This window comes from Gnatocerus cornutus, unplaced genomic scaffold (genome assembly GCF_029298725.1).
Source record: "Gnatocerus cornutus isolate USDA-ARS CGAHR unplaced genomic scaffold, icGnaCorn1.1 Chromosome12, whole genome shotgun sequence".
Taxonomy (NCBI): domain Eukaryota; kingdom Metazoa; phylum Arthropoda; class Insecta; order Coleoptera; family Tenebrionidae; genus Gnatocerus; species Gnatocerus cornutus.
The window spans coordinates 1,586,128-1,658,216 of NW_028275360.1; the positions used below are offsets into that span (position 1 = coordinate 1,586,128).

General features: G+C 34.9%; 4 protein-coding genes across 4 annotated transcripts; 2 read left to right on the top strand and 2 right to left on the bottom strand.

Annotated features, from left to right (window-relative positions):
* Nucleotides 1–17,467: 17,467 nt before the first annotated feature.
* LOC148166861 (farnesol dehydrogenase-like) lies at nucleotides 17,468–18,405 on the bottom strand. The gene is made up of 3 exons (XM_088048404.1): nucleotides 17,850–18,405; nucleotides 17,652–17,801; nucleotides 17,468–17,604 (listed from the first exon to the last, which is right to left on the bottom strand). Exons 1-3 carry the CDS (start codon nucleotides 18,369–18,371, stop codon nucleotides 17,563–17,565), a joined length of 714 nt encoding a protein of 237 aa, XP_087904530.1. The 5' UTR covers nucleotides 18,372–18,405; the 3' UTR covers nucleotides 17,468–17,562.
* Nucleotides 18,406–37,007: 18,602 nt separating this feature from the next.
* LOC148166862 (uncharacterized) lies at nucleotides 37,008–37,727 on the top strand. The gene has a single exon (XM_088048395.1). The coding sequence runs from the start codon at nucleotides 37,008–37,010 to the stop codon at nucleotides 37,725–37,727; it is 720 nt and encodes a 239-aa protein (XP_087904521.1).
* A 4,371-nt stretch (nucleotides 37,728–42,098) lies between these two features.
* On the top strand, nucleotides 42,099–45,237 carry LOC148166863 (uncharacterized). Its single transcript, XM_088048397.1, has 7 exons — nucleotides 42,099–42,122; nucleotides 42,164–42,327; nucleotides 42,372–42,567; nucleotides 42,626–43,636; nucleotides 43,671–43,757; nucleotides 43,805–45,131; nucleotides 45,182–45,237. Exons 1-7 carry the CDS (start codon nucleotides 42,099–42,101, stop codon nucleotides 45,235–45,237), a joined length of 2,865 nt encoding a protein of 954 aa, XP_087904523.1.
* A 60-nt stretch (nucleotides 45,238–45,297) lies between these two features.
* Nucleotides 45,298–46,086, bottom strand: LOC148166864 (inversin-like). Its single transcript, XM_088048398.1, has 3 exons — nucleotides 45,561–46,086; nucleotides 45,439–45,525; nucleotides 45,298–45,392 (listed from the first exon to the last, which is right to left on the bottom strand). The coding sequence occupies exons 1-3, from the start codon at nucleotides 46,084–46,086 to the stop codon at nucleotides 45,298–45,300; spliced, it is 708 nt and encodes a 235-aa protein (XP_087904524.1).
* Nucleotides 46,087–72,089: the final 26,003 nt, after the last annotated feature.

Here is a 72,089-nt window from a genome sequence, read left to right on the forward strand (position 1 = left end):
AGACGATACTTTACATGGGATTCTCCATAAGAAAAATGTCTTGGCACTCGCCTTAAGTTACGCGATCCCAGATATTCGTTGTTTTCTCACAATGAATTTTCAGAGGCAGAATAAACGGGCAATCCAATGACACCGAATCCGTAATATAAACTTCTGCTGAAAAACGCAATTTGAAATTTTAGTGTCAATTAGTAGCTATTTAGTAAAACCAAATTTAAACAGTCACCAAAGATTGAATGGCTTCAACTTATCAAAAAATTTTTACAATAAAATGGTGTATCCCCAGATAATAATTTAAAACGTTTTTTTTTTATTTACAGATGTAATCAAATTTTATGTAGTTGAGAGGATAGAAAAAAGTTTGAACCAATTTATCGAGGGCTTAAATACGCTGGGTGTGTATGATGGCGGAAAGAAGTACCCAGAATATTTTGTGGAACTTTTTTGCTACACCACTGAAAGGAGTTGCAACTGTATATTCAGAGCACGAGTTTTTGAAAATTCGCGATTAAAACAATTGAATCAATGAAATTTTTCGATAAAAAAGAGCGAAATTTGTGCGGCTGCCTTCATGTGTTAATTTAGTCAAAACGTTAAAAAGATTTATTTATTAAAAATCAATTCTTTTTCCAAAAATAGAATACTTTTTAACACGGGTGTTTAACCAAGATTGCTTGGAAATTTTTTTAGCAATTTAAGAGATCACGGTGGTCAAAATACTTCACCTACAATCCCTCATTTTGTTAATTCTTTTAAATCATATTTAGTTAATAATTTCACCAGTTCCCAATCACCATCCATATTACGGATTAGATAAATAAATAATATTAGATAATAATAAAATTAGAAGCTAGACAAATATTTTTGTCCCAACAAAAACGAAGGACGAAATAAAACAAACAGTGACTTTATTTTTCAATTTTTCTTAGTGGCATACAGCCAATTAAATTCTTATTTATTCTTAGTTAGCGATTTTTTGCCACATCAGTTAATGCAACAGTTAGTTCTAAAAGGATTGCAGAATGCTGCTGCATCACTTTAATTTTCATTTTGATCTATAATGCTCTGTCAAATTAAAGTCTTGTTAAGTTGGTGTGAATCGTCAACATTTTTTAAAAGCAATTTTTAAAATGAGTAAATGGTGTATTAAAGTAGAAGTAGGATTAATAATAAAATTAAAACCTGTACCTAAATATTTATAACACAAAGCATTTTTGCTTGAATATTATAAACAGCTATACAAGTATCAATTGTTTTGAAAACATAGTAATGTTTTCATTATTTGGTGCTAATATGAAATAAATGAAAGAAATCAGAGCAATGAAAATAATAATAGTAATACTAATACTATTGCAATTTTAGTTCTCTCCACAAACACTTTGGCGCGCTAGTGTTTCTATTCCGCCTACTTCGCTGTCCTTCCTCATCTAAAGTGTTTGATTAATGATTACTACACACTTCGCACCCCGCCGGCATTCTTGATTTGAAACGGTTAGTTTTGACAGATGACAATGACCGGAATTCAAAGCTTCCAAGATTGCCAGATTTTTGTGTACTAAGCGCCGCCAATCGGCAAATGTACACAACAAAACTTGTATTTATGAGAACTAAATTATTAATTTTATCAAAAAATACAATTCAGTATTTTATTAGTTTCTATTTCTGTTATCAAAATTTGTCTTAATTTTTTTTAAATGTAATATTTAGTGAAAAAAAAAATTAACCTTCTAACATTTATTTGTCACTGACACACTGGCAGCTTTGTCAACTGTCAACAATCAATACCCATATCAAAAAATAAAAATTCCCTTTGATGGTATAGTATAACCACATACATAAATCATAACAAATGTTGAGTACAGTCCCAAATTTTGGTTCGATTGTGACCTTGAGAGCACAGATAAAAAATAAATACAGTTTATTATCACCTACTATGGGCGACACCGAAATGTGAACTATTTTTTCGTTGTCATGGATTTTTCTCTTAATTTCCATAATGTTTTGATTTTTCTCTAAACATTTTGTATAAATTATACAACTCTTACTGCCACTTACAGCCAGTTCTTAGCGACCGGTTTTCTTCAAATTTTGAAATGGTTTTTGGTTTTTCGACTACAGTTCAATGTCTAGCCGATTTTAACTAACTACTGTCATTTATTGTCATAAATGACAATTAGAAGTGCGCACTTCACAAGTTATTATCGATAATAATTAAATTAATGTAAATAAGGAATCAACGTTTTCTATCAACCAAAAAAACTTAAGAAGTAGAAAATGGAACAACAAAAACACATTTGCGCCAACCTTCGTAAGAATTAGGTTTGCCAGTGCCACTGACAGAAATGATTTCAAAACAGTTCTTGGAAGTTGAGACTCACCTGTTCGTCGGAGTCAAGTGAAATTTTTTTATCCACAAAGTCCCTCTCTTCCCATGGGTTCGAAACGTCAATTTCATCAACAGACCAGGCGATCCTGGCGTCACACAGCGAATCAAATAAAATTATACAAATTATTATTCTAGTTTTACTTATGTCGGCATAAAAAAAAGCAATTGATTCTTAGTACTATAATTTTCCAACAAGAACACAAATCCTTTTTGATAATTGCAGTGCTAGTCAATTATTATTATTATTGCTATTGAATAAAAATTTTTGCAGAGGCAAGCCTTTTATGCAAATAGGGCAAAAGAATAGTTATGGTCAGCAAAACAAGTCAACTTTTTAATTTACAATGGCGTAACTTTTGAATTTATATTTGTAAAATCACCATTGTTCGCGTTCTAATGGCAAATATACATTTAGTTCTACAACTAGCACAACATAAATTTTTATACAAGTAATTTTGGTCGTGTTACAATTTGCGCCATGTTACAATCATATAAAAGTAACAAGTGACAATTTAGACCGTTTTATAACGCAAGTACATGTTGAAAAGTAAAAGTGGTTCAAAACGTGTTATCTTTTTAAAAAACATAACTTTTTAACTAAATTCAATGATGAGTAGATTCAAGATCTGTTGGTGTGACTAATCGCAATTTGACCCAAGTGCACTAAGGGCCCGATTTCAAGTCAGTGACGCAAAATTGCGTTGACGCAGATGCTAAAGTAGCATCAGTTTGATTGGGGTTGCTAACGCACAACTCTGATTTAGAATGCTGCAAGTCAACATGAAATCTGAAGATGAAAAAGGTAGGAAATAAACGATCCAAAGCGGTGCTTTTAGAAAAAGGTAATCGTGGTCAATTCTAACAACACTGAAATGGAAACATGATTTTACATTTTCAATGATTTCTGTATACATATCTCAAATTGTGCTACTTTAGCAACTTTTTAAACTTTTCCAAAATGATGAAAACATTCATTGAGGTGGACATTTGTTTTCAGTTTTTGAAATATTTAGTTATGTCAAGATATATTATTTTTTAATTTTTTGTGATGCTTATAAAATGTATAGTTTTTTGACGTCCACGTATAAAAAGTAAAAACAAATTATTGTTATAGACACGTTAATACAAGTAGCTGATGGCGAAAGAGACAAAAAGACTAAAGTTGCGTGGCAACCTCTCGAAAACGGCAATTTGAATTTGCGCTCGAAATACACACAATATTTTTTCTACAATCTTGGATCTTTTTTTATTAAAAACAACTTCTACATCTAATTTTTAGATTATAAACACCCAACCGCACACCACCTTCTATGTTGCCATGGATAAAAATACCTATGGCAAAAGCGATTTATCGAAAAAAAAATTGTGATCGAGTGTTTTTTCAATTTTATAAAAAAAATTGTAGCTCTAGAACATATGTATTCTTTACCTACCTGTAATATTTTGTGTTATTCGGAAGTATCCAAATATCCGTTGTAAAATTTGATAGAATTGATTTTATTAAATATCCGCGGATGCGTTGAAACACAAGAAATGACAAGATGAACTAATATCTAAATCTAATTTATTTAAATTTATTATCAATTAAAACACTGCGTGACAAAATTTTAGTAGCAAAAAAACTGTTATGTTCTATAGGTAACCCACCTTTTGAAAAAACATATGCCGTTAACAGCAAGTCACCACCAAATTTTATATTTAATTTTAAAAGTAAAATTTTATGACTTTGTAAGTTTTAAACATTTTTGTTTCCAAAATATTTAAATGTGTTTACATTATCAAATAGAATCAATTTCAAATTACTGTAATAAAATCGAATTTTGTAATGAAAAGTAAAAAAATCGTATTAAAGTTGGCGGCTAAATAAGTTATGATTTGCATATAATTTTTTGAAATTTTAGTATTTTATATGTGTTTTAAATATTGATAACCATTCCATAACATTAAAATCATAAGTAAAATAGAAAAACAATCTCTTTTCTATGTTTTTTTTAACTACTTATGTTAAAAATTGACGTAACAAAAAGAACGTGAAGGTTATTAGGTAAGGATGTCCTTTTGGTATGTACTTTGTTTACATTACATAACACATTCAAAATTAATTTGAATTTGTTGCACAGTGTAATTTTGAAAATAATTGTGATGGTACACATTTTTTACTTGAAATATAAAGTTTATTAGATGATGCCCCATCATTTATTATTTCTCTTTATTATTCATTTATTATTTTCGAGGGACATAATATTTCGAAATCGGGAAAACGTTCGAAACAAACTCCAAAGCAAGGCAAATTCATCTGCCTGGTTTATAGCTGAACTGTTGTAGAAAATATGCTAATTTTACCGACGATTTTCACCCTTATGGATGATTGGCATGTGTCAAATGGTTAGTATGTTGGGTTGCATATTTTTCAAAACACGAATTTTAGTTGAGGGGTAGAACAGCCTTAAGTAAATTTAGGCGATGGTTGTGGTCAAAGCAGAAGAATTCTTACTCATGTTTGTATAAAAAGAAGACTAATTACTAATTAGCATTAAGACAATTGAGGCACCTCTATCAAATTGCGATTAGTCACTCCACTAGATTTTAATCAACTCAACATAAAACATTTAAAAAAAATTGTCTGGTTAATTTAGCCTATGATTCAAGCTCTCGGACTAGAAGAATTGTTGCTTGTGTTTGAACCAAAACCAGAAGATTTTACATAAAAGAGCAGATCTTGGCAAACCTATTGTATTTTCGTGGGCAGCAGAAACCCCTTGTAAATCATGCTCGGTCCCAACTTTGCAGGTAATGTAGTGATTATCACTTTATGACGTTTTATGATGTCAAAGAAAATTTATTGGATCAATTCTTGGTGTTGACAAATTATTAAAATTACAATTTATCACCAAACACCAAATTAATTAATCAATTAATTAATATTAATAATTAATAATTAATTAAATCAGAGCGATGATTAAATCTTAATTAAAACTTTTTTATTCGTAGCCGTTCCGTTCCGTTCGTCTCGTGGGTGTCATTCTTTTGGTGTTTATTGTATCAAAAAAAAAAATGTCCGAAGTTGAAAGTTGCTACATAAATAAAGTGGCGCCCAACGTGGGGCTCGATTCTTCTAAATTCCCATAAACTTTGACATTTTCTTTCTTAATTATATTGTTATTATCACTTTCAAAATTTCAAGAGGCAAAATTTTCTCAAATTTTATTCACTTTACACATAAAGGAATATTGTTTCCAATGTTTTATATCTGACTAGAGGTTGTTTTTATATGCTTAGTTGGTGACAATGGTCACAGGTCGCTGCTGCTATAGCTTATCGTGTTTTTTCTATACCTATTTAACTCTCCATTTTGTTCAGTTGTTTGAAACAAAGTAAGCTGAATAGTAGCATTTATCTTTCATATACGCGTATTTTGCAACATATCACTTATCTTAGCGTTGGCTTAGTGGTTTTCTAAATTTACGGAATCGTTTCAAGTTTATTTCAAAATGGCGGACATTTTCCATCCAAAACACTTGTTAGTGGAAGAAATTAATTATCAGTTAGCAATTAGAGAGGTCGTTTCGGACAGACGGGCTTATGATAAACGCAAAACGCCGGGAAGTAAAATTAACATGGCCAGCTATAATTTCGACTACGATCGCGAAAAACGCGAGATAGATGTTAGCATCGATAGTATAGTTACGGCAGTAGCCGAGTTCGACGGCACAACTACGGACTCAATGTTTAAGCGACTAACCTCACGTTTAAATCATTTGTCGGGACGAGTTCGCAGAATTCCTCTGAAACCCGAAGATGGAATAGACGAGATCAGACGAAAAAAGAGCGAATACTATGCGACTTGTTTAGCGTTAGAAGCCGACGATGTTTTAACCGGTGGTCATAACCCAATCATTAATATTCCTGCGCCTATTATCAGAATGCCTACAAAGTCAGTTCCAATAGCTAAATAGGGTTTACAGTTTAGCGGACAGTCTCGAGAACTTTTTCCATTTTTAGAGAAAGTAAAAGAGTTAGCCTTATCCAGAAACGTTTCTGAAGAAGATCTTTTTTCATCGGCTGTCGAATTTCTTACTGGTGACGCGTTCGCGTGGTTCACTCATAACAAAAATTTAGCTACAAATTGGAATTCCTTGGTTGCCCTACTTAAACGCGATTTCCTACCGCCAAACCTTGAAGATGAAGTTTGGGAATCAATCAAAGCCTGTAAACAAAAGTCTAACGAGTCAGTCGCAACATTTATGTCCAAAATGGAAACGTTATTTCGGAGAGTACCACGCGTAGTCAGTGATTCCACAAAAATTTGTTATATTATGCGTAATCTTCTTCCATCATATGCACCACACAAAGGGCAGAAACGCTGATTAAACAACGGACTATAAAATCCTGGATTAAATTTAGTCCTGAACTATATTTTGATCCTATTGCAGAAACGTGGTTTATAGATGGGATTACGTAATCCAGGATGAAACGTTTTTGATTGTGAACGAACCACATTTTTGACATGTAACTTCACGGATTAATTCAAATAATGGGTACTGCAAGATAATAGAAAATAAAAAATTACCCACAGTTAAAATTATTTCTTATGTAAATATTGTAATGCTGCTTATAAAATGTCGTTTTCACTGGATATGTACCAACTGTGACACTACTGTAAGTAGAAGATTTATCTTGCTTGGAGATCTCTGCAAGACTAAGGGGTTATGGGGGTTACTAAGAAACTATTGAATTATTGTAAAAATAGCGATATTCCTAACATTTTTCCTAATATGACTTTCAAATCATAGAAATTAATTTTTATTTGTAAAATTATTCATAATATACTGTCTCAAAGTTACAACCTGTACATTATTTTAGAATATGGTTATTCTCGAGTTTATCTTTTTAAAAGGCTCTGAATTGAGATGTTCAAAATACTAAATTGCACTTTCTTACTCTATTATGAAAATCGCAATTTTAGAGAGTTTTTCTATATATCAAACGCTATAAAAACTAATTAAAACGGTGAGGAAATAACCAAGTTACGATAAAAGAAAAAAAGAAAAATATTTCTTCGATTGCAATTAGTTATGAATTGTAGCATCTCGTATTAAAATTGTATCCAGACTATTACAGAGAATTTATGCCTAGAATTTTATGTAATTAGTTAGTTTTTCGATTTTTTACCTTGTAAAGGTTTTACAGTGTAGGGTCTTGTATAATACTTTCATCAAAACTTTAGTCAAAATGTCGCCTTGAAATCTTTTCTCTTTCAAAACCTATTAAAACGAACGAAATCGGTTAAAAAATAACGAAGTTACTGAATTAAGTTAATGAAGGGGGCGGGTATGTACGTATAAATTTTTGATTTTTAAACAAAATGCTTAAATTCATTTGAATTCGAAATGAACATTCTTTTGGTCAGTCGTTTTCACCCTACATTTTTGCTTAGATTCAAAAAATTGTAAAATATGAGCCCACATCTACTTGATTTGGGTGAGCTAGCTTATAAGCTGTTGTGGTCCACCTTTGTCTGATTCCGGAAAACGCATAATACGCGCACATCCAAAAATCATGTTGAACATCCAGAGCTATAATAAAAAAATGCCTGTCACCTTTTCCATTAATTAAGACTGTTTTGCCATTATTTCAACATCCTCAAGTCCCAAAACCACATAACCTTAAAGATTTTACTTAGAAGTGTCAATTTAGTTCGTCCTATAATCCATCAAACTTGTGGGATTATGTTTAGTCACAGACTATATCGTTTAATCCAAGATTAAGTCGTTTGTGCAATCCATATTTCGTTTAGTCCTTGCTATAGTTCAGAACTAAATTTTAGTCACGGACTACATTTAATCCCAAATAAAAAATATTATTCTGCAATCGAATTTGACTTATAATCGTAGATTAAAGCTTTAGTCTTGAACTAAAAATTTAATCCGCGTTTCTGCAATCGGGCCTTAGAAACTCACAACGCCATTCTTCCGACAAAAATAAGAAACCCCCCCCCGAACAATTAGCTCCTACTAGTTCTCAAGGCCAAAGGCCAATTTTAACCATTACTTGCTGGAACTGTGGTCTCGCTAATCATACCTACCAAAACTGTGCCGCCAAAAGAAAAACATTTTGTTTTAAATGTGGAAAGCCCAGTGTTACAGTTACGAACTGTCCTAAGTGTTCAAAAAACGCTTAAGGGAAGAGCGTTCCCTTGGTCGACACTCTTCGTCTAAAAGGACCAAATCCCCTCATTCTGGTTTCCCTAAATTTAGCAATTTTCTTCGGTTTCTCATTTTCGTCGAAATTTCTTTAATAAAACTGATTGGACCCAGTGGTTGTCAACTGTCAAAAACTTTTATAAATCCTATGTTTCCAAACCTACGCCTGCTTCTGAGGTCTCTCCTTTGTTCACTAAAAAAAGTGGTGACATACATCCTCACATTACAGTAAAATTGTTTGATCTCGACGATAGATAGTATTATGGATCACGATTACACAAAATAAATGTTTCAAGTTCATTTGCTGACGATGTAATAAAGTACGTAAGTTACAATTATTTTGAATGTTTCAATTACACACAAAGAACGAAACATAGCGGAAGCTAAAATCTTATGGAAAACTGTTGAAGGCTTCAAGAGATACGTACTCTCTTGAAAAAAGGTGCATTTCACTGAAGCAGCATTTTTCAGGAAAAATAAGTGAGATGATCTATTCAAAATTAAATGTTTGGTGAATAAAATTGCATCTTGAACAAACAAGATCTTGTTGGTAAACTAAATTGACTTTTTATCCCTTCATCAAATGTCTTTCCAACGATAAATAAAGGCAACAGGAATGATAAAAAAGCTATTTACACAACGACACCAAGTTTAAAACAATTTTATGAATCTGCGACGTGTTTGAGCAGCAAATTCAGAATCAAAAACCGACAAAAAAATTAGACATCATTTTCAGAAACAACAACAATCGGATCCTAAAAACTGTAACATTCTTATAACATTTTTTGTTTCAATATTTGAGTCAGTTGACACCCATTATTAAAACTAACCAGGGCAAGTTGTTAAGGTTGTAAATTCTGTTGAATGTTTGTTTCTCTTTGTCCTTGTAACTGCGCGCCAACAGAATCATGCAGCTAGCTTGAAAACTGGGACTTTTTAGAAACGGTAAGGGTTAAATGAATATCCTCTTTTTAAGCAATCAAGAATTAAAAGTACTATCAAAATGTTAAAAGAGAATTTTGATTGCATTCAACTACCACTAAAATCGAAACATTATTTTTTCCGAATGATCAATGAACCTTCCACCTCTTGCATACATTGGGAACAGTGAAGAACTTTTGCAAAATCGACAATATTGTTTATATAAAATTGTCAAGTCGACATATAGAAGTCGAAATCACCTGCTGTAAGTAAAACAATTTCACTCTATGTTTGTATTTACCGTGTGTTTCTGAAATGCTTGGCCAAACTTTAACAGCATCTTTTGCAAGTCATACAGACTAAATTAAACCTATAATGAACTGCTTGACTATAATGACTGCTTGGTTATTTTGATTAATTTATGTTTGTTTCAGATATGTACAAAATGAGAATGAGATCTTCAATACCAAATTTTGTATATCTTCATTTCAGAGCTAGTCCGTACCTAGTACAGAGTTAGCTAAGTTAGCAAGTAGGTTAGCAATTAAGTTAGTAAGTAAGTTTAGAAAGTAAGTTATGGAATAAGTTAAGTTAAGTCCACAACTAACAACGGAGATAAATTACTGAAATATTTAACACTCGGGAAACTAACATTTTGAGGTATTAATACTGGACCAACACAAACATGGAATGTAATATGTTTCAGGTCACAGACTTCTACAGAGTTCTCCTGGTCAACACCGAGGAACATCTTCATGGATGCTAGCCTTCAACATCGCCGTCCGCACGTAAGATACACTTCATTTCTTTCTTTTCAGGGATTGTTTAGAAGTTTTTAATGTTGTGAATGTAACAGAGTGCACTCATCATCGGAGTGAAGGACAGAAGGTCGCCTTCAGGATGCGAGGACTCAAGGCCCCGGCCACCAAGCAAGTCTCTTTTTATTACTTCTTTCCTTTTCAGAGATTGTCTAGAAGTTTTTAATGTTCTGAATGTCACAGATTGCAAAAGTCATCCTCAAACTGGAGGTCAGGAAGTCGACATTCAGGAGGGTCTACAGGATGCAAGAAGTCAACGCCCCGGCCAGCAAGCAAGTTCAATTTCATTTTACTTCTTCGTTTTTCAGAGCTTAACTAGAACTGATTTCTTGATGTTCTTTTCACTAATTTCTGTTTTTTCAGATTCCAGTTGCACTTTCTTCGGTGATTCTTCTTTCTTTTAATTAATGTCTTTATTTCAGAGCTCTCCTGTACCTAGTATAGTTAATTAAGTTATCAAATAAGTTTAGCAAGTCAGGTATAAAATAAGTTTTAGAATAAGTGCGCAAATAAATCGGAATAAGAAAATAATATTTGGTAACGTTGGTTTTTTTATAACGATATCTAACTATTGGGAAACTAACATTTTGGCGTACTAAGACGGGACTAACACCAATATGCAATACAACATGTTTCAGCTTTTAGAATCCTGCAGAATTCCCGTGCCCCCAAAGTTCCAATCCACCAGCTCGAGCTGTCAACGCGGAAAATTTCGACGACAGGTTTGAGTTTCTAAGCGTTTCTCCTTTAGGTTTAGAATGTTGAGTACTAGTACCCAATGGTTTGTTGATTCGTTTTGTGTTGTGTTGTTTTTGTTTCAGACAGCATTGTTCTGCAGGGTTTTCTTGGTCACTTGTGGAGCGCTTGCGCCCACTACACCTCACTAAAAGAAGTTTTTTCCAGGGCACAAATGGCAGAGAACCAGTAGTCAAAAGAGCCGTTCTTGAAGAGACAAGATGTTCAGCGATGGTAATCGATTTTCAATTTGCAATTGTCATCCCCAATAACACGAAGTTTAATTTCAGATTCAGAGTACAAAGAAAGTAGAGCCTCTCATCGTCTACAGCTAGGAGATGGAGACCCCCGGTGAGTGCACACGTCTGTATTTCAGTGTAACAGATAGAACAAGTGTTGCTCTCTTTTGTTTCGAGTCAATCATTGGCGGTTCCATTCTGGAAGGTCCGACAGGTCGTGTCTCTCATTGTCTACAGCTTGATGGTGGAGATCCTAGATGAGTATACATTTCTTTTCTTTACTATCACAAACGAAACGGATACTTAGACACAAACAGTTTTTAACTCCGCCTGCAGCGTCCTGGAGTGCATTAAGTAGGCACTAAGGACGCTGCTGCCGGTCCAAAGCCCGGATAAAAGGAGGAGAGTTTGCTAGCGACCTGTCCACTGTAAAAAACATAAAAAGTTTCAGGACTCATTCCTGTTGTCTTTTTCCACGAAAATCTTCAGATGGGTTGATGGGAACAAATGTTGCACTCTGTTCTTAGACATGAAGCATAGAAGCGATTCCTCCAGTGCGTCTTAATTAATTTCTTTTTGATGCTTCTAGGTAGCATTGGATGACAGGAGAGGAAGCAAGAGAGCGTAATGGGATCGCCACAGGTTTTAGAGACTTCTTTTGCAGTTTTCAACGACTTCTTGATTCTTTTGATTTATTTCTTTTCATCATGTAAAGAAGGAACTTTTGAAGACATTTCCATCCGTAGTCAGAAGTCGCGACGTTGCCGCATGTCATTAATTGCGGAAGGAAATTGGCAAGACCTCAGATCTTCACCGGTTTACCAAAAAGCACGTTCGGAAGCGATGGCGGCAGGCGATTTTCATAAAAATCCGTATTTAGACATATTGCTACAATCTCAGAATGAGAAGAATGAAAAGTATATTCAATTTCCCGATGGTAACATTGAAGTTTATTTATATAGCAGGCGTCAATTAGAAACTTGTAGAAATTGTTTGCCACTATTCTTCGGCTTCAGATTTAGAAAATGACAGTACGTTTATAAGCGATGAAATTTTCGACGATTGTAATATTGAAGATGTACGCGGAAAATATGTAGACTCACCTTTTTTAAAGGAGCAATCTAAAATTAACAGTCATGAAGAAAATCTTTTGCTCCATTGTTGACAGCAATTTTAACACCTTTGATACAAAGAAGAAATGAAAATGCACCTCTAAGATTAAATAATGCGAATGTTGAATGTTGATTCAAAATAGTTAAAAAACAACTGCTTCATGGTCAAAGTAATTTAAAAATAGGAAGATTTGTTAAAATTTTAAAAGAGAAAATTTTCTCAGATTTAAAAGCCGTGGAATTAAATATTGCAAAAGTACTAAGAAAGAAATGAAAAATTGTGAAAAATGTTCGAATGCAACAAGAAATTGACAATCCATTAAAAGAAGAAAAGTGAGCAAAAAGAAAAGCAAAGAAAATAAAAACACACTTTGAAACTCCTCATTTAATGCGGCAATTTAATATTAAAGAATCATCACATTTAGAACAAAAAAGGAGTAATTCAGAGAACAAGAAAGCGGCCGAACAAAGAATTATTGATAATAGCAACAATACGCCTCCTTTATTAAGTTCCATAGGCGAAACCTCTTCAAATGCAAAGCAAAAAACGAGTTCAGATAACAATCACATTGCGTAATGGTTTATTTTTAAACAATGAATATTATTTACTAAATTCTATTAGATTTTCATACGTTGTGGGCTCATTTTCTTTAAAAGGTAACAGCAATATTCCGCTACGAAGTAATGATTATAGAACTCTCTTGTCAATAAATAATACTTGTTTTCCTAATATGTCAGAGATTAGATAGAGATAGATGGATATCTGATTATGTAATAGATTCATTAGCAAGTACCTTTTTAGCATCTAGAACTGACATTTTGTATTAAGAAGAGACGCTAAATTTAACAAAGTTTCACGTGAGCATAGTGGAATGTGGCGATCGCCTCTCGTTTTGGAGAAAAAAAATAAAAACTTATTTTAAAATTGAATGTTTGATCTATAAAATTACATCCAAACCAAACAAGATTTTGTTGGTAAACTAAATTGACATTTTCTCCCTTCATCAAATGTCTTTCCAACCATAAATAAAAGCAACAAAAATCTTCACACAAAGATACACCTCTATTAATTGTCGATATAAACGATCCTGACCAAAACAGAAAATTTCTTTGAAGCCAATTAGAAGTAAAAAATAATTTCTGTCAAAATCCTGTCAAATTTTTCTTTCTTTTTGTCCTCGTAACTGCGCCAACAGAATCACGCAGCTAGCTTAAAAGCTCGGGACTTTTTAGAAACGGTAAAATTTAAATGTATTTATCCACAACCGATACATTATGAGCCCATAATACTACTATTTCGAGACGTCTTATGGGTTCAACAAAACACTAGTGTCTTATATCGTGTTTTCTTAAGACATAATTTATTTTTTATTATTTATGGAGAAATACAGCAGCACAACGTCTTTATTTATTGCAAATGGTACGTCTTTTTGTACTCTCCAAGTGTTAAACTTAGCAAACTCTTTCGCATATGCTTCCTTCGACAATATACACCGTGGCCCCGAGTGATAAGGAGCTTGCAAACCAACATACTTTTTCATATCTTCCGCTATTATGCACTTAATTTATGAAGGCTGCAAACTTTTAGCGTTGCTTTTTCATGCTTAACGTTTCCTCGGAGGACCTGTCATTCTAAATGCGATTAAAAACCTTGAGTAGAAGGATTTATCAAAACTCTGACAGCTGTCTTATTGTTAAATATAAATTTGACAACAAAAGTTACGAAATAGTATATTATGAAACGCGTTTCATAATGAACATTTTGCCGCACGCACGATTTTAAGACACGACGAGCGCAGCGAGGAGTGTCATAAAGTAGTAAGTGCGGCAAAATGCATTATGAACAAGTATCATACGCTATTTTTTCTATTTCGCTTTATTTTAAACGAAAAAACTTGATTTGGAAATCTAGGGAATTTTAGGGTAGTTGGCATTTGCAAAATGTTCAGGAAAAAAATTCGAAGTAGCCAAATCAAAAATGTTTTAGTGTAACAGATTCGGGCATACAGTGTAAATAGAACCTACGTTCAGTTCCAACATGTACACCGTACTTTTATAAAACTTCTCTTTCTTTCACATTGAAATTTTCATCGATGTTTAGTCTTTCCTTTTCTATAAGATCCAGCCAATAACGTTGGAGCTCGTCAGTCGTGACTTATTTCTGTTTGACGCCAGAAATGTGACAGGACTGGACAGGACAGAGTCTTTCCGTTGCGTTTAGAGGTTGCGTTCATTTGTTCTGGGTTCATTTGCAAACCGATTAACATAATATTTGATTGTTTTGTGTTGTGTTGTGTTGGATTTGACTTTATTTAAAAACTGTGTTAGTGTGTGTAGTGTGTAACGCTAAAGCGAGCGATTTTACGCTAAATTTTTATTATTCTCTTATTTTAAAGGTTTCTCATCCTTTAAATTCAAATCACGCGCCAACTCTCTTGACCAATCAATTCTCAGATACTGTAGAAAAGGATAGACTTATTTAGATGTCAGTTTTCAATGTGTTAGAAAGGGACAAAACCAATGATGCTTTTCTGAGATTGTTCGATGATGTTGGCCCAGAGTTAAGACCTTATCCCCGAATCTGTTATACTAAAACATCTTTGAGCCAAATCCAATTTCAGTCAGTTTGACAGGTGTGACGTTTTGAGGTTACCGGAGCGCAAGGGAGTCAAGAGAGCGAAGATGTTGATCATGATCATGATGATTCTCTTGCATCCAAAGAGTTTTTCTCCGATTAACCCAAGTACAACAAGAAATAATAGTGTATTGATCGATTTATCATGATTTATCAAAACCAAAATCTAAATTGTCAACGTTGACGGCAGGTTGACGGTTTGTCTGCTGCAAACCTAAGAAAAATATAAATTCCTGGAAATATTGGCACGGGATTGGTCCATTACGATACCGAAATACGCTCAAACGCGTATCGAAATATCTTCATTATGAACGCGAAATAGAAAAATGTATTTTTGGTTGCAGTTTGAATTTGGTCAGGCTTATTATAACTCACGGATCATAAAGTTGCTTTCAATTTCCTAACAGCAATCTGTAATGCAACCCTAATAGCAACCGTTTCATGACCTAGCAATTGACTATTTAGCCATGCTAATTATATCTGTCATATTTGACAAATACAGATAAATCATAAAAGCAGTCTTTCTTGCATTTGTAGATAAAAGTTTGTTTTGCATTCGTGTCTTATTGGCCAAGCCAACGTTCTATTGTCTCCGACTTTTCAAATAACACTAATACGACATTTATACAACAAATTAACTATTATTTCTACTTTTTCCGTAATCTGGAATTATAATAATTGGAAAAATGAATTTTTGTGCAATTTAAGCAAAATTTTTCACAGGTACCGTAGCAACAGAATGCTATCTAGCTGAATTGCAAGAAAACAGCAGAAATCTGCGCGAAATCATCAATTCTTAGGGAAATTTGCTTATTTTGATGCTAAACGACAATTTCTCGCCGATTCTCGCCGTTTTCTGGCTTTGATTCGCAAAGAAGAGCTCGAAGTCTACAAAACCATTAATTTTTATCAAGATTCAACGGCTGAATTGCAAGAAAACAGCAGAAATCTGCACGAAATCATCAAAATTCTTAGAGAAATCCGCTTATATCGATGCTAAACGACAATTTCTCGCCGATTCTCGCCGTTTTCTGGCTTAGATTCGCAAAGAAGAGCTCGAAGTCCACAAAACCACCAATTTTTATCAAGATTCAACGGCTGAATTGCAAGAAAACAGCAGAAATCTGCGCGAAATCATCAATTCTTAGGGAAATTCGCTTATTTTGATGCTAAACGACAATTTCTCGCCGTTTTCTGGCTTTGATTTGCAAAGAAGAGCTCGAAATCTACAAAACCACCAAATTTTATCAAGATTCAACGGCTGAATTGCAAGAAAACAGCAGAAATCTGCGCGATATCATCAATTCTTAGGGAAATTTGCTTATTTCGATGCTAAACGACAATTTCTCGCCGATTCTCGCCGTTTTCTGGCTTGGATTCGCAAAGAAAAGCTCGAAATCTACAACACCACCAATTTTTATTATTTTCCGATTGACAAAAATTTGATTTTGTCGAAAAAAATTTCATGACAAACTACGTCAAATTTCTGCAGTCGATATCACGTTTATTTCTTCTTTCAAACTTGCAAAATTGGGGCTCATTTTTAGCAGAATTTCAGGCAGATTCCAAATCCAGGTTTAAAATCTACGTGCGACAACAAATAACTGAGTTATAACCAATAATTTCATCTAGTTTTAATTTTTCAAATTTATAATGCAAAATATCTCCATAACTGCGACAGGTAGAAAGAAACTGTTAGCGCCATTGTTTTTCACGCGCCTATTTTCTTTATACAGAGGCGGCCAAAATAAAGTAGTACAAGTCTGGAACCACAGTTTTTTAAAAATTGAGGTATAAAACATGCATCAAAATAGGCAAAATGATAATATTGAATAAAATACGTTTATGCAAAAGTCAACATTAGGTGTTGATCAGGGATGTGAAATACTCAATTTGCGTGTTCAGTTTGAACATTTTGATAAAATGGAATATAAGACCAAAGAACTTACATATAAAATTCAATGGACCAAATTGTTGAAAATAGTGACTTCAAAAAACGTAAAGTTTCATTGACATGATGGTGAGGATGATTGAAAGTTCAAGAAGACCCTTTAGGCGATCTCTTCTCTTGGTTCTTCAGTTTTTTATCATTTTAGAAGATTGTCTGAGAATTCAACGATTATAATTATTGTTTTGCAATTAAAGAGCCCAAAAATGCCCGTAAAAATCGTAACAAAAATGAGGAAAAATTCAAACGTTCAGAAAACTCGAAAATTATGCAATAAGTAGAATTAAAAAAATTGCTTAATCAAAAGCATTAAGAGAGTAATTCTAAAAAGCAGAACCAAATTAAATTGTGTCATGAATTTACACTCGATAAACAAACATCAGTAAACAAAGATAATAAATAAAATCCACTGATAAAATACAGTCTTTATCAGTTATTTAATTTAGAATTAAGGACTTGACAACGTTCTGTTTGAAAATTTTCAGTAAAGCCATTCATTTAAGTAACTACACACTTCTGATTGCCCACAAGAAACAACAATAATTTATTTTGCATGTCTAATTTACTAGAATTGTTCTCCAACTGGTTTGATTGTAAGTTCATGGATCTAAAAAATACATAAAATAAATAGAGTCAACTGAAGTACCAACATACTTGAACATGCTCTGGAGTAGACAACGCAAAGATTACACCATCGGCAATATCTTCACTTTTCAAAATCGGCATTTGTTTCATAAGAGCTTGTATCTCTGGATTCTTATGCTGCGTTGTTAATTCACTCTCCACCAAGCCAGGGCTTACACTCTGGCAAACACAATCAAGTTACGACAACATTACAACTTTTTGACTCACTGTGATCTTGATTTTCAACCCAAGATGGTTAAACTCCTGTCTGAGCGTTTCAGTCAAAGCAGTGATCGCAAATTTAGAAGCAGGAAGAACGTGCAAACCTGGCATAGCCGTAACCTTGTGGCCCAAAACCCCGTTGATATGTATGATATGACCATTTATTTTCTTCTCTTTCATTATCTTCACTGCTTCTCTTGTTGCAATACACACACTCAAGACATTCAAATCCAGGACTGTTTTCCAATCTTCTGCGTTTTCTTCTGTTAAACTGGAGTGGATGCCCGTTCCTGCACTGTTAACCAGAATGTGAACGGGTCCTAATTTCTTCGTTGTCCATTCGAACAGTTTTACCACTTCTTGTTCTTGAGTTATGTCAGCTTTGTAAGCGTGGAGTTTACCTTTTTTTAAGGAACATTTCTTTGTTCTTTTTTCGACTAGTTCGGAACGACGAGCTACTCCGACAACCGAACTTGCACCGATGACGATGGCAACCTTACCTTTCCAGCGTTTCATTGGCGAGACCATTTTTGAAGAGAATTTATCGATATCTGAGCTGCGAAGGACGAGTTTCGTTTATTTATTACATCATAAAAGCAAGGTGATGCAGCAGGATTTCGCTTTATCACGAACGTGTTGAGTACTTTATCTCGTGGAGAACATGAATCACATCTGACTTCGCTACAGAAATTCCAAAACTCAAAATTATGCTCTAAATTTTCTTGAACCAAAAGCTTCAAGGAAAGCTTTCATCGTTGATAGAGGGAAAAAAGCAATTGATGAGCAAACTGTTGCCTCGAAATTACTGTTAATTGCTTTAATCATATCTTCCTGATCGTAGATTCAAAGTTTTAAAAACGAAGAAACCTATTCTAACTATTTTCAACCTAATTCAAGCAGAAGTACAACTTTAATAATAAATAATAATAACAAATAATAAATAATTCCTGCGACTTTTTGCTAACAAAATTTGCCAAAGTTTGCCTTATTACAAACTGTGATTATGTTCTCATTAGAGTACTCAATTACAGTACTCGTTTATAGTTATCTATTAGCGATTCACGTTTGGTAGAAGTAACTAATAGATACTTTTGTGTCGCTACCTTAAATTTCTGAAATAACTAGGAATTAAACATTGGCATCATTGTCTATCAAATAAATTTGTCAAATTTGACAATACGAGATGGAATCAACTATTACAAGACAAGCAATTTCAAAAGGAAGAAAACAGGATCGGAAGGAACAAAGTTAGAAATTTATGGTTAAAACACTAACAAAGTCAGATTCAGAAGATGAAATCGATGAACTAGTTGAATCTGATTTGGTGCTCTTCTTTTTCGTTTGAAAAATAAATATTTACCTTTAATGACAAACCAAAAACTGTCATTTTGATGACATCTGTTCTACAAGGCATTTCAGTAGAAAAGTTATAACCTTAGTTACACAGCTCAAAAATAAAAGTTACTAAATTTAGTTACTTCTACCGAACGTGAATCTTTAATAAAAGAGCATTCAAAGTAGGAAATTTATTTGACCCGCGTATGACTAAGATAACCTCAAAATAACAACAAACTTATAGAAAACATTCAACTAAACTAAATTATACCTGTAAACAACTAAACGTAACTAAAATCTAAAATCAAAGCCCGAACTTCAGTAGGTGTGCACTCAATTTCTTCACTCATTTTTTTAACGATGACAAGATGACAAACAAAATACAGTAAAAGCTCCCCTCGCGGACATCTCCCTTAAAAGGACACCTCTATTGTTCGGACAATTCTTTGGGTACCGGCATACTTCCATAAGACCCAATGTAAAATTCTCTCTTTTGTCCGGACGCTCTCTTGAACAATCACGGACAAGAATTTTTGACATCTTCGATTGCTACTTTCTTTTAAGCGGACACGTTGTTCTAGTCAACGGACATGTTTTTTATTATTGTTTTGACTGAGCATAACAAAACGTTTTCCTGGAAACTTCTCAATGCTGTTTTAGCATTTTTCCTTCCGATAAGTGGCATTTATAGTTCAGTTTTTGTTTCGCCATAGAGAAGTGTAAACGTGTCAGACATGAGTAGTAAAAAGGCCCGGAATATATTAACGTTAAAAGAAAAAATGCAAATTATAAATGTTTACAACGCAGAAAAGCCTCCGATTCGCGCATTAGCACGAAGATTTAACATCAGTAAATCTCAAGCAGGCGAGATCATCAAGAAAAAGGAAATTATTTGTGAAAAATGGCAGTCAGGTGTCAACGTAGATCAAAAAAGAAGTTTCCTTAAATCTGAAGGTTATAACATTGATGTCATGTGCTACAACTGGTTTACAAAAGCGAGAAGTAAATCTATACCAATATCAGGACCCATGTTACAAGCAAAAGCTAAAGAAATAGCAGAAGAGCTTGGCTACCAAAACTTCAAGGCTTCAGATGGTTGGCTCCAGAAGTTTCGACGAAGACATAGTATTAATTTTAAAACCATATCAGGTGAAGGTGCAAGCGTAAATTTAGAAGACGTTGAAAAGTTTAAGGAAAAACTTCCATCTTTATTAATGGGTTATAGACCTGAAGATGTATACAATGCTGACGAGACCGGATTGTATTTTCGTGCACTGCCTAATAGAACATTAGCTCTAAAATCCGAAAAGTGTACAGGAGGGAAACTATCTAAAGATAGACTAACAATTTTACATGTTGTCAGCATGTCTGGTGAAAAAGAAAAACTCCTAGTCATTGGTAAATCAGCAAGACCAAGAGCATTTCGAAATGTTACAATCGATTCCCTGCCTGTTTACTGGAAGTCAAACGCAAAAGCTTGGATGACTCGCGATCTAATGTCTGAATGGTTGTTACAGTTTGATAGAAGAATGGGTATAATATTTATTGTAAAATGTCTTGATAACATTTTTATGCATTTTTTGTAGGTGCACAAAAAAGAAAAGTCGTGTTATTTATGGACAACGCTACATCCCATATCCAAAATCTAAAATTGAAACATACGAAGATTATATTTTTACCACCTAATACAACTGCATTCTGTCAACCATTGGACCAAGGTATCATCAAGAATTTTAAGGTCCATTACAGGAATTTTTTGCTTAAACACATTGTTTCTTTGATGAACAATATCAGTTCAGTTTCTGAACTAACAAAATCATTTGACGTATTGGAAGCTATACATTTTATTAAAAAAGCATGGCAAGAAGTATCGGCAACTACAATAAAAAATTGCTTCCACAAATCTGGTTTTATAAAGAATAATGTGGTCCAAGAAGTCAATGATTTTGAAGCGGAAGATGATTTACCACTGTCTACCTTCAGGGACTTGTGTAAAACATTAAACAATATTTCTTTACCAACCGAAGAAGTAACTAATTCTGATGATTATGTGAACATCGACGAAGATTTAGCGACTGAGGAAGAGAACATTGACATATCTGATGTGGATTTGATCCCTCAAAATGACACGGTTTTGGAATCTGACGACGCAGCAGAAACTGTGGAAGCAGATGACAATTCTTCTGTCAAAAATCTTGAAGAAGCCTTAGACACCTGTCGTGCATTGAAATTATTTACGAGAAATGTAAATGATTTTAAGGCTTTTGAAATGATAAAAAATTTGGAAATTCATTTTGAAAGTGAATTTATTTTAAGGAAAAATGCTAAAAAGCAATCAACCATTTTAAATTATTTTGCACCAAATAATTAAAATTAGAATTTTCTTTTCATAAATGTATAAGTGAATATTACATAAACATGTATTTTGTTTATTACGGATGTATAATTGTTGTTTAATAAAACTTAAAATTTTATTTCCTTTGCACGGACATCCAAAAATAACCTCCATTATAGGGACATTTTTCTTTTAATAGGACAGCTCCCATGAACGGACAAAAACTAAGTCACCAACGATGTCCGGCTATGGGAACTTTCACTGTATGACGTTTTAAAATAGTTTTAAAGATTTCCATAGCCGTCTGTTTAAAAAATTCATATTCGAGAAATGCAAACTGTGGCAAAATTCCCTAAATTTTGAAATGTGCTTGTTTTGTGTAAAAATGCGCAAAATAAAAAAATAGCGTATGATAGCTCGTTTACACTAAATTTTGTCGCACTTACTCCTTTATACCCGCGACAAAATCTTCAGTATATGTAGAACTCGTATCATAATACCTATATACTATTTTTCAATGTCTTTATTTCTTTATCTAAATAGCACAAACGGGTATTGATTTGAGAGGCATAAAGATCTCTATCGAAAACACTCCAAAAAGTGACTCATTACAATCACTTTTTCTAGATAGAGGACCTCCCAATGCTATAGTGGTTAAGTTTAACATCATTGTCACCATCACGAATCTCGAATTATCTCTAGTGTTATGTTATGACATTTCATTTCCTTAATATTTGCTTATGGTATAAGTGGGTGAATAATAATCAATGACGTTAAAGGCAGCGAAGATTACGGCTGTCACGCAAGTTTCAAACCACTTTGCTCGTTTAAACTATTACGTAAAACGTCATATTAGTATGACACAATGTTTAAACATACTTTTTCCTTATTTGTATTTTAATCATTCCCAAGTTGCTATGGAAAAAAAGCTATTATAGCATTTCGTATCGAAATGGGATATTGTAGCACTGAAAACGAATGCGGAAATAACGAAAATAGCTCTGTTACAAGAGCAAATTAGAAGTATAACAATCTCGTTCATAAGGCCAAGACGAAGAACTTGTACTGGAGTTACTGGAAGAAAATTCTGTAACAGAAAACCTTTAAATAAAAGAGAAAGAAAACCCTTTGAAAACAAAATTTCTAAATTAATCTATTTTTTTTTAGAATGTCGATGAAATACTGCACAAAGACAATCAAAGAAATAATCAAGAAGGGGATAATACAGGTAATAATAAAAAATTGATTCATTAGCAGGGGACAGTTTAAACATAGAACCTCTGAAGGATGTAAAACAAGTCAATCAAAATCGAGAAAAACAGAAACTAGTAGAAATTGGCAATCTTTTACTGAGATTGCTAAATGAAAATTAAAACTTAAAATAGTTAATTAACCAACAATTTGTGTAACGATAGCGATTAAGGACCAAGACAATTTAAATACACGAGCGACTGTAAGGAGCGATCGTTAGTCGCCATTACAGCACGTGTTGCTTACAATATTTTTCCGACGACCCTACTCAATCGCCAAAAGCTATTTAGAAAAATATTAATCAGATTGATTATACATATACCAGAGCTCATTACTATCAGTCCACTCATTAAAAAGTTAAGTTGGCAGCAGCCCCTAGCAATTTTTATCAATAATAGTTGGCAGCAATAGCGTTTGACCTTGATCCAACTGTGGCATGCGTAGAAGCTAGTCGTCTTGCGCAAGATTGCCAGAACTTGTTAAATCTCTATTGAAATCTTTCTTTTGCAGCAAATTGTTAATTAAATATTGATTAATACACTCAACTTTGACAACGTGTTAACCTCAAAAATCGCTACATTTAACTTTCCCCTAATTTTCTCCCTAAACAATTGAAAGCCTGATTTACACCCAAGAATTTTTGAAAATTTGCACAGGAGAGTGGACTGATGAGAGTGAGCCGCACTTTACAACTAAACATACTTGACCTTCAAAATTCACTCCCAAGCTAACTGTCACGCTGTCAAAGTAATAACATAACTGTCGCATTAATTACAGTCTACTACATCCCAAGAGGAGTCAGAGTTTCGGTGAACATTGGGTGTCAAGAATGAAATGTCAAAATACGCGTAGAAGTAGGTGGATTCGTATTTACATTTAGATCGAGATTTACATTTGAAATTTCTATTCACTTTAACGCCAATTTTTGAAAATGAATTTGTTGTTAATTTAATCATTAATAAACGATCGTCGGATACATAATACAGAATGTATCGTAAGTTGGGGATAAATTTGACGAATTCATAAAGCCAGGTCCAAAAAAAAATCATAAAAACGTGGTTTTCGTTTTTTAGAACCAGTTGACACAAACAAACGAATGCCTTTTTATTAGAACTCAGTAAGCTTAAAAAAGCTGTAACCATAATAATAAAGTTTTAAACCATTTTTAACTGTTAAGGTTCAATCAAGTGATCTGTCAATAAAAATAAGCTTTTGTTTAACAAAACAAAATAAACTTTTCAATTCTTCCTTTTCCTTTACTTAAACCGTAACAAATTGGCGACGAGGATAAAAAATGGCTGCTGAAAGAAAGTTGATGGACAGGTTGTTGGAGTTCATGCAGAATCATCAAACAGCATATGGATTCTATGGCTCATAGACAGGAAACCTTCATGCTGGAACTCACCAAACAGCTACAATCAACAGCATCGCGAAGCGACGAGGAGTTTCGAATGAAAACTCTAGCTCACAGTATTTCTGAATTGACATACGATCCAAAAAGTGGACATATTTTTGATTACTGGTTTAGGCGAAATGAAGGCATTTTTGAGGAAGATGAGGCAAAAGTTCGATTTCTTTTAAATATAATGTTGCAGGCAATTCTGGATATCCACTGAAACCATGGTTAATTACACCTGCTGATGCTCTACCTGGTACACCTCAAGACCGTTTTAATATTCATCGAAGAACCAGAAGCACGACTGTACAGTGCAATGGAGTATTGAAAACGCGATTTCGGTGTTTATTAAAAGATCCAGTTTTGCATTACCATCCTGAGAATGCGACAGCAATTGTAAATGCATGTGTAGTACTGCAATTACCGCACGTAAAATTTTAAAACTTTACACTAAAGTATGCAAACGGTCACTCTTCAATTCAAGGCGATAAAACACTAATAGAAAAAATATTAAAAAATTACCATATTTACATCACTATCGTTTAAAGAATATGTATTTAATGTAAATGAATTAATGAATTGTCTCAAGAAGTGGTCAGTGCAATCAATACAAATTTGATTTAGATAATGACAAACAGATCATTTCATAACAGCAATGAGATGTAATTTAAAAAATAAACTGGACGGTTTTATGAATTGATTTTCCAAATGAATAATTATTTACCTTTTCTCATACAGGGTTATTCACCTGGAATTTCAAAAAATGCAACCAACAATACATTTCCAGTGTTGACTTGAGTTTTCTAAATTAAAATTTCAAAAATACAATCAGAGATGCTTTATATCAACCAGTGGTGTCATAAAAATTTGTCAATTTTTGCAAACTAAACTTAATACTCCTAGTTATCATTGTCTTCGCGAAAATGTATTCTAACGACGAGAAAAGTAACATGATAATGCTGTAGCGGCTGCAGAATTGTACAGTTTAACAAACGCTCTAGTGCGGTTATGGCTTTGACTTTTTAAATCATTTACAGCCACCTTATTGCAAACGCTTAAACATAATAACGCTCAAATGGTTGAGTCTCATCTAATTAATATTTTTTGCCAGCTGGTCAGTCTTGCAAACCAACTCCTAACAGGTCTACATTTCGAGGTGATTTTGTTACTCAACTGACCCAAACTTACTCAAATTGACGATAAACGCAATTATATTAAGTTTATAAGCCTTGACTGTCTTATTAATAGTACCAATTTAGAAAAATTTAAACCAAAAAGGAGTATATTTAGAAATTTTTATTTGGACAACTGAAAATGTCAATTTTTTCAACACTGTAATTTCGTTATTTCTAGTGCGACCGGAACGAAATTTATGCATGTTGTTTCTTTTGTTTATTTTAGTAATATAACTAATTTGCAAAAATTTAGATCAAAAAGTCGAATTTTTACAAATTTTCGTTTTAAGACCAAAAAAATGCCACCAATTTTTTTTAATCCTGTAATTTCTTTATTTTTTATGCGATTTTAACGAAATTTGTGGAGATTATCACTCTTGACTGTCTTATTTACATTACCGATTTACAAAAATTTAGAGCGAAAAGGAGAATTTGTAGAAATTTTTATTTCGAGTAGCTAGAAAAAATAACAAAAAAAACTTGAACGCCGTTTAATTTCCACATTTTTGGTGTCACATGAACGAAATTTGTGGGCGTTATTTTTAAGGTTTAATAGCCCATAAAAGTTGTTAAATTTGGGTGAATTTTAATATATCTTTGTTAGCCATTATTTCTAATAACATATTATCTTTATTTTTGTAAAAACAATGCTAATTTTTAACAATAACACATTAAATCATTCACTTTAATGCATGATTACAGCCGACAAATCATGCATTAATAGTACCTAAAAACAAATGATCGCCGGATATAGTTAATTAATAAACTAGTTTGTTAATGCATTAATAATCGGAACTGTTTAACGTACAAACAAGCGATAGCAAACGAAGGTTTTGTAAATAGCCGGCAAAAACATTTTAATAAATTTGGTTTACCGGGCATGATTATATGTATTAATGGGACTCATATTTCAATGGTTGCGTCCATGGAAAATGAACATTTATATGTTAATTGGAAGCGTTAAAAAGATATCGCAAAAAATATAAAAAATAGTTTAAATCTTGCGATAATTGTCAAAGAAGTAAAATAACAAAACATTCCTTTTTACCATTTCAAGCTATTTACCCTTTAACTGTTATAAAGGTATTTTGACATATTTCTCATAAACTACAAAAGATGAGAATTTGAAATTTTGGGAACAAAAATAAGCGAATAAGACAAATCGAATGACAATATTTGCATATTTGTGACACTTCCGGTTATGCCGGAAGTAGTAGTCAACTTGCTTATTTAAAATGAAACACCCCTTACATTATTGCATTTTCAGATTCTACATCCAAATTAAGGGTGACTTTATGTATAATGTGCTATACTTAAATTGAACCATTTCAGAGATGTCTCGATTTTTGTAAAAAAAATGCTCAACAGAAATGAAATTTTCTTTCCGAAATAAGCACCTTATAATCTATTTCAAAATCGCCACGTAAATTGTAAAATCAACACAATACCAACGTACAATGAAGCTTTGCAATAACTTTATGTATTGGACACCTCTTTCCTACTAAAAATAGGCAAAAAAGTGTTTTAATTTTTCCAATTTTTTTAAGCATGCTTTGGATTGGTGACAATTCAATTTTATGTGGATCTTTTATTAACAAATTTGGTGGTCTAATAGAAACGAGGAGTTAACCTCCCTGGGAAATCAGTGTAGCAGGCATGGGAAATCAGGGGAAGTCGTTTGGAAATCAGGGAAATCAACAAAAAATCAAGGGAAATCATTACGACATTAGGGGGGATCAATAGGAAATCAGGAAAAATTTTACGAAATAACAAGCAAATAAGGGGAAGTTGGACGAAAACTAGACGAAATTACAAGGAAATAAGTGGAAATCACAAGTAATTCAGGGGAAGTTCGACGAAAACACAAAGAAATCAGGAGAATTTAGACGAAAACAAAAGGAAATCAGGAGAATTTAGACGAAATTACAAGGAAATAAGGGGAAGTTGGACGAACACACAAGAAAATCAGAGGAATTTAGACGAAATTACAAAGAGATAAGTGGAGGTTGGATGAAATCACAAGGAATTCAAAGGAAGTTTTACGAAATAATAAGCAAATAAGGGGAAGTTGGAAGAAATCACAAGCAATTCAGGGGAAGTTTAACGAAATCACAAGGAAATAAGGGAAAATTGGACGAAAACTAGACGAAATTACAAGGAAATAAGTAGAGTTTGGACGAAAACACAAGGAATTCAGGGAAACTTTAACGAAATAACAAGTAAAAAAGGGGAAGTTAGACGAAAACACAAGGAAATCAGGAAAATTTAGACGAAATTACAAGGAAATAAGTAGGGGTTGTACGAAATCACAAGGAACTCAGAGGAAGTTTTACGAAATAACAAGAAAATTAGAGGAAGTTGGACGAAATCACAAGGAAATAAGGGAAAATTGGACGAAAACTAGACTAAATTACAAGGAAATAAATAGAGTTTGGACGAAATCACAAGGAAATCAGGGGAATTTTAACGAAATAATAAGGAAATAAGGGGAAGTTGGACGAAAATACAAGGAAATCAGGAAAATTTAGACGAAATTACAAGGAAATAAGTAGAGGTTGTAAATTTGTCTCATTTGACGTAAAATTATGAGTAAAATCCAAAAATTGGCGCTAGTTTCACATACGTCAAAAAAAGAAGGAAGGTAGAAGCTTTTAAAATTTAGTCACAATGAAACTATGACATGAGAAGAATGGTACAGAAAATATAAACAAGCATTTCTTTTTGTATTAAAAAGTTCCATATATATTGTTCAGTTTGTGATCTTTAATTCTCCTTCAGAAGTTTTATATAAAACCCGATACACTTTACATCAGATTTTTACATAATACATCAGTATTGTTACGAGAAGATTCTGGAAGCTTCGAGCGCCAGCGCTGGAACGTTCCGCTCTGCTCTAGAGTGAGCGGTTCGTGGAATAATTCTGATTCATACGCGGAACTCCCGAATATTCTCGCAGCGCTCCAGCATTAGGCTAGTGGTAGGGGAATATCTGTATATAGGGGAGTAGTGATAGGATTGTAGATAGTCTAGTATTTGGAAGTCCTGAAAAGTGTTGTAATTGTGAAGTACGAGGGTGTTCATAGTGCACAATAAAATTGTTATTGTTACAAGCGAGACTTTTGATTTTTCGGCCAACGTGACAACTGGTGTCAGAAAGTGGGATCCCGCCCAGTCTTGTGATCGAGAAAATTCTGGAATTTTCGATCGGAAAATTCGTGACATTACCGGACTGTGACATTGTTACTTGATTGTGGACAATTTTTATGCCTGTTCAAACCAGACAGCAAGCCGCAGAAATGGAGGGGCTACAAGAATTGATGACCACTATGATGGCAAAATTGGAGACAAATTTAGAAGAAAGAAGACAAACAGAAAAACTGGAAGAAGAAGAAAGAAGACAAAATGAAAAACACTCCGCAAAAGAAGCTCTGGTGCGCGCTCTAGAGGTGGAAGCCGTTTTCAAGAGCTCTGTGAACGTCCCCGATTACCGACGAATTCGAGGTGTGGGCATTGACGAAGAAGAGGCAACACCTACCGCTTTCGTCACGAAAGCCGAGCTAAACGACATCCTCAAGGAAAACAGGGAGCTACGGATGACATTGAAGCAGCGAACTAGCCAGACCTGCTATCGTTGCGGAAAACCAGGCCATTTTAAACGTGACTGTAGGGTTGTTCTTAGGAACGACCAGAACGGTCCCCAGTCACGTCCTCAGCAGTCGGAAAACTAAAGCCCAGCAGTGTCAAGGGGCACACACTGGCTGGGGAGAGCACAAGCCCCAAAGTTATTTCCGTGATGCGTTTGAAGAGGAATTTTGAGAGTTTGATAATTGAAGGAAGTGTGAATAGGAGAAAAGTGAAGATAACGGTCGACAGCGGAGCCATGGTTTCCCTTGTGAGAAAGGACATGTTGGACAACAGGACATCTTTGGAAACAACGAGTGCTATTTTAAAAACAGTCACGGGAGATGTCGCCACAGTAAGTGCCGAGGCAGAGGTCACGGTCCAGTTGGGAGGTATGAAGTTTCGGCATCGGGTGCTGGTGGCCGGAATCGAGGATGAGATGATCCTGGGAATGGATGTTATTGGACGACATGGGATTTCCTTTAATCACAACGAGAAGATCCTCAAGATTGGAACCGAAAGCTTCGTGTTATCGACCCCAGAAGTAAAAGAAGATGGAGTGAAAGCGTTCGCCTGTGCAAAAACTTGTGTGGATGGGAACAGCGAGAAAGTGATAAGTGTGCGTTTAGGAAGTAACTTTGGGAGCTACGTTGGAATGATTGAACCGACCAGAGACATGACAAAACCAATTCTTGTTGGAAAGACACTAGTAAAAGTGACAAAAGAAATACCTGTGCGGGTGGCGAATATCAACCCAACTCCAGTCACGATCAAGAAGGGCGATCTAGGTGCTGTGTGTGTTCCGATCTCCAGAATAAGTGACGCACAGCCATCAAAGAGAAACGTGAAGACCGTGAAAAAGTTAAAGCTGGAGGTAGACACGAGTGACCTTTCTGAAGAAGAGGCTCTTAAAGCATAGGCTTTCATCAAGAAGAATAAGGATGTGTTCGCCGTTGAGAAGGAGCCACTAGGAAGAACGAATATCGTTCAGCACAGAATCAATACGGGCGACCATCAACCCATCAGACAGGCACCGAGAAGGTTACCATGGGCGAAGCAAGAGCAGGCCGAACAGTTGGTAAAATCCATGCAAGAAGAAGGGATTATTGAAGAATCCAACAGTCCTTGGTCTTCGCCGGTTGTGCTCGTAACCAAGAAAGACGGTAGTACAAGATTCTGTGTAGATTACCGAAAACTCAACGATGTTACCAAGAAAGACAGTTTTCCATTACCCCGGATTGACGACACTCTCACAACTCTGTCAGGGTCGACGTGGTTCTCAACCTTAGACCTGAAGAGTGGATATTGGCAAGTGGGACTTCATCCCGAAGACAAGGAGAAGACAGCGTTTTCCACGGGAAGTGGCCTGTACCACTTTACGGTTATGCCTTTTGGGCTTTTGCAACGCACCCGCTACATTCGAAAGACTAATGGAATGTGTGTTGCGTGGATTGACGTGGAAAACTTGTCTGGTTTATTTAGACGACGTTATGGTCATGGGTAAAAACTTCGATGAACACCTGAAGAACCTTCAAGAAGTGGTAGACCGGTTTAGGGGTGCCAATTTGAAACTTAATCCGAAAAAGTGCCATCTATTTCGGAAGAAAGTGGAGTTTCTGGGGCATACGGTGTCATTTGAAGGAATCAAGACCTGCGAAGATAAGATTCAGGCGATTAAGGAATGGCCCAGACCTAAGGACAAGCACGATGTGAGAAGTTTTATTGGACTTTGCACGTATTATCGGCGGTTTGTAGAAGGTTTCGCCAACATTGCTGCACCTCTGCACAAACTAACGGAAGCAAAGGCATCATGCAACTGGACATCAGACTGCGAAAGCAGTTTCAAGCGACTGAAGTTAGCTTTGTGCACTAGCCCGATTTTGAGCTACCCCAGGACTCATGGAAAGTTCGTCTTGGACACAGATGCCAGTAACATCGGCATTGGAGCGGTGTTATCGCAGGTGCAGGATGGAGAAGAGAGAGTGATCGAGTACTACAGCAAAGTGTTGAGCAAGCAAGAGAGAAATTACTGCGCTACAAGAAAGGAATTGCTGGCCGTTGTAAAATCTGTAGAGCATTTCCACAAATACTTGTTTGGCCACGAGTTCTTGATAAGGACTGATCATGCTGCCCTCACGTGGTTACTACAGATGAAAGACGCCGAAGGACAAGTGGCTAGGTGGATTGAGCGGCTGCAGCAATACCACTTCAAAATCAAACATCGACCAGGAAAGCAACACAATAACGCTGACGCTCTCTCTAGAAGACCTTGCAAGGATTGCAAGCAGTGCGCGAAGATTGAAGGGCCATTGCCGATAAACAGGATGGTTATCGGTTGTGATGATGACTGGACTACGGAGAATCTTCGGAAGGATCAACAGGCAGACCAGGAAATTGGGCCACTGCTGGAGTGGAAGGAAGCGGATAATGGAAGGCCGCGTTGGGAAGATGTCTCGGAAAAGAGTCCAGGGTTGAAGGCGATGTGGGCGCAGTGGGACTCACTGCTAGTAGAAAATGGGGTACTGAAAAGGGCTTGGGAAAGCGCAGACGGGAAGAAAGTAACCTCCCAGTTACTAGTGCCCAAGAATAGAGTCCCCCAAGTACTCAAGGAGGTCCATGACGGAACATCAGGCGCTCACTTCGGAGTGAACAAAACCTTAAGTAAGATTAGGCAGCGGTATTACTGGGTTGGCTGCCGGGAAGATGTCGAACGATGGTGTAGGAGATGTTCAGTTTGTGGGGCGAGCAAGGGACCTCGAACGCGAACTAAAGGAGGCATGAAACAATACAACGTGGGAGCCCCGTTCGAGAGAATCGCTCTAGATGTGGCCGGGCCATTTCCAAAAACTGATGACGGCAACAAGTACATCTTGGTTGTGCAGGATTATTTCAGTAAATGGCCGGAAGCGTATGCCCTTCCCAACCAAGAAGCCACAACAGTAGCTCGAGTCCTAGTGGATAATTTCTTCAGCAGGTTTGGAGTTCCACTCGAAATGCATTCCGATCAAGACAGGAATTTTGAGTCTGGCGTTTTTCAAGAGATGTGTAAGCTGCTGGGAATTAGGAAGACTCGAACCACACCCTTGCACCCGCAATCCGACGGCATGGTCGAGAGATTCAATCAGACGATGGAGGAACATCTGTCCAAGGTAGTGGAAGAGCACCAGAGGGATTGGGATCGTCGACTGCCCTTGTTTATGATGGCCTACAGAGCTGCCATTCATGAAACCACGGGAGAAACACCAGCGAAGATTATCTTTGGAAGAGAGCTGCGTCTCCCTTGTGATCTTCTGCTTGGTTCGCCTGGGGTGGAACGAAAGGAAGTACCGGAGTTCGTCGACAACCTGAGAGAGACCCTACTGGATACACACCACCTTGTGAGGCAGAGGATCAAAATGGCTAGTGACAGAATGCGGTCCAGATATAATGTGACGGCTAATCATGAAGGATTCAACGAAGGAGACTTGGTGTGGTTATTCAACCCTCGGCGAAAGAAGGGCCTATCTCCGAAGTTGACACCTACATGGGAGGGACCGTATAAGGTGATCAAGAGGATCAACGACGTGGTGTATCGGATCCAACGCAGCGCCCGTTCAAAGATGAAAGTGGTTCATCTAAATAGACTTTGTAAATATCACGGAGAATCAGGTGTTTGGTCTGATCGGGACGATCAGAACTAAGAGAGGGGCAGTGTTACGAGAAGATTCTGGAAGCTTCGAGCGCCAGCGCTGGAACGTTCCGCTCTGCTCTAGAGCGAGCGGTTCGTGGAATAATTCTTATTCATACGCGGAACTCCCGAATATTCTCGCAGCGCTCCAGCATTAGGCTAGTGATAGGGGAATATCTGTATATAGGGGAGTAGTGATAGGATTGTAGATAGTCTAGTATTTTGAAGTCCTGAAAAGTGTTGTAATTGTGAAGTACGAGGGTGTTCATAGTGCACAATAAAATTGTTATTGTTACAAGCGAGACTTTTGATTTTTCGGCCAACGTGACAGTATTATATAAATTTAGAATTTTCCTCAATTAGTTTTAAAATTAAAATGATTTATAGGAGCGAAATAGTAGATCGTGCAAGTGTAAATGTTGGTCTTAAATAGTAACCATCACACAAAATACTTTTTCTGACTAGACAGCAAAAGTGTTTCCAGGTCAACGAGCCCTTTTCATTAGTTATAACAAAATTGCCTACTTTACTGTATAAAAACGACTAAAAAATAGTGACTTTTTGTGACATTTCGAGAAAAAAAATATTTTTACACAAATGTACATTGGAACCCTCAAGCTCATATTAACAAAGATTTACATTCTTGTATCCACGTCTTTGTGAGAAATGATTCAAAAAGTCTCAAAAAGTCATAGGTTTAGAAGAAAATAATTTTCGTCGTTTGAGATCTTAAAACGTTTTAAAAAAAAATCCATTTTAAAAATTTATGAAGTTTATTGAATAGTTTTCTAAAGCCGCACAGTGCGTCAAATGAGCAGTCTAGCGGGACAAAAATGTAAAATAAATGATTTTAAAATTTTGTGGAAATCTATTAGATGTTTAAACTACATATTGTTTTTAATAATTAACGAAAATTTGAATTACAAGACTACTTGATTGAAAGGGAAAATGATAAATTAACCAACAATGTGCAAATAATGCCACCGCTCGAACGTCTTTTAAAAATTCATTTCTGTTCGCAATGCGGGCTCTTGCACAATTATCATTTATGTAAAGTCATCTATAAATTAGTCATATTTCAATCATACAGTTTCTGCATTTTGTTAAGATTAGCAAAGTTAAGATAAGTTAACAAAAATGTCACTTTCTACAATTCTCAAAGTCACATAAAATTTTAGACACGAAAAAAAAATCTGTTAGATTCCAAAGTTTTCTTTTTAATAATTGGTAAGACAAAGCTTTCACCTCATGGTACCAAAAAGATTTTTTGCGCTAATTAAAAATGTACAATTTTTAATGAGTAGCATAAAAATGCACTTGGAATAAATAAAAAAACAATCCATGGGTTGGGCGCCAGCGCTGGAACGTTCCGCTCTGCTCTAGAGCGAGCGGTTCGTGGAATAATTCTTATTCATACGCGGAACTCCCGAATATTCTCACAGCGCTCCAGCATTAGGCTAGTGATAGGGGAATATCTGTATATAGGGGAGTAGTGATAGGATTGTAGATAGTCTAGTATTTTGAAGTCCTGAAAAGTGTTGTAATTGTGAAGTACGAGGGTGTTCATAGTGCACAATAAAATTGTTATTGTTACAAGCGAGACTTTTGATTTTTCGGCCAACGTGACAGTATTATATAAATTTAGAATTTTCCTCAATTAGTTTTAAAATTAAAATGATTTATAGGAGCGAAATAGTAGATCGTGTAAGTGTAAATGTTGGTCTTAAATAGTAACCATCACAAAAAATACTTTTTCTGACTAGACAGCAAAAGTGTTTCCAGGTCAACGAGCCCTTTTCATTAGTTATAACAAAATTGCCTACTTTACTGTATAAAAACGACTAAAAAATAGTGACTTTTTGTGACATTTCGAGAAAAAAAATATTTTTACACAAATGTACATTGGAACCCTCAAGCTCATATTAACAAAGATTTACATTCTTGTATCCACGTCTTTGTGAGAAATGATTCAAAAAGTCTCAAAAAGTCATAGGTTTAGAAGAAAATAATTTTCGTCGTTTGAGATCTTAAAACGTTTTAAAAAAAAATCCATTTTAAAAATTTATGAAGTTTATTGAATAGTTTTCTAAAGCCGCACAGTGCGTCAAATGAGCAGTCTAGCGGGACAAAAATGTAAAATAAATGATTTTAAAATTTTGTGGAAATCTATTAGATGTTTAAACTACATATTGTTTTTAATAATTAACGAAAATTTGAATTACAAGACTACTTGATTGAAAGGGAAAATGATAAATTAACCAACAATGTGCAAATAATGCCACCGCTCGAACGTCTTTTAAAAATTCATTTCTGTTCGCAATGCGGGCTCTTGCACAATTATCATTTATGTAAAGTCATCTATAAATTAGTCATATTTCAATCATACAGTTTCTGCATTTTGTTAAGATTAGCAAAGTTAAGATAAGTTAACAAAAATGTCACTTTCTACAATTCTCAAAGTCACATAAAATTTTAGACACGAAAAAAAAATATGTTAGATTCCAAAGTTTTCTTTTTAATAATTGGTAAGACAAAGCTTTCACCTCATGGTACCAAAAAGATTTTTTGCGCTAATTAAAAATGTACAATTTTTAATGAGTAGCATAAAAATGCACTTGGAATAAATAAAAAAACAATCCATGGGTTGGGCTCCTATCGGGCGCGTCCCCAGGTGGCGGATAGGGGTAAGCCACGGTATGCCGGTCTTCGGAAACTGTGGTGAGTGCTGACCATGAGTGATTGCACCGGTCTAAACCCCGGATGTGATCACAAAAGTCGCATCGCGGACCAGCTCCCCCGTGTTTGTGCCGTGCGGGGCAACCCGTGTCGGGGGATGAAAGGATCCTGGTGGTTGAGCGGCAACTGGGTGAAAACCTCCAAGCTGCTGCAACACACCTCTTTGGCCCGGATTTCTCCTAGACGGGCGGTTGAAGACTAACCCATCTTCGATCAATCGGCTGCGTCGTCCAGTAAGATGGCCGACAGGGTGAGCCTACTGGCGAAGGAGGCGTGCACCGGGGACCGTGTCCCTTACGGGACCCGTAATCTCTGCGTGTTGCGTCCCTTCGTTGTAGGCTATATCTTTCTGATAGCCCTGGCGTTACGCACATAGCCTTGGTGCTATGGGGCGGCGTCCCCGTGTTGGACTCCATGGTGGGTGGGGAGTCAGAGAGATGAAATCAAAAACACCTACATGGAAAACAAACAAAAACAAAAACAAAAAACAAGACCCGAGGCTGTCCCCGTGATACCTCGATTCGTGGTTGTCCCTGTGATACCCCAATCTGAGGCTGTCCCTGTGATACCTCAACCTGGGGCTGTTCCGGAGGCACCTCGTTCCGAGGATGTCCCGGAGGCACCTCGTTCCGAGGATGTCCCGGAGGCACCTCGTTCCGAGGGTGTCCCGGAGGCACCTCGCTCAAGAAAACGGCCCAGTGGGGCTGAAATGAAGCGTCGGAGGAGAGCGCGGCTGGAGTCGGGGGCAATTCCCTCCACCTCTGCTGCACTTGTCCCTCCAGGTGCAAACACCTCTAGAGGGCCTGTCCCGACAAGAGGCAAGAAACCCCCTACCGCAGCCAAGGGCGTTGGGCGACCTAAACCGAAAGGTCAAGGTCAGACTCAGCCCTCGACATCCCGTCAGGGGAAAAAGACCAAAAGGGTTCGGTCAGATGGCAGCACACCTTCACCGCAGGTGAAAAGGACGTGCACCTCTGGTGCCGAAAGGAACCCTACCGTTCGCTATGCGGACGCGACAAACAGCCTGCACGTTGCCGTGTGCAACCGGCTAAATGAGCTAAGAAAGCTCACGCAAGTGCAGGCTGAAGAAGTTCAAACGGCTCTCCTCCAGGCTCTGGACAACATCCTGTTCCGACCTGGAGGCACTCGGGACACGACACCGCCTACGTTTTCGGGGATGCGTTACAGCGGGGAGATCCTCAGGCTCACCTGCAATAACGAGACATCCCGAGCGTGGTTGAGTCATGCGGTCAGTGACATCAATATTGATGGCACCGACCTTCAAGTGGTGAGGGTCAGTGATCTGCCAAGGCTGACCAGAGTCACCCTTTTCATCCCGGGACCACCGGAGGAAAGGGATAGAATCCTGGGGCGGCTGGAGATCCAGAACCCTGATCTCAACATCAGGAGCTGGTGCCACTTCCACTTCTCCCATGCCGAGAACGGAAACGTTCTGGTGATGGGAGTTGGGGAAAGGGACGCAACAGCCCTGAGAAACAAAGATGGTGCGATGAGCTACCGCTTCTCCACCATCAAAGCAAAGGTGGCAAGAACGGCCGACCAAGCCACTTCGATGGAGGTGGAGCGGACCGGGGATGAGGAGCGTGCTCCTCAACCGGACAGAGCCCCTCTATAATGGATTGGCAAAATGGCGGCCAACATTCAATTTGCCCAGATAAACCTGCATCACTGCCGTACGGCTGTGGCGACTCTATGCCTCAGCCTTAGCAGGATGCAGAACACTATTACACTAATTCAAGAACCCTGGACCGTCAAGCGACAGGTTCGAGGATTAGGACTGTTGAAAGGCACGGTACTCGTAAATGACTCTGGTCATTGCGAGAACCCCCCAAAAATTAGGACATGCGTCTATGTACCAAAAAACGTTAAAGCCACCTTGTTGAGGCAATTTTCAGGAACTGATTTAACGGCCGTCGAAATCGACTGCTGTACAAAATCGGGCCAAACCAAAATAGTGATAGCCTCGGTCTATCTCCCTAGTGATTCTCAGCATCATCCTCCGAGTAGAGAGATGGCTGACCTGGTGGAGCACTGCGAAAGGCTAAAAAGAAACCTCATTATAGGATGCGACTCCAATGCTCATCACACTGTGTGGGGAAGCATGGACAGCAACCCGAGAGGTAAAGCACTATTGGAATACATATCCAGGACCAAACTGCAAATCCTTAACAGAGGCTGCAAAGCTACCTTTGTTACAACGCGGTGCCAGACAGTAATTGACATTACGCTGGCATCCAAGGAGATTGCAGACAGAATACAGGACTGGCGAGTATCCGATGAGGTGACTATGTCATATGTCATATGTGGACTATGTGGATCATCGGAAAATTTGCTTTTCCCTGAATGACCTCACGGCCGAGAAGAAAGTTTACAGAAACCCAAGGCGCACAGATAGGAAAGTTTTCTACGAACACCTATCTGCGGACTTGGCAAACTTTCAGACACGTGATAGGATCATGACTGTTGAACAGCTGGAACGCGGTGTTAATGCCATCCATTCTAGCATCATCAGTTCATTTGAAGCAGCCTGTCCTCAGAGGACGGAAAACGCTCACGGCACCACCATGCCTTGGTGGTGTAGAGAACTAGCACGACTCAGGAAACTGACCAGGAAGTGCTACAATAAGGCGTATAAGACAAGGCGGCAATCTGACTGGGACGTCTACAAGATGGTCCAAAAGTCATACCAAAAACTTATACGACAAAAACAAAGAGTAACCTGGCAAAACTTCTGCAGCGACATTGAGTCTACCGCCGATGCAAGCCGCCTGCACAAAGTTCTTGCTAAAAGTACAAAAACACAGCCAGGAAGCCTTCGCAAAGAAGACGGTACCTTTTCGACTTCTGCCTCCGAAGCGGAAAGCATCCTTTTGAAAACACACTTCCCAGGTAGCATTCTGCTTACCGAACCCATGAAGTGGCCGCCCTACAACCCAGGTCCATTCTCAGACGAACACTGGAATGTGGCCTGTATCTTAGTAAACATACCCAGAATCACATGGGCAATAAAAACTTTCTCTCCATTCAAATCGCCAGGTGTAGATGGAATTTTCCCAGCCCTGCTACAATGGGGACTGGATGTACTCCTTCCTCACTTAATGCGCATTTTCCGGGCATGTATCACTCTCAGATACATCCCGGTAGGATGGAGAGAAGTAAAGGTGGTTTTTATACCAAAACCAGAACGTAATGATTACACTGCGCCCAAGTCTTACCGACCAATCAGCCTAACATCGTTTTTACTGAAAACGCTAGAGCGATTGTGTGAGAGAGCACTTAGAGAAAGAGTGCAAATGTCTTTACACCCTAGGCAACATGCCTTCACCCCTGGCAGGTCTACCGAAACTGCTCTACACGAAGTGGTAGGTAGAATTGAGAGATCCTTGGAGGTGAAGCAGTCAACTCTAGGAGTATTTATAGATATTGAAGGAGCGTTTGATAAAACCACCTTCTCTTCGATCAGAACCGCCCTGTTAAAATATAACGTCTCCCCGACTCTTGTCGAGTGGATTGGACACATGTTGCAGTGGAGGACAATCACAGTAGGCCACGGAGCCGTAAGTACAAAGGCTGTAGTGGGACGAGGCTGTCCGCAAGGCGGAGTCTTGTCACCGTTGCTATGGAACATAGTGATTAACAGCCTACTTGAAATTCTAAACGACCATAGATTTTATACCGTCGGTTATGCAGATGACATTGTTATCATGATTACTGGAAACTTTGAGGGAGTCCTGTGCAACTCAATGCAAGAAGCTCTCTCGATAATTCAGAAATGGTGTGAAAAGAACAGTCTGACAGTGAATCCTCACAAAACAGAGCTTGTTCTTTTCACAAACAAAAGAAGGCTGGCCCCTATGCGTCTACCTTCAATTTTCGGTACTTCCTTACAGCTTGCAAAAGAGGTGAAATATCTGGGCATCACTCTTGATAGTAAGCTGAACTGGAGTAGACACCTTGAAGTAAAAACCGAAAAAGCATATAGGGCTTTTTGGCAATGTCGATCAGCCATTGGCACCACCTGGGGCTTAACTCCAAGGGTGGTTCTTTGGCTGTACACTGCAATCATAAGACCTATGCTTACTTACGGTGCAATAGTTTGGTGGCCCAGAACTGAACAAGAAACAGCAAAGAAGCGCCTGAACCAGGTGCAACGTCTAGCTTGCATTGCTGCTACAGGTGCCATGAGAACTACACCCACTGCTGCGTTAGAGACTGCCCTTTCGTTACTACCCCTAGAAATTTACGTTCAGGAGGTGGCGACAAGAACGTCGCTCCGACTAAAAGCGGTGGGAATGTGGAAGGTGGGGAGCTCGGCCAGTCGACACGGAAGCATCCTTAGAAAGGCTGTCAAAAAGATACCTTTACTAGGGGCACCTGTGGACAGACGTACACCGACCTTTGTTTTCAACAAACCCTACCAAATCCACCTAGAAGATTCATCCACTGCGGACGAGACACCGTACGACATCGTCTTTTACACTGATGGATCTAAAAATAACTTAGGTTCAGGAGCTGGTCTGTACTGTCAACAACTGAACTTAAAAGAAACAATACCACTTGGAGAAGGACCCACAACATTCCAAGCGGAAATCGTACCTATTCTACACGGAGTCCTAGAGATGTTGCATCTAAACATCACAAACAAAAACCTTCTATTTCTGACGGATAGCAAGGCAGTTTTACAAGCTTTAAAGTGCAACAAGATCATTTCAAAGTTAATATACGAAACCCACAAGAAACTCACAAGGTTGTCCAGAACAAACTTGATCACTCTGGCTTGGGTTAAAGGACACAAAGATAACAGCGGCAACGACATCGCCGACGGCTTGGCGAAAGGCGGATCCAGGAAACCATATGGACCGGGACCAACCATACCGCTAAACCTCGAAGCAATGTACGGGCTGATAAACAAAAGCAATCTCGAGCACCACAGCAATAGATGGCGAAACACTATCGATTGTCGGATCTCGAGATAAACAATGCCAGTACCTCTTCAAAAGGTCACAAATTATCTACTGCGGTTGTCTAGAGGAAACCTCCGCTTATTAGTGGGAATTTTTACGGGACACTGCGGTCTAAATAAGCACCTACACTAGGTAGGTGTAAAAGCAACCCTCAATGCAGAGGATGTGAAGAAGACGACGAGACCGTGGAACATGTATTTTGTCACTGTCCCGCGCTCGTCGATTTAAGAAGATCCATGTGGGGAAAGGATCAATACCCAGATATGGGCATGGTCCCCAGCACTTCCCCCTCCGCCCTCCTTCAATTTGCTTTGAAGCTGGGCTGGTTCGAAGGAAGCTAGCTGGGAAAAATGGGAGGCAGCACAATGGGCCGATTGCGGCCTGAGTGCAGTGAATACATCACCCTCCCCCTTAATACCATACCAAATAAAAAACAAATATCATAAAATCAAAATTTGAAAAACCGTTTATTAATAAGCAGGATGAAATTAGTTCTTTTTAGATAATATGTTGTTTATAAAATTTTTTATTATACCTGCATCATAATTCTAAATTAAAACACGCAAAAGCGTGCAAAAAGAGGTCTTTAAAGCACTAAAGCTTTAAACTTGTCTAGGTAACAAGAAATAGTGAAATGTCAGGACCAATTTTTATTTATAATATAAATAAACATGAAAATTACAATTACTATTATTTGAAATTTCAAAGCCCGCCGCTTTAAGCTGGTTACTGTTGTTCGTTGCTTTTAATTCATAACTAGTAGATGCTTGTTCATTTTCATTCTTCTGTTGGACGTCCATTGCTCTTGATGAAGTTGATTTAGCAACCGATGTGTTCAGAACACCAGCAATGCGTTTGAAAACAACTATTTTGTTTGAAGTGAATTCTTCAATATAGCCACTAGCCACACTCGAAGATTTCCATCCCACCTGACGTTTCAACTCATCGATGCTCATACCACTGTTTGCCATAAACGTATGAAGTTCGTCGGAAAGCATGACCACTATGTTTCTCAGCGTCGGGTAGATTCAGTTCTGCATGTTCTGCTAGCCTTTTAATCTCTTCACTTATTTTCTGAACGGATTTTTACAAACGTGAAAAAATGTGCTTAACAACGTAAACAAACAATTGCTAACCGTCTCTACGAAAACGATTCACAAACAACCTTTGATAATTTTATTGTGTAAATTTAGATTTTTTCAATGGTCCTAAAGGATTGTAAATGGATAGGTATAATAAAAAATAGCGTATAACACTCGTTTATAAGCGCCTTTAAAACACTTACGACGTTAAAAGCACTCCGCTGACGCGTCGTGCGTGTTTTAAAGGCTTGCTTATAAACTTGTATTATAATATACTATTGTTTTATTGTATAAATTGTATAAAAAAAATGAGAATTTTTCTTGCAAATTAACGCTCAAGATTTGTCACAAAATTAATGCAGATAAATTTTTCTTCTTCGTTAACCTCCAAAATCAGGGATTTGAGAGTTTATTCTCTTAAGTTGGCGCATTGTTACTCCGCAGAATGTTTTAAAAATTTTTTTGCAATCCCCAATCCAATCGATAAAGAATTCCAGGTTGTAAAAAGCAGAAGGAGCAAACATAGACCAGTAACTGTCGGTTCAAAGCAGTTCGAAGCCAGCGAGAGCAGCGATTCGTTAATTTCTGGGGTTGCGCGCAGAAAGTGGATTTACGTTGGTAGGTGTAGCCCTAACACTAGTACGAGCAATGTTTTGAAATAAGTTTAAAAATATGGCAATGTTTCTGACGTCAAGTGTTTCTTGCTGAAGCAAAATGAGAATTTCTCTTCTTTTAAGCTGGGAGTTTCAGAGACTTCCTTTGATAAACTCATGGATGCTTCGTTGTGGCCACAGTTCGTAACAATTCGAGAATTTTTTAACTATCCGAGAACTAACAAGGCTCGACCATCTGCCTCTTTGACTGAACCTGGACTTCCAACGACAAGTGGGGAGAATCTGGGGTTCCCACAGATGGAAACATAAATATTTACTATCAAAATGTTAGGGGATTAAGAACAAAACTAGACGATATTTTCGCCTCTTCTGCATTGATGGACTATCCCGTCATTGTCCTGACGGAGACTTGGCTTTCTGAAAATATTCAAGATTCTGAAATCCTTGACAATCGCTATAACATCTTCAGAAAGGACAGAAGCAACGATACAAGTGATAAAACGCGAGGTGGTGCAGTTCTCGTGGCAGTGTGTAATAAGTTTCAGTGTTTTAAAATTTCCACTCCATCATCGAACATCGAGGAAGTATGGGTGCACGTGCAGCACTAAGGACGAATCTGTCGTTTTAGGATGTGTCTATCTGCCTCCAAGTTCTGTTTTATCAAGATATGACGATTATATAAAAACAGTGGAGTACATTTCGAACAAATTTTCATCTAGTAGCATCATATTACTGGGCGACTTTAATTTACCTAATATTTTGTGGAGTTTTGATGAGGATACGTATAGTTTAGTCCTCTTTTGTAATAATAATCACGTTGCTGAGTATGTCTTCGATAGGTTATTTTCAGCAGGGTTCAGTCAATTTAATAATATTTCTAACAATATAAATAGCAACATTTTAGACCTAATATTCGCCACTCGCCATGTTGATGTTTCAAAATGTGATTTTAATTTAGTCAATGTGGATAACTATCATCCACCTTTATTAGTTTCTATTTCCGACTTTAATGTGCATAATTTTAACACTCAGTTTTTAAAACCAAATTTTAAAGCGGCCCCGTATGATTTTATAAATAACTACTTTTTTAGTCTTCCCTGGTCTGTTATATTTAACAATTGTGATGTCAATCAGTGTGTCGTAAAATTTTATAATATTTTGTACAGTGTCATCGAGTTGTATGTTCCTACTTTAAAATGTTACAGGGATACTCACCCACATTGGTACTCTGCTAACCTTAAGTATTTAATTAAAGAAAAGAAAGTTGCACATAAAAAGTTCAAACTTTCAGGACTAGAAGTAGATTATACCAGTTTTAAAAATTTACGTACGGAATGTAAACGGCTATCTAAAGAATGTTACGAAAATTTTTTATCTGACGCAGAATACAATATCAATAATAATCCTAGAAAATTTTGGGATTTCTATAAATTAAAAAATCGTACGTCTCTGCCATCTGTTATCATTAAAGATGACGTTGTTTTAAATGATGATTTTCAAATCGCCAATGCTTTTGCTTCACAGTTTATGAATAACTTTGTAACCTCAAACAATCACCATTCTGTATCAAACGCCATACCAGGTCAACATCAATCGGTAAACTTAAGCCGATTTACTTTGACACCAACAGATGTTTTTGATAAGTGATCGAATCTTGACATTCCTGGGAGTACTGGCCCAGACCAAATTCCTAACTTGTTTTTTAAATCGTGTGCTAGTAGTTTGTACCTACCAATATTTCTAATATTTAACATATCTTTGCAGACTTCGGTCTTTCCATCTAAGTGGAAATTGTCAAATATCGTACCAGTGCACAAGAGTTCACATAAAAGTGAATTATCCAATTATCGGCCAATCAGTATAATCTCTTCTTTACCTAAACTGTTTGAAGATATTTTGGCTCCCCAGTTTGCGTCAGCCTTCAGAAATATTATCCGCCCAGAGCAACATGGATTTTTTAGTGGTAGATCGGTTGAAACCAACTTGTTTGAATTTGAGTCTTCTGTTTTTTCTTCCTTGGTTCAGGGAACTGATGTTCACTCTGTCTATACCGATTTTTCAAAGGCATTTGACAGAGTGGACCATGAAATTTTAATTTCGAAGTTAAAGCAGTATGGAGTTGGTATTTCTGTCACTGATTGGTTTCACATTTATTTAAGTGATCGTGAGGCTCAAGTAGTTGTTAGAGGTTCGGTTTCTCGCACAATCAAAATTCCCTCAGGTGTCCCCCAGGGATCTCATTTTGGTCCTCATTTATTCCTTGCTTTCATTAACGATGTTTCTGCCAGATTAAGTTCCAATTTTCTTCTTCTGGCCGACGATCTTAAAATTTATAGAAGTATTTCATCTGAATCAGACATTGTTTGTCTTCAACAGGATCTTGATAGATTATCCGATTGGTGTGTGGACAAAAATTTGCACCTGAATATCAAGAAATGTAAAGTAATTTTTTTCTCAAGGAAAACTCTACCATCTCGTCCAGCTTACTTTTTGTCAAATACAGCTCTTGAGGTCGTCAATTCTATACGGGATCTTGGTGTTTTACTGGATTCGAAGCTCACCTTTTTCGAACAATTCGATTACATCGTGTCTAAAGCAAATCGAATGCTTGGATTTGTTTTCCGTCATTGCACTGAGTTTAAGAATATTAGAACTTTGACTTTACTTTATACTTCCCTTGTAAGATCTCATCTTGATTACTGTAGTATTGTGTGGTCTCCACTATATCAGTGTCACATAAACCGATTAGAGAATGTACGAAAGAGATTTTTGCGTCTGGTTCGATACAAATTGCTTACCAGTAGCGATGTACTTCTGGAGACGACCGACGATGTAAGGAAGAATTTGGGGATAGTGACCCTCCAAAATAGAAGGATTTATCAGTCTCTTCACTTTTTCTTTAAGTTAGTAAACGGGTTTTCGGATTGTCCAAATATTTTGGCAGATCTAAAATTTTTGGTACCTGCGTATCAAGTAAGAATGAATCGTTTGATAATGGTCAACTACGCTAGAACTGATTGCTATGAAAATAGTCCTTTAATTCGAATGTTAAACAATGTTAACGCATGGCATGATAAAATCGAATTTTTTGGTATGTCGAAGGGTAAATTTAAAAAAACCGCTTCTGTTGTCCTAATCTAGTTGTACTTGTATTGTATTCGTATTGTACTTGTATTTTCTTGTTGTATTATTTTTAATCTGTTTGTGTTCTATTTGTATTATTTTATTTCATGTATAAGTTCTGCGTCAATAAACATTTATTTATTTATAGTTTCTGGATGAATAGTCGCGCCTCTTTCTTTCAATAATTTGACGAGGGACAGATTTTTGATTTCTATGGCGGTTTGGAAGACTGAGTCAACGATGTACTCTGCGCCATAGTCTAAAAGACATTTTACCCAGGATTGTCCATAAAAGAGGAGTTATTCCGCCTTCTCCAGTTTTACAGACGTTGGCATTTTGATCAATGAGATATTTGGATATATCTGTTGTTATAGCATCTTTATAATGTCTACATTACCTTTTTCGGCGGCCCAAGCCAAAGGAGTTTTCTCGTTTTCTGATGCATCCAAGTTAGTATCATCTAATAAACTCTCTACAGTTTCCAGATTCGAATCATATCTGATGGCGGCAATGAGAGAAGTGTTCTTTTCTTCATTCACAACATTTGAGTTAGCGTTTCTTAGAAGATTAACAAGTTCTAGTTTGTTCTCTTTTATCGCTTTAAATAAAGGAATGGCATCTTCAATGTCGCAGCCTGAGGTGTCAGCGTCGTTATCAATAAGGAACTTAACCATTTCCAAATTCCCCAATCGTATGGCTATAGTTAGAGGAGAATCAAAGGAATCTCTAAGCTTAATGTCGGCTCCTTTCAAGACCAAAGCTTGCACGATGTCGAAACGATTCAGGTGCAATGCAAGAAATAATGGAGTTGCACCATCCGATTCTTTTTGATTAACGATGGCTCCGGCTTTTAGTAAGTAATTAACAGTTGTGAGGCATCCTTTTCTGACAGCATATGAAAGTAGAGTTCTTCCATTACTCATAACAATATTGATATTACGATATGAGTTATACCATGTGGTATAGTGTGTGTAATTGTTTTCTTCAATTCCTTTACAAACCACCTAAAAACATTTTTATTAAGAATGCGAAAAAATATCAATTTATTTTGAATCGGTCTAGTTTTAAGCAGCGTTTCAGGATCTCTTGGAATGAAAGGTAAGCGATTTTTTTATCAGAGTTCAGTCGTGTACTTCATAAGAGTAGTTATTTATAAGACTAGTTTAATATGAAGCTAATAAGTCACGCAAAATAGTAATATTATTATAATACAAGTTTATAAGCAAGCCTTTAAAACACCCACGACGAATTTAAGAGCACGACGCTTATAAACGAGTGTTATACGCTATTTTTTATTATACCTATGCATTTACAATCCTTTAGGAGCTTTGAAAAAATGTGAATTTACACAATAAAATTATCAAATGTTGTTTGTGAATCGTTTTCGTAGAGACGGTTAGCAATTGTTTGTTTATGTTGACAAGCACATTTTTTTAACGTTTGTAAAACTCCGTTCAGAAAATAAGTGAAAATATTAAAAGGCTAGCAGAACATGCGGAACTGCGATTAATTCTGAATCTACCCGACGCTGAGAAATATACTGGTTATGCTTTCCGACGAACTTCATACGATTATGGCAAACAGTGGTATGAGCATCGATGAGTTGAAACGTCAGGTGGGATGGAAATCTTCGAGTGATTGAAGAATCCACTTCAAACAAAATAGTTGTTTCCAAACGCATTGCTGGTGTTCTGAACACATCGGTTGCTAAATCAACTACAACAAGAGCTATGGACGTCCAACAAAAAAATTAAAATTAGAAGCAACAAACAACAGTAACCAGCTTAACGCGGCGGGCTTTGAAATTTCAAACAATAGTAATTGTCATTTTCATGTTTATTTATATTATAAATAAAAATTGGTCCTGACATTTCACTATTTCTTGTTACCTAGACAACTTTAAAGCTTTAGTGTTTTAAAGACCCCTTTTGCACGCGTTTGGGTGTTTTAATTTAGGATTATGATGCAGGTATAATAAAAAATTTACCGATTTAAAAAGGCACAATTTTGTATAAATACGTCAAGCTGTTTCCAGCATTCACGATCAATTCTTAGTATTTTGAAATACGAATACTATTAAACTTAGTCGAATTTTGTTTTAAAATTTACCAGCTGTATTGCTGTCGGCACCCTCCCTTGCTCTATGGGTCATGAGTTCTGGGTCACCTGTGTATTATTAATTAAAAAAAATGGTCCAATTAAACCGCCAGCACGAAACGTATTTTTTTAACAAATCAATTATCTCTGCAGACTCAGATCTCGAGAAATAATTGCAAATTATTACTAAGCTGCATGACATGTACGTGACTCTCTGATCTATCAAATTAAACCTTAAAACCTTCCATTCCTTGAAAATCATACATAATGGTGTGCGGGCTCTACAGCCTATAAAGCATGCAACCTTCCACTCTGGAGGATCAACAAACCATTTAAATACCATTGAAAGAGTTGTTTAGATGCAGTATTTAATTATTTTTTGTATTGTAGTTGGGTTGCTACTTCTTAAAATGTATCGCCTTAATGATAATTTTGATCAGTCAACGGTAAATGTTTAATTTCAGCCAAAATACAAGCTGGTTGCTCTATTAATTTTTGGCATATTAAGTTAAATTTTGACAAAATCGTAAAGTTCATTTTAGGGATATTTATATTGCAAAATTCATGACGATACTTAATACAACAAATATGGTAAATTCAATCTATTAGGAATTTTTGAACAAAGCTTTTTTCTTGTAATTTACTTCGCGTTAGAAATATCTCTAAAAGTTAGGTATTATTCTAAGAGAAGTAGCTTACAATCGAATTTTAAATTCATTTATACCAAATGAGGAGTTTTTAAACGAAATTTCCAATTTTTATTTTATCACATACAGTTCTTTTAAGCAGTAATACAATGCATAATAAGAATTAGCGAACCAAAATGAGCCATGAAATCTTTAGTACATACAATGTTGTCAATGCTCTCTTACACAATTTTTAACCACTTTCAACTTTAAATTTTGAGTTCCCATTAAGTATCATTTTCAAATTCTTTCTTCTAAAATTAAGGAAGATAAAATCTTATTAATTTAAAGTACAAAGCACTGTATCATTTTTCGTCTAATCTGTACATATTTCAATTTTATTTAAATTTTCATCGTCAAGCGATAAACACCTGTAACTTTTTTTGCGATTTTTAAAATATCAAATTTGGAAAGTCGTCATTCGTTGGCGTTTTTGGACCACTAATTACGCCAAAAGTGTCCCAAAACAAACAATTACTACTCAGTGACAGTATAGATAATTTATATTAAAAGATTGCAACTCAACCATGGTAAAAACACAGTCAAAATAATTAAATACGGCATCTAAACAACGCTTTCAATGGTATTTAAATGGTTTGTTGCTCCTCCAGAGTGGGAGGTTGCATACTGTACAGGCGGTAGAGCCCGCACTCCATTTGATCAGCTGTTTACACCATACGCGCCAGTGACATGTTATAATATACCTAGACCAGTGACATGTTATAATATACCTAGACGGTGAAAAGCCGGTGGTGGGGGTAGAAATCCGTGTTCCTAGCATGGGCCATCTTGGAAATAGCATTTGTGTATGCAATGATATAAATCTGGTACACCGGTGTATCAAATGTTGCCTATATTGCAAAATCCGTTTTACATTTTGAAAAGCAAAAAAGATGTAATTTTAATTTATCTAAGATGTTTTTTCGACGACGTCATTAACACAAGTTGACAAGCATCGTTATTTATTAAAATAATGAGTTTTATAATAAAAATTTATTTGTAAAAGTCAAGTTAAATAGTCTGTTTTCTTTTCTTTGCTGCCGTAGAATTTCCAGTGATTTTTGATAAACTAGTTCCTAATTTATTATTTTAGTGTAAATACTAAATGGTCTGTAGTTTTTATATTGTATAAAAATATTAAAAAATGTAGGAGTGATAATGATAAGTTTCGAAAATTTTTAAACTGGTCAAATAGAACCTAGCATTTTCTAATTAAAGCTCTTGTTTATTATTTTGGTTGTTTGGTATACAACTTTAGTCATAATTTATTAAATTTTGCATGTTTCTTCAAACTATTTTCGGTGGTTTATTTCAACTTAGAGTAAAACATTACACTTGAGAATTGCGGGTTGTCTAAAAATTTGAATCCACTATTTCCAATATGGCTGGTGAGTAGGAACATCATGGCGGGTACTTTGCACCATCTAGGTTATTTAGTTAAAGTCAATGACCTAGACGGTGAAAAGCTGGTGGTGGGGGTAGAAATCCGTGTTCCTAGCATGGGCCATCTTGGAAATAGCATTTGTGTATGCAATGATTTAAATCTGATACACCGCCGTATCAAATGTTGCCTATATTGCAAAATATTTTTACATTTTAAAAGGTAAAAAAATGTTATTATTACTTTTCTAACATGTTTTTTCAACGATAGCATAATATAAGTTGACAAACGTCGTTATTGATTAAATAATGAGTTAAATAATAATTTATTTGTAGTCTGTTTTCTTTTCTATGTTGTAGAATTGATTTTTGATAAACTAGTTCTACTTTATCGTAATCCAATGATAATGAGTGTAAATACTAAATGGTCTGTAGTTTTTATAATGTATAATGTATCATTTTAATGTATAAAAATAATTAAAAATTGTAGGAGTTTTGAAATTTTTTAAAATGGTTAAATAAAACCTAGTTTTTAATTAAAGCTCTTGTATATTATTTTGGCCGTTTGGTATACAACTTTAGTCATAATTTATCAAATTTTGCATGTTTCTTTAGACTATTTTCGGTCGTTTATTTAAACTTAGAGTAAAACATTACACTTGAAAATTGCGGGTTGCCTAAAAATTTGAATCCACTATTTCCAATATGGCTGGTGAGTAGGAACATCATGGCGGGTACTTTGCACCATCTAGGTTATTTAGTTAAAGTCAATGATACGCGCTCAATTATTGGGGGCTATTCGGGTGTCAATAGATGGCGCCACAAAACTACAAAATGGCGCTTTTAACGGTGAACAACAGTATCTAACAAGCAACAAAAATTTGTACTTTTGTTTATTTAAAATGCCCTATGATGCAGATAATTATCTTAAAAAAACAAGCATTCTTCGGACATTTGAAAGAAGGCTGCTGTGCACTTACGCCGGTTCAGATTAATAGTTCTTCACGATTTTATTCTGTAATTCGACTCTGGTTTTAAAAGAAAGTTACATATTTATATAATAGTCACGGAAATGATACACCTGTGGCTATTGAATGTTTTCCAACATTTTTTTTTGCAAGTAAAATCCATAAACTAACATCAACGTATCTGTGTTTGGCTTTTTCAATTTTATATTTTTAGTGCCTGCGTTTTCTGCCAATTTTCAATATCTCATGAAACAAATTGTTACTACAAGACTTCTCCCAACATTTAACAGCGTCAGTGAGCCTGATTTGTTTAGTTATGTTAACATCTCTTGCCATTTTACTCTTGAACAATGACACATTTGACCATTGAAATACTAAACAAAACGACAAATCACTTTTGTCATACGCAGGAAAGGGCCTAGACACAAAGTAAAAGTATTTCAAACTGTTAATTTTCAAAATTCAACAACGAAAACGGTTCAAAAAAACTTTTCAATAACAGGCCGTTTTTGTTGTTCACCTTTTCGGCGTTTCAGACGAATGACGATAGATGTCGCACCCTTCGCCAATTTTTCCAATTATGATTTTATGATATTAGTGCAATTCGATTCATTTTACTTACCTCAGGGGTGACCATTTTGAGTTTTGAAAAACTAGACACTACTAAATTTTGGCGGTTTTGAAAATTCAATAATGCAGGAACTTCTCGTAGTGTTGGTTTATCTTTGACAGCTTACAAACCCAACTACAGAAAATACTTTAAACGTTTAGTTATTATTAATTCGCAGCGATTATTGAGTAATTAATAATTCCTATTATTGTTGGTCAAGTAGATAATAATAGTTATTTACACACGGTGCAGAAACTTAGCACCTAACAACGCACGTGTTTTGAGAAACCACAAACACGTACACTTAGAAACGCAACTGTACTTGCCAAGGTCGTAATCAGTTATACTAAACTCACCCGCATGAAGTATAAGGTCACTAGATGAAAACTTCTCATTCATAAGGTAGCGACAACTAATTTTGTGTTTAAAAAATTAAAAAGAGAGAATACATTTTTGTCTCAAAGAAACGAAATAAAAATTATTGTTAAATAAATAGTTGGTAGTGTTAAAAAAAATGAATAAATTAAAATTATTATTGGCAAAATGTTACAACAGAAAGAAGTGAGGATTACAATTATAAATCTGGCTTGGTTCCAAGAAGTTCAACCTTTTTCCTCTTTACCCCTAAGATTAATTCGGCCAGAAATACGTCGATAAGTAACATAACCCTTTGAGAACAAAGTTATAAAAATGTTTGTAATTAATTTGTTACAGGAAGATTGACCCAAGGTCAACAAAGACCAGAACGCAGACAAAAAAAAAGAGCCGTAATTCAAAAAAGTTTGAAAAGATAGAGGCGAGGCAAGCAAAAAAATAAACAGTCGCGCCTTGCTGTAATTATAAAGAGCGGGGTTGTTAATATTTATATTAATTGTAATAAAAATTAAAATTAAATAAGACGCTCCTTATTCGAAATTATAGGATTATTAGTTTGCCTCCTCTAGCTATTCCATTCGAGCAGCGAGTCAAGCACGAAAATGACGTCATAGAGCAGATTTATCGTAAAGTACAGAAAATACAAACAAACGATTCACACCTTCAACAGCTTTAAGTTAAATTGAATTCAGTTCAATAAATTATGATAAATAGTAAATATCTAGTTGTACCTAAACTTGCAGAGTTGCCTAAATTGAGCTTATGGACTTCAATCGATCGGACAATAAGTTGCTCATTTTTAACGATTTTTTATTCAACATTTTTTTAGCAATCAATCGTTAAGGCATCAAAACATAACGAGTGAGTATTTCTATAAGGTAAAAACATATTTTAAAATTTCAATTTTAGTCACATAGATGAAAATCAAAAATCAAAAATGTTTTAGTACTATAATGCAACGAAAATTAACAAACCAACAATTTTCAGCAGGCCTTCTGATGATGCCATCAATAAATCGGTCAAGTGAGAATTTGTATAAGGTAAAAACAAATTTCAAAATTTCAATTTTAGTGTCATAGACGATAATAAAAAAAAAATGTTTTAGTTGTATTTTATTAATAATTACAGGATTTTATGGAAATGAGTACACAAAATTAAACTGGTAAGAGAACTCACCATTTGCAACAACTTTTCTTAATAATTTTTTTTAAATCGCATGTCTTTAAACTCATTTTTCCCCCTATATTTTGACGAGTCGCCCACCTACCATTGAATTGCTACAATATTAAAAGAACAAAAAAGCATAAAAAACTCTGTTTTATCAGTCCGCTTGTAAAACATTTTATTAATGACCATTCTAAACTAATTTGCGGTGGTGTTTAGACCTATTAAGTCTAACATAAAGTAAAACATTTTGGGAATTTACAAAAATTTTATTCAAAAAAATCATTAACAGGTTATGAAATAAAAACACAAAATTTAACCGGTTAGAACGCATCAAGATCTAGAACTTTTCTAGATAATTTTCATGACACCCTGTATAATAAACTTATAACTACTGCTGATTTGATGCAATTTTGGCTTTTCCTAATGTACCTTTTATTGTAGTTTGATAAACTCGAAGCAGTTTGCTCACCACCAGCAGTACAAAATTTCGTAAAAGTTCCATATAAGGTCACTAGATGAAAATTTGTTCCATAAGAAATGTAGCTCTTCTTATATGATTCTTACGGAATTTTGGGTTGCATCAAATTTATTTAGTGATTCACAAAAAATATAGGAACATGACAATAGAGGAGCGAATTATTTGTTAGTTTTTTTGTTTAATCATCTCTGATGATGGTAGCATTGCTATTGAAAATTTGGGGTTAGGGAATAAATTGTATTTTTGATAATTTTTGTCAACACCAAGAATTGATCCAATAAATTTCTTTAAGAATTATAATGTTAATGAATTAACTTTGGAAATTTTAAGATGATACCATTCCTCGAGAATTTGACATTTGTCAATTTTGACATGAGAAGATTACGTACGTAATTAATTAGTGCTAGCCCTTAAAGACATTTCAAGTGAAGTGAGATTTCCCTCAGATACGACTGCTGTTTAAAAACGGTAAAAAACAACTTACATTGACAGAACTTACACGATGTTTTTTGTACTCAAAACCTAATTCACATAACATTTGAAACAGAAACGAATTACACGATGAAAATTTGAAAATTTGAAACCTTGGTTGGATAATTGAAAATTCGATTTTACTCTCGTTTGCTTAAGCAAGTCTGCAAAACTTGTGTGAAATCTTCCATTTTCAACACTTGTTATATTGTATTCCCATTGGAATAAGGTTATATGGCCTCCATAAATCTATTTAACTTTTTTTAAGAGGTAGCCACCCACCATAATTTGTACCATTGTTAAAATGATGGGGACGCTTGTAAATCAAAGGCCTGCTGTAATCCGGGGAAACAGCCAAATGTAAACTAGATAGCCAGGCAAGAATTTTTAATTTATGATGCGGGTAGTTTGGATAATTTCGCTTATTGAAAGAGGAATGACTCCACAACAATAGCGTAAGCAATATAACCTTAAGAAACTGGGAATTCTATACAATATACTATTTCCTAATTTGTATTTTAAAGATTCCCAAGTTGCTATGGAAACAAAGCTATTATAACATCGCGTATCAAAATGGAATATTACAGCACTGAAAACGAATGAGGAAATAGCGAAAATAGCTCTGTTACAAGAACAAATTAGAAAAAATAGTATAAAAACTTCGTTCATAAGGCCATTAAAGCACTCATCCATTATAAAACTCGCGGCTTGAATTCGTGCCTTAAAATTTGCCTTATGAAACTCGGTGTTTTAATATTCTATTTTCGAATTGGCCGCTTTAGAGTACTCAATCTGGAGTCGTTTATAGGTATAAGTAGGAAATTTTGTTTTTAAAGAATTGACAGAACTAATTAGTTCGGCTGTCACCCGTTTCCTGTCAAGTTCTTGGTCAATTTGGATTTTACAATTCATGTTTAATAAATTTCTGCGTAAATAAAAAATGTATCAATATAATTGAATTGTCCTTTGCGGCCAACAATATACAGGGTCCGGCTACACTTGTGTCCACCCCCAAAATTGTCTTTTATTTTAAAGTTGCAAATTTGAAAATTTGCATACGCTCATAGTTGACAAAGCTCTAGAAGCTGACGCAAAAATTTGTTTTTATCATGGTTTGGTTGGCGTCGCGACGCCTAAGAATTATAATTTTTAGCAATTTTTGAGTTTTTGCGGAATTATTCGCGAAATCAATTTTTTTTCAATATAATTGTGATACAAATATCTGAGTTTTTATTTTAAATCAAATGCAAATTGTGTTTAAAATTTGCGAAAAAAACGTTGTTTTATCAAGTTAGTTTTCAAAATTATGGCAGCGCATCGGTAAACTACGTTTACACCAAAATTTCACAAGTGACTTCACTCACTCTTATAAAGGTTAATTTTGATTAACACGGGCATGTTGCACTTTATGGACACCAGAAATCGTTAATTAACATCGACAAAGCGACAATTTCACCAAGTAAGACTTTTGTTACAATCTAAAGCGAGCCAAAAGATAGATGTCATTTGTGACACAAGATGCTGACAGTGGGTGTAAACGTAGTTCCCAACTTTGACGTAATGAAATTGGAAACTAACTTGATAAAACAGCATTTTTTTCTCAAATTTTGAAGACAATTTGCCTTGAATCTAAAATATCAACTGAGATATTTTTAACACATTTATATTAAAAAAAAAAAAAATTAGAGGTTGATATCACAAACCCTCACAATTAACTAAAAATGACATTTTAAGGGCGTCGCGATGCCAACACTATCAGTGATAAAAAACAAATTTTTGCGTCAGCTTTTAGAGCTTTGTCAACTATGAGCGTTTGAAAAATTTCAAAATTTTATCTCTAAAATTGAAGGCGATTTTAGGGGTGGACACAAATGTTGCCGGACCCTGTATGTAGCTAAATACACCATATTTCAACTGAATCTGTGGTCCAAAGTCTAACACACGATCAAATTTTGGGACTGTACGTCAAATTTATGTATTCGATTGTACAGTGCAAGGGTATTTTTACGATTGCATGTTGGTATGGATATTGTTGACACTGACAGCAAATCTACAGATGACAGCTGTCAAAGCTCTCAAAGCTAGTGGTCAAAACAATGAGTGTTTGCAACTTTCTATGAACTTAACCAGTCAGTTAGTAAAGTGGTATTGTTTTTCGTTTCATTGTGCTTAAAATTTAAGGATTTGATCCGTATTCCAGAATAAAATCATTAACAAAGTGGAGGCTTTTATTAATTTTAATAATGTGGGTATAATTGTGCTGCTTTTTAGAATCATTAACACTCACAAATAAAAAGATGCAGTTTAGTACAAACAAGTAAGGTTGTATCCAAGTAAGGAGTTCCCCCCATCTTTTGTTTTGAATCAATCATGGTCCACACAGTTCTAGCAGGTTCGATCATCGTAACCAGGATGGTTTTGTGTACTTAGAAAGTCGTTCCTCGCAGCTATAGTGTCCACTGTCTCATTTTGGTTTCCATTTAGCCAATTGAAATCACTTGCCGTGCAGTTTCCCCACCTTGTTTAAGTAGAAAACTAAATAAAATGAACTATGTTACCAATCATTTCAAGGGAAATGTCCTAATGCAAACTTGTACTTACCATGATTGTGTTTTTCTTTAAATGTCCAAGAAAAATGCATAGCAGAACACAAGTTGTCAGTTCATGACTTGTTAGGTTAAGATCACACAAAACAAATATGACTCCCCCACCACTCTAAACGAATTGCCAACATCAGCTAATTACCCTAAACTCTATAATACACTCTGCACTTACGTATATATACCTGTCACCACAAAAATTGGGGCCACAGTTTCAGTTGAAATACCGTGTATAATAGATGTGAATACAGGTTGTGAGGTTAGGTTACGTTAGGTGAAACTCTATAAATGTCAAATTTTAAATTGAATTTGAAAATCAAGTGGCAAGTCGTGGTTACAAAACCGTTACCAATCGTGTAACACGAAAACTCTTAGATCTGGAAAATTTAATTTTTTTATTAAAAAAAGAGTGCAAATTCGAAAAAAATAGTATAAAGGACTTGTTTTATAATGGCATTGGTGCACTCGATCGCCATTACAAAACACGTTTTTTAATATACTATTATCAAATCAGAGAAGGTGGAATACAAAATAGAAAAAAACAGCGACCCTTTTGAAATAAATGTTTAACGATAACCAAATCTTTTTACCGAATTTCAAATTCTTGATTTTTTTTAAGTATAGATCCAAGTTTTTTTGTTATGTTATTTATTTATTATTTATTTCCATATAAACAAATAAATGTTATTTTAATTAATAGTTAGTACTGTAATAGATTTAGTTAACTTTGAAATATTACCATAGTTATTTCACTTTTGTCAATAGATTTTCGAGAAATAAAAACTAACGTTTTGCGCCTTTTAAAATCATTGATTCTTAACAGTACGTTCGTCATTCAATAAAGTAATATTGACATAACAAGTCTTCAATTATCAAATGTCAGACGTAGACAGCATCACTCAACACAGAAAAGTGAAATCAGTGATTTAAGCATTCGTTGATGATGGTGAAAATCTTCCAGAAATTGGCACCATAGCAAAAATTCTTCAAAGTTTACCGCTAGAATTTGAACTATTTGTCCCAACTTGGAATTCATGTGATAAAGATAAAACTTTTCAAGAAAGACAGAAAAACGAAAACAAAATGTGCAAGTTTGCTTTTATTGTCAGAAGAAGGATCACTTTAAATCGGAGGGTTGGAAGAAACTGAATAAATTGAAATCACAAAGACATGAAAGTTCTAAGAATATCAACAGACTATTGGTGGGAAATATAAGAGAAAAAACAAAAGAAATAAAAATGATGGCAACATCAAAGAAGAAGGAGAAAGATAAGACAATTCTGCAAGAACAGATTAGCAAAATAGTGAAAAGTAAAGTCCAAATGAACAGTGACTTTCAACATGATGCTGCGCTGGCTCATTTCACCAGAGAGAATATGCACAATCGATCTATTAACAAAGACTAAACAATTCATTTATAAAAAAGATGGAGACTTGTGTTCATGAAGCTGTATTGAACATTTAGTTTATTTTTTTTAAATTAAATTTATTTTGATTAATTTTTTTCATTATTGTTGTTCTCTGAAACAGGTTTTCATTTAAATTATACCATTTTGTGTCGAGTTTAAACAATAAATACATGAATTTCTCAAATACCATAATATACTTCAAAAATCGATTATTTTAAACACGTAGAAGTTAAGAGAAAAAATATAGTGAATAAAAAAATAAATTCATTACACTAAAAATATACAGAGTGCGAAAAAAAAGTTCTGACCATTTGAAAATGTTAAAAATTAAAACATCAGTTAGTTCGAGCAGCTGCTTGTGACGCAGGACCAAAATTCACTACTAAAATTGGCAGAAAAAAAGTTGAAAGCGTCCTTGCAAAAATATTGCATTTGCGATAATTGAAATTAGTTTTAAAAGATCAATTTTACTCAAACATTTGCAAAATATGAAAGAGTTATATATTAAGGCTTGACAGAAGGCCTACGCAAGCTCGACTCACCCTGTATAAACAAAATGAGTGACAATACACCGTGTTTCAACAAGATTTTCGTCTAGTTACCTCTGATTTCCCGTACAAAGCAAAAAATGCCGCTTTGCAAAGATATTGATTGGAATGTTAGTTACATAACTTGAAAATACTTTTAAAAATTGATAAGTTAGACAGTGGTTTAGGACAGCTGGATTGTTGAGGGGACAAAACTGACTCAACATTCGCTTAATTTTGCTATTTATTGTTTACATTCTTTCTCTATCGGCAATTTTGACGTTTGACAAGTGACACCATTGAAAAAAGTCCAAAGTGACAAGACTAGTAAAATGCGAGCGGCACAAAAAGATTTCATTCAAAGGCAACTAGATGAAAATCATTTTGAAATAGGCACGCTTAATTTTCATAAGTAACTATTAGATTTTTAGTTATCGAATTAAAAAAAGTCGTTAAAGAAAACAAATGATCTTAATTCATTCGTTTCCATTTTAATTAAACGCCTTCCATTGATTTAATAATTAATTTGAATGTATATAAGTACTATTGTTACGAAATACTCAATTTTCACCAAAATGAAGTTGTTAACTGCATTAGCCGTCACATTTCTTGCAGCTTTTCTATGTGATAGTGCTGAGTGCCGTATTAGATATTCGCATTACTCTAAACTTACATTTCAGACTGTGATCACAAAGTGAATGCACACAGACCCAAAGCAAAGCCAAGGTTTTTTAACGTTCTACCAGCAGTAATTAAAGATGGGGGCGGTGCGGTGTTAGGACTAATGGAAGGACTTGTCGCAGGAGTTGTTGCTGCTACAGCAGGTGGAGCAAACGCAGGCTCAAAGCTTGTAAAAAGTGCCGCAAGGAATGAAATAAAAACTCAAGAGGAAAGGAAAGTAGTTGTCTGCTGAACAATCAGTATTTAAATTTTTAAATACAACTAATTGTGATCTGTTGGTTTGCTTAATTTTTGTATTTTGAACCCAGTTAAAATGCTAAAAAAGATGTTTTATAAGGAATAAAATTTGTCCACTGGGAAGGTTTTCATATGGAGTTGAACAAACACCACATGTTATGTAATCTAAATACGAGGGAAACGGGGTGAGTACTTAATACACATCATAATGAGAAAAGTTGAGTGATGCTGTTGCCTGCAATTTACAGCCTCAAATCCAGCTAGTAATTTCCGGCGGGTGATAATAATGCAGTACTTTGTTTCAAAATTAATGGAAAAGAACTTCATAACTGCGCTAAAAACCTACGCAGCTTAAGGTCACTAGATGAAAATCATAATTTTATAAGACAATATAAGCAATAGTAGATTACATACCGAAGTGAAAAGTGTTTCATTCCTGTCGAGGATAAGTTTGATGCCCGAGAGCGCAGCTCCAGTTCCCAGTTTAAAAGAAAACTTGCAACAAGGTATTTCACTAAATATTGAAAGTTATGACAATGGGGAGAATGCACATTTTTGAATTTTGATGAAAATCGATAGTTTTCATGTCGTATAATATGATGTTGCTAATAGAAAAATTGTAAAAAAATTGTTTATAATTTTTTAAGCGTTTTTAAAAGTCCGATTCGAACGAGATTGGAAAACATACCTATCAGCGAGGCTAGCTTTGTGACGTCACATCTCAGCTTCGCTCAATTATTAGCAGAGCCGTGCGTTTGTATTACTAGAATTCGATTGCCGTCTTTATAATTGAAAATGGGGTCAAAACAGTGGTGTTTTGTGCCAGGATGTAAAAGTGCTAGTATTAATGCACCCGAAAAAATATTTATAACAGTTCCTTAAGACAATAAGAAGAAAAAAAATGCTTTTCGGCCGCGAGATGTTCGATGTCTGATGTTTCTATAAAGTGTAATATTTTAAATTTATTGAAATTAATTATGTTATTACCCATAATACATGCAGGTATTACATTTTTTGATTGACTTTATCTCTAGTCTACATGCTACATACACTGACTTTATTTATTACAGTGCTTTATACAAACTTATAAACAATGAATATTTTGCTAAAACTGAAGACTTTTGTTATATCCGAAACAACTGCCAATTGTACCTTTTCTCAAAGACTTGAAGTGTTGGGGGTTTTAATAAAAAAATCCTTTGGTCTAACGAAAAAACTATTCGAATAAATTTACCAATTTAGTTGCGACTTTTATTGTATAGAGTAGTCTATCTAGTATGTCCCCGGATTGAATTTGCAAAAAAAAACTTTATTTTTAATTTTACGCATAAATCACGGAATAAATAGTTTTTGCTTAAATTAAAACTTATCAGAATGTGTTTCTAAAACCGTAAAAACCAAAACCTAACAAAGAATTTTTTTATTTTTAATTATGCAACAAATGTACAAACTAATAATTTTGAAATTTTAATTGCAGATTTATCTGGTTTGAATTAAGCAAAAATGTTTTTTTTTTTGTAAAATGTTTTTTCTTTCTCTTGTGAACTCAATCCGAGGACATTCTGTATAGTGGATTGTATAGAAATTAAAAATTAAAAAAACAACAAAAGCTTTGGATCAGTTATTGTTATTAATTTGGTCTGATAATAAAAAATCCAATACAGTAAACCACCTATTTAATTTCTACCAAATTATTGAATTATAAATTTTCTTGCGAATACGGAGAGCGTATTCTTCATAATAATTATTTCCGAATATAGAAAATAATAGATGGTTATTTATATCGTAGGTACATAAATAAAATTCAATCAAATCAAAAAAGAATAGATCAAAATGTAAAAACCATATTTTTTCTACAAAGATGTTAAGAGATAGAAAGAAATAATAAATCTGACTGTGTATTCGTAGAAATTATCGTTAAATGCGGTAAATGCGATAAATGCGCCCGCCGACCGAGAATGATGCAAAGCAAAAATGTGAATAAAAGTGTGAAAGTAGACCAGTTGAATAAGAAACATCAACATAATAATTATAATTGTATTTCTCTTGGATAATAAAAACCCAACCATTCATTGTAAACTGACATATCAAGTTAAAGAAAGATGTAGTTACCGCGACACTTTCACCGCAAAGTTAGGATTTCTTGATAAAAAATCCCATATCATTTGCACATCTACGTGTCTCAAATTTTGTGTGTCGGCTTTTTGAAATCCCGTTTCCATTGTGTATAAATTCTTTTGCAAAAACAATCATAAATTGCAACGCTGGTGTTAAACAAATGTTCTGCATACGGAATTCCATCAGTAGGCGGAGCGCGTAGCTGAGATGTGACGTCAAACCAATGAAAAAGTGTTTCAGCTCCCGCCTGAATATTTAAATTTCTTTAGCCAATTTTGGCAAAACCGTCATGTATTTTTCAAAAATTTTTGCACCACTGCGTTATTTGAACAATATTCTACAAAATTTGGTACAAAAACATATAGGTTACATTTTTTGCATTCTCCCTATTCCACTTTTAACTTTTACTTTAATAACACGCCATAAACTTTGTTATAACTGTGTAGGTACTTCTGGTTGGCTCTGTTAATAAATGTTATAGACAGTAATTCACTTTTTAAAACAAAAATGTGTCTTTGAAGATAATAACCTGTCAAAAAAATTCGATTGCGATCACCATTTACGCCCGTTAGAAAAGTTGATTGCATAACCCAGCTATTTTAGTTTAAAAATTTTTAGTTTAAAAATATAATATCTACAACTTGCGATAATGTGGACAATTCATCTAACTATAAATACATTCGACTAAAAAGTGTTGAGTTAATCGATTTCGAAGAAAAATTGATGAAAAAATACAAGGAAAATAGTGCGCCTCGGATTGTAGTTACCATGCCACCATAATAACCATCAGTTGTTTAAAATAAACACAAACAATTTGTCGGTTTTTTGCATCAAATGCAAAATCCTCAAATAATTGCAGAAAACTCAAAGAAAATTGTACAGGGTGATTCTTATTAATATTAATCAAAAGGTGCGACGAGCATCACCAAGAGAGATTTTCCGGTAGTTGCTAGAGACGAACCTGTCAATTTTATGAACTTCCTAAATCCGAACCCCCTAGTATCCGAATAACTCTATAAACCGAACGGGTTCCAGGCTCCCCTGCTTACCGCCCACGTGATCGATCATGAGTCAGTTGTTTTGTTTTAGTGTTTCTGTATATTATTCACGAGTAAACATTATGTAATTTTGACCCCGTGAAAACAAAACTTTGATTTAGGCGAGAAAGCAAAAATTTTGGACTTGAATGGTCGAAAACAAACAGCTTCTAAAGCAGTCAAGAATTTGAATATTACAATCCAGTGGGCTGAAGAAGAAAACAGCAAAGACAGAACGAAGATAATGTTGCTTTGCGCATAAATTTCCTGAAACATAATGAACTAAATGCAATAATAATGTTCATATGAATACTAAAACTATTGTGTGATTCATTAAATTTCCATTCGCAGTTGGCTTTGAGAAAAAAATTCATGTCGTAACTAACATCATTACAGTAGTTTCGACTTAATATTTGCGAGATTTGCTAGTTATCGAACAAGAAGTCAACACACGTCCAAAATACACGGCCTACCTAGAATGGAAATTTAATGAATCACACGATAGTTTTTATCTATACACGAAAAACTTCTATAATCCGAACGATCTCGTAATCCGAACGACCCCTTTCACCAATCTGATTTAGGTTATCATATCAGCTCTAGTTTTGTTTTGATTTTCAATTGTTTTTCTGAATTTTTAAAAAACGAAACAAGAAAAGAAAAATCAAAAATCAGGCGGTCCAATTTAATCAAATTTCAACTTTGACAACATGTTATCCTCAAAAACCGTCACCTTCAATTTTCCCCTAATTGTCACCCTAAAGAATTGAAAGCCAGATTTACACCCAAGAATTTTCGAAAAGTTACACAGCAATGAGCTGGACTTTAAAATAACATCGATTTTGAATGAATTTGAGGACTAATAATTTCGAAAATACAGTATTTTTACACCAGGTTTGGCCTGAAATTTGACATAAAAGAAACTATTTTTTCGAAAACTAGAGATGATCTTGAAAAACCTACTACCGTTTCGTAACCAGAACGCCTTGTATATCCAGAAACCCCTTTAACATCTTTGAAAAAAAAAGTACAAACGAATTTACACTGTTTGCAATAAATAAATATTGCAAGTTTCTGTCATGCGAGTCGGGTGAATTCGGGCTTTTGCAATTTCTCACAGACCACAAGAAAATCTCAAAATCAACCTCAATCAACCTTCACTTAAGGCTCTGTCCTACCCCGGCCGAAGTGCATAGGAAATAGTGCAAAACGCCATTACTTTTTACGGCCACAAATTAAGAGTTGGAGTTTTGATTTTTTTTGTACGTGTAGACAATATCGAAATGTACACGGGAAACTCTGTGATTTTCAAAAATTCTTAATAGATTTATTTAAAAAAAATAAAAACTGAAAAAACGCCATGTCGTTTTACGGGCACAGTTTTAGGAATTTTTGCTTGAACTACGACTTGATAGATAGAGAATTGTATTCTACACCCGGGAAACTCCTTGATTTTTTTCAATTATAAATAGTTTTTTTAGAAAAAAATAAAATGTAATGTAAAAATGGTCCTCAATTTTCTAAAAGTCGGCAACCAACACTTCAAAATACAAATGATTTACAACCCCTCACAGCAGGGGTCTCTAATCCTAATGACGGTTCGACGACTACGGCTCGACCGAGTCGGAATTGACCATTGGAACCCCAACCAGATACCTACTCACTACCGAGAGCTAAAGCTCATGAATCCCATAACATTTTAATCTCATTCTTATCAAGATTATTATTACTAAATTTTCTTGCCAGGCATAAAGCTGGCCCAATTACGAACGAACGAAAATTGTAATTATCAATTAAATTACACTCAATTAAAAAAATAAAGAAAATAATAAAATTATAATACCCCTCTTTTTTTAAATTATCTAGTTTACCCCTTCGAATTGACACATTTCTAAGAAGTAAAATTATGGTTTGCTAATGTTATTTGCAATCAGTGTTTACAAATATTTAATACTTTTAAAATAAAAATTTCTAAAAGAAAAAACCTTATCTTTCGTATAATTGAGATGCACTCTTGTTTTGAGACTTCAAATTTTGAATTATCTATTGGATCTCAAAATCTATCCTTTGGATTTCAAAAATATGTACCTAATAAGTAATTCAGTAATCGCTATGCTTTTTCCATCGGTTAGACTTGATCTTTATTGATTTATCGACTATAAATTCCAACTCGAATATAAGATACATTTCAATTTTCGAGATGCAAAAATAGTAAGGTAGTAAGGCTAAGTATTTTTTTTGACCCAAGATTTTTATTGTTTGTTAGTTTGTTGCGAATTAATCTCATATTTTCCAAAGCGATGAAAATAAAAAATAAATAAATAAATAAATAAAAATATAAATAACAACACATACAGCCGCGGACACAAAATCTTAGACGTCATTTTTCTGACGTTTCAAAAATTTGAGTGTAGTCTGTGCTTTACTATCATTGCCATTATTGACGTTTAAAACATCAAAGTATTGACAAGTTGACAATTAAGAATTATCAAGACCGAAACGAATAAAATTAGAATATTGTCTTTAGTACAGAGCGGTATGATCTACAGTCAGTTCCTTGCAATATTGAAAACACTGAAAATTTTGAAATTAAAAAATTATAACTCAAAATTGACAGTACAAATAAGTAAGGTTACATATTTTAAGTGGGGTTTTACACCATGCGACAATTAAATGACATTGACGTCAAAGATTTTTTGTCCACGGCTGTACAGTATGTCCCCGGATTGAGTTCACAAGAGGAAAAAAAACTAACTAACTCAATTCTAAGTCGTAATTGTTTAAGACTGTTTCGAATTTTCTCAATTATTGTTAAGGTTGCATTGCATATTTTTTTTGAATTTTTTAATGCTTACACATTATTGGGTAAATTTTTCTTTAATATTTAACGCATTATTTGATATTGTGAATCCACAGCCTGCTATTATTTAAATACGATTACAAAATTTAATAAATAAAAATAATGAAAAAATTAATTTTAAGAGTAGAAACTAATAATTTTGAAATTTTAATTGCAGATTTATCTGTTTTGAAATAAGCAAAAAATGTTATTCCTTTGTCGTTTTTTTGTAAAATGGAAAATAAACTTTTTTTTCCTCTTGTGAACTCAATCCGGGGACATACTGTATATGTACAGGTGTCGGGAAAGTGGCACACCATCTTGAAAGGACGTAATTGGGTGGTCCACCAGAGTACCAAAATTTTTTTTAAAAAAGTGCAGACTCTCTATTTTTGCAGGAGGATTAAAAGAAAATTAGGAAAATGGCAACATTGCTGAACTGTTCCCCCAATAATTTAAATTTCTAGTATTCAAAGCCATAGTAACGTTGCTGCAGTATTGTTGGCGTTAGTCAGGTTGGTTCATGAACGAGTAATGTAACTATGGTTTCATGTGAACGATGTCACACTGATAGAGATTGTTCATTACAAAATCTTATAATAGTATATTATGAAAGGCGTTTCATAATGAACATTTTGCCGCACGCATGTTTTTAGGACACGACGAGCGCAGCGAGTAGTAGTAAGTAGTAAGTAAAGTAAAGTAGTAAGTGCGGCAAAATGCATTATGAACAAGTATCATACGCTATTTTTTCTATTTCGTCTTGTTTTAAACGAAAAAACTTAATTTCGAAATCTAGGGAATTTTAGGGTCGTTGGCATTTGCAAAATGTTCGGGAAAAAAATTCGAAGTAGTCAAATCCAATGTCAGTTTGACAGTTGTGACGTTTTGAGGTAAGGGAGCCAAGAGAGCAAAGATGTTGATCATGATCATGATGGTTCTCTTGCATCCAAAGAGTTTTTCTCCGATGAATTATTAAGCCAAGTACAACAAGAAATTTATCAAAACCAAAATCTAAATTGTCAACGTTGACGGCAGGTTGACGGTACTGCTGCAAACGTAAGAAAAATTTATGCTCCTAGAAATATTGGCACGGGATTGGTCCATTACGATACCGAAATACGCTGAAACGCGTATCGAAATATCTTCATTATGAACGCGAAATAGAAAAACAGTTTTCTGGCATTTCTAACAAGATTTTTTCAATTTTTTTTGCACTATGCCTTTGCGTAAAATGACTATTAGGTAAAAAATTCTTTTGAACCTAAAATTACTGCACAGAAATCGTTAATTTTGGCATTAAACTTTTCCTCTTTAATCCATCAAAACTCGAAAAATTTAAGACATGATTTTTTTTAACATTTTTCCGGTGATCTATGGCATTATGATACAGTTGGGTTTGTTTCTTTTGATTCTGTCATGTGAAGTGTCGGTTAATCACATTTTAAAGACAATTTAATATAATACTTGGAATTCTTCTAGAATGATGGATTAGCTTTCTTGCTTTTAGGACTCTACCTGAAAACTGGTAATGACTATGGTTTCTTCGCAAACCTCACTCTAATTTCTCTACCTGTCAAAGCACATTTACACAGATTTTAAAACTAATTTTGTTTTCCAAAATAGTTTACCTGAAATATTTTGTTTTATTTGGAAGTGCTCAAAACACACATGCGCCAGATTTTTAAATTTCTTGCAATGGATTTTATTAATAACAGCGTAAACATTCAAGCAAAAGAAATAACAAGATGGGAAAACATCTTTATTTTATTCATTTTGATTTATTATCATTAATGATAATTTTCCAATGCATTAAATTAATTTCGAGGGACATCGTATTTCGAAATAAGAAAAATCTATGAAACAAACTCTGAACCAAGGCAAACTTATCTGCCTGGTTTATTGCTGTACTGTGGTAGAAAATATGCTAATTTTACAGACGATTTTCACCCTTATGGATGATTGGCATGTGTCAAATGATTAGTATGTTGGGTTGCATATTTTTCAAAACACGAATTTTAGTTGAGGGGTAGAACAGCCTTAATACTCTGTGCTTATCGGCCCTCTGTTATCGTGTAGACAAGAACATTTTGAAGCACTTGGTCATGCAGACGCTTCGGAAAATTTCTAGTTAAAAAATATACTCACCCCAAGACAGCTAGAAAAATATCATCTGCAACAACCACAAAGGCAAACACCATCTTCAGTTCACAACACGACACAATTCTAAACCGCTTTAAACTTTCACTAAATTTTTTACAACACCAGAATCTTTCAACGGCTTCCAAACAAAAACAAAACCATCGTTGCCATAATAACTGTGGGTAAGGTAGAACGCTGCTAAATCAAAGTAAATTTTATTATTTTATTGATAGATGGCGCCGCGAGAATTTTACTTTTTGGTCGAAAATCGTTTAACTCAATTAATTGGATTTTTCAAAATTGATGAGAACTGTCACATCTGACATTTATAAATTTCGTCATCTGTCAATTCTGTCAATTCTATAGTTGGTGCACAAAAAATACACAAGGTGGGGCTGCATAAAAAATGTTTTAATATGATTTTAAAAATAGAAATATTGCCTTAATTGAGATAATAATTGAGGTAAATACCACTTTGGTGATCAATCTTCATTATGGTAAAGTGATTTTAATATATAAACGCATCTGAAAAGCAGATGATTTGGGCAATTTTTACCGCACGGGGGCTTGTAAATATAATGTTTCTGAAGTTGTTATTTGAATGTTAATTCGACGTTTCAATTCATGAGACCAAAAATGACTATTACTCACTCGTTTGATCACTTTTCCGCACTTGGGTTCAAAAAATGTCATTTCCAAATATATTAGTGTCAACTTTATATAGCGAAGTAACACTTATTATAATTCACCATTGTCCTATTTGACTAGCAACTACGTCAATTACGTTACAATAACTTCTTTCGGATTTGTTATCATTGTCTTTAGATGAAAATTGAAAAACATTGGAAAAAACCTTGTATAGAACTGTTGGATTATTAAATATTGCCTACTTGTGAAATTTAACCTACTTGACAAGCCTCGTAGGTTAACTTTTCTCGGCATACATACTACAAGGTGTTTATAAATGTTTCTAACATCAAAGGTGGCTATGAGATATCAAAGAATTTTGACACTTATTTCAAATGTGGGTTAGATTTTTCAACTGACATTAGTAGATAACCTCAATCATGGAGCAAAGTAAGTTTTGATAAAAAAAAATGTTCTAGTTATGGTTTGAAACCTGAAAATCATAAACTTGGACACAAAAACGTAACTGAAAAGTGACATTATAAATATGTTTCAAAATAATTATATTCATTATGAAAACAAAGCGGCAAAATAATGCATGACAGAAATTCCAAAGCGACCCTTGATGCTAGAAACATTTATAAACACCTTGTATTTAAAATAATCCAATTGTAGTGGAAAACGAAAGTTAAAATTAAGTGATTTCTTACAATTTTTTGACAAATTGAATGAATTTTGTAGCATAAACAGTGCAAAAATCACAGGTCTTAATATAAAATTTTGGAGAACTTTAGTAGACATCAAAATAAACATTTGGAAAATTTATCAGTTTTCTACTATAAAGTTTTTAGTTTGACACGGTTGTCGCTTCGGCCATTAAAATAAAGCTCGGCTGAAAATGAAATACTTTTTGGCTTTGGTGCACAAATAACTATTATTTAATTTTCTTTATTTAAACATAACATAAAACATAATACGGGTCCAACAAATGCATTTTCTCTACAATAATACACAAATTTGTCTAATTTGTTTATTGTACATTTTTATTCTGAGTAAATTACTTTACAATAACAATTGTTATAAATAATTTTATTATTTTACGGTACAAACCCACATAAATTTATTTAACTATGTAATCAAATATACTTCATAACAAGATGGTTGTTTAACTAGTAACAATTACGTACATTTTCCACCAAATTTGGAATAAATCTAATAAAGTCGAAAAATAAATAATTACAAATTAATTAATTAAATTAATTAAAAACTTATTTATTTTATTAAATAATAATAAAAATTATGAAATCTTGCAGGCAACAATTTCATTTACCAGAAAACAGCAATATTGCCAACGCTTACCACCAGGTAGTATAGTAATTTGTACACCTAGAAGCGAAAATAAAACTTTTCAGGAGTCAAAGAAGATGAGTCGACCGAGCGACAGCAAAACCTACCCCGTCCTTAAAAATTGTATTTTATTATTAATACAAAACAAAAAATATTTTTAAAAAGAAATAAACATTGATAAACAATCCATCTCTCTACCTTCTATGCAAGGGACTCCACATTCGATGCGCAACATCACTACTAGCCCCCGCATCCGATAACAGTTTCTTTATTTCATCCATCTCCTTTTTGTACGCCCAAATCATCGGTGTCTCATCCTTTTTATTGGAAACACTGACATCGGCGTCATTTCCCATTTTACACGCGATAATTAATGGTGTATCTCTATTTAAATCGACAGCATTAACATCGGCCTCTGCTGCAACTAGTAAGTGTGCAATTTTTTCGTGTTCTCTTTCACAAGCGAAAATTAATGCAGTTTTGTTAGTACCAAACGCATAAGTATGAACATTGTTAATTAACAATTCTGCTAGTTTTTCGTCACCAACTAAACAGGTGGTCATCAAAGATGTGTGCCCGACTGAAGTGATAAAATTGGTGTTGGCTCCATGGGTGAGTAGCAGTTTCAAAATTTTTTCGTCTTTTTTCACGCAAGCAATGGTTAAAGCTGTATCGCCATAAATATTAGCAGCATTGGTTTTAACCCCCGCGTTAACCAACAACTCTACTAGTCGTTCGCTTTTGTTTTTACAGGCAATGATTAAAGGCGTATCACCATTCTTGTCGCAAACATCTGCACTGATCAATAATTCCGCCAGCTCTTCGTTTCCTTTCTTACAAGCAACCAGCAAAGACGTCTCAAAGTCTTCACGCGACACATCGATGGCATTTATTAAACATTTCACAATTCTTTTGTTACTTTGATCCAAAGCAAACAGAAGAGATGAATTGAAGTTTTGCTCATCGGAACCTCCTATAACTAACAGTACTACTTCTTCGTGTCCGCCAACACAAGCGACACTTAGAGGGGTTTGCCCAAAGACATTACGAGCGTTGATGTTGGCTCCGTTGTTGACCAACAACGCCACCATTTCATCGTTTCCGTTGGCACATGCGCGGATTAACGGCGTATCGCCAAATTTGTTGGCAGCGATTGGATTAGCCTCATCTTTGATCAACAGTTCGACTGTTTTTGTACTGCTTCTTTTGCACGCAAGGATTAAGGGAGTGTCACCCTCGCCGTTGGGAAGATCAATGTTGACCCCTGAAGAAATCAACATCTCCACCACGTTGGCATCACCAATTTCACATGCGAAATGAAGCAAACTGTTAAGTGGTCGCTGGTCAGAATTCGAGCTGAGCTGTCACATCGGGAAGGTTGTCAAGCGGTACCTCTGTTTACAACACCCCTTACTATGCTATCGTAAAGTGATTGTAAAATGATAAATGCTTATTTTGCCTCTGTCTGGTAGAAATACTTCTTCATGGGTAAAATAATATGAATCAAAAAATTTTATTTTAAAATTGTAAGTACATTAGTGCGTTGTTCAAAAAGTAATTTAACTAGTCAAATAATAAATAGATTAAAGTATTATTTAATATTAGAATGCCAAACAGAAATTTTCTAAAAAAAACTAAACTTATCTGTTTTATGTTTAATTTTATTTGTTTTCAAATAGATACGTATTTGGTATGAAGGTATACTCAAAAGATACATAATACATAGTATAATAATGTGTATAATATGTACATGTCAATAAGAAATTTATAAGAAAAGTGGTATTTACATAATAGGTACTTATTTACAATATTGACAATTAACTAATACATAGGTAATACAAACTCAATGACGGCGGATCGGAATAGACAATCTTTGTTTCCTAGAGTCAATTAATTCCAGCAACATGTGATCAAAATAAAACTTAATCAATTTTGGTTCCATTTTTTTTCCAAAAAGTTGTGTCTTCATAAATATATTCATATTTCATATCACTTTCATGTCCAAACCAAACATCCAAAATACACATTTTTTTTCGTTTTATTCTTAACTGCCCTTGGATTTGGTAATACCAATTATGATTTGAATTTACAATGTATGTTCCATTTTTTTCTAGTTACCAGAAGTCAACCTTTTTATTCTCCCAAAAAAAATTTATATTGTTCTCAAAGGAACAAGATTTAGTGGGTTTTTCAGTAAAAGTTGAACCGGCCGGCGGCAAAATGAAAGAAATTGTCATCACCTAGTAAAACTCCGGTCAGTTTCTTAGATAAACCCTAATCCAATATTACAAACATCAGGTAAATTGCATCCGGTCAGGTTGCTCCATAGAGTCATACCATTCAAAACAATTTTGTTTCGTTCAACATTTTTTATTCATTGATGAACTTTTAAATTCTGGTGAAATAAGAAAAAAATAAACATAAATAATAAAATATGTAATAAGAAAAATAATAATAAATTACCATTTTATTAAATTTCATTTTCTAAATTTTACGTCCAATACCGTGAAATAGTCGAGAAATTAATTCGTGTGTCATTGAAAGACTTTAGTTGAAAACATGACTATAAAGTAAATGAATTTTCATACTACATAGTTGTTTCATACATTTCAATTTCATACATCAAGCATTATGAAACTTCGTTGTGCTTGTACTTATTAGCACTTTTAATAACGCTCTTCTAATTGTAACCATTTTATTATCCTCTGTGCGAAACAAGCAGGTAAAAATTTTAGAAGAAATCCCTTGATTTACAACTTCTAAAGCTGGTCAAGAAACCGCAAATGAGGGTACGCTTATAAATCAACCTAGTCGTAAATTATCTGCAAAGTTCAGAGCTTCGATTGAAAATTTTTTAGTTTATCTCACTCATAACTAGACCAATTTTAATGATATCGATTTAAATTTAGCGGGAAAGTGATTTTGAAAGTATTCTTTACTAATTCTAAGTTTAAAAATTCACAAAAATCGGACATAAACTTCTATTCGTAAAACTACCATTAAATTATCGAATTTTCAAGTCCTTTAACTTTTAAATTAAATGTTTTTTCCAATGTTTGATACTTAGTTTTAGAAGAAAATGTAAATACAAGCAGTTGAGAATAAGAACGAAACTGATACATCCAAAAAT

Bases quoted from the DNA above. Each gene is read 5' to 3' on its own strand.
- LOC148166864 (XM_088048398.1), bottom strand. From the start codon at position 46,086: ATGAGTAATGGAAGAACTCTACTTTCATATGCTGTCAGAAAAGGATGC. The intron at 45,526-45,560 runs GTAATGTAGACA...CTATAACAACAG, and splicing joins GGCTTGGGCCGCCGAAAAAG to ATATATCCAAATATCTCATT. The intron at 45,393-45,438 runs GTAAAATGTCTT...TCGTTGACTCAG, and splicing joins TCTTTTATGGACAATCCTGG to TCTTCCAAACCGCCATAGAA.
- LOC148166861 (XM_088048404.1), bottom strand. From the start codon at position 18,371: ATGGTCTCGCCAATGAAACGCTGGAAAGGTAAGGTTGCCATCGTCATC. The intron at 17,802-17,849 runs GTGAGTCAAAAA...TGTGTTTGCCAG, and splicing joins GGTTGAAAATCAAGATCACA to AGTGTAAGCCCTGGCTTGGT. The intron at 17,605-17,651 runs GTATGTTGGTAC...TGTATTTTTTAG, and splicing joins CTACTCCAGAGCATGTTCAA to ATCCATGAACTTACAATCAA.
- LOC148166862 (XM_088048395.1), top strand. From the start codon at position 37,008: ATGGCGGCCAACATTCAATTTGCCCAGATAAACCTGCATCACTGCCGT.
- LOC148166863 (XM_088048397.1), top strand. From the start codon at position 42,099: ATGGCAATGTTTCTGACGTCAAGT. The intron at 42,328-42,371 runs GTTCCCACAGAT...TCAAAATGTTAG, and splicing joins ACAAGTGGGGAGAATCTGGG to GGGATTAAGAACAAAACTAG. The intron at 45,132-45,181 runs GTATGTCGAAGG...GTCCTAATCTAG, and splicing joins TGATAAAATCGAATTTTTTG to TTGTACTTGTATTGTATTCG.